Below are 61309 nucleotides of genomic sequence, written 5' to 3'. Positions count from 1 at the left end.
CGGGGCCCCCCCGGTCCCCTCCGGCGGCGCGGCTCGGGGCCCCCCCGGCTCCCCCCAGCGGCGCGGCTCGGGACCTGGGGGCGGGGCTTGCAGCAAGCCCCGCCCCCAGGAATCGGGCCCCGCTCTTGCTAAAGCCGGCCCTGGGTGGGGGAGAAGCTCCAGCAGCTCCCTATGGCAGGGAAATGCTCTGGCAGCCTTTCCCCATTGCCTCCCACCTGCTAGAGCCTTTCACTAACACTTGTGTAGCTATACACCACAATGTAGACACTGCCTGCTTTTCACTGTGGTGTGTACCTACACATTCCATACATGTCACCCCTTGAGGTGTGCAGCACAGATGAAGCCCAAGCCATAAGCAAACATTTCTGATCTCAGATGTTGATAAGAATGTCTACAACGGCCTGCTCTAAATCCCACTGATGTCAAAGGGAGTGTTTGTAATGATTTCAGACAGCTTTGGATCAGACCCTAAGAAGAGGTGTTGACTGAAGAACTGTATTAACTGGAGTACTTTTGGACAGTCCCATCACACATTACTGTTTGACTCATTTCAATGTTTATATAATTTGATAAGAATTTAAGAAACTGTAGCATTTATAATTTGTGGACAATTTATAATATAGCATATACAGAGTTGATCATACTATTGATAAAGTGTCTGATTGCGATGTTTTCTTTCCCCGTTCTTTGGCTTGTTTAAAACATGAATGATACACATTTAAATATCCACATTCTACTACTGAAGTCTGTAAAGTACAACTGCTTGTTTACCAACCACTATATAATTTATAAACAAACTCCTGTAGCAATTTTTTTAAATTGAGTAGGCATTTTTCTCAAGTCACCCTTTATATTTGTTTCCTACACTACAAGTATATGTTCACTAAAATTCAACAACTTGTCCATGGACCTGATCCAAATCAGATGGAAGTCAACAGGAATCTTTCCTTCAACTTCAGTAGCCATTGGACTGAACCACACACAAAGAATACATTTATTGGTATACAAACTTCTTAAACATGGTCAGAGTTCAAGTTGCTGTTTCTAATGAGGTGCGAGTATATTTACTGAATTATGAATGAGAGAGGAAGTGACTTTTAGAATTTAAGAACCTTAACTCAGGGTTTTCTGTTTTTCTTTTTTAAAGAATGGAGTTCATTAACTTTAATCCCATGCAAACACTGGCCTGCATTTTCCAGGCCATCAAGTCCACTTTGCTCACCCAGAGCACCACTATGCCTGGTTCTTCACTGCTGCAAGGTCTCTGAGGGACCCAATGACAGTTGGATCAGATAACCCACAGCTCTAACTTTTACCAGGGCTAAGCACCTTAGGATCAGGGTGCTGCAACCAGCTCCCTGACTTTCCCCTCTCTTGGGTGGGGTGGTGAATCTGCTGCAGTTTTTTTGTATTTGAATTCCCGTTTTTGCAGGACGCTTAAATGAAGAACCAGGATCAAAGCGATAACACATTTTCATTTCTTATTCATGCTTATTTGTGTGTATGGACTGAAGCATCATGCACAATAGAGGAAATGATTTCCAACATTTGTGAACATTTTACTCTCCAGATGTTTAGTGTGGGAGTCTTAACTAGCAGCAAATATATAGTGCCAGTATAATGGTATGGAAGAGTTTATCCGAAACCAGCTGTGCATGTACAGCACTGACATTATGGTAACAAGAAAGTGGATGTTATACCAGTTGCACATATATAGTTTTTGTATTATGTTAAGATAAGAGCTGATGTGAAACCCTGCTTGGCATGTGTACCCTGACCATTATATTAAGGGAGTGCCGGTGTAAAACTCTTTACTTGTGTACAGATCCAGCAAAACCCAGCCTGGACCCATCTAATAAGCAGTGTGTTTGGGGAGGAAATATTTGATTTTCATATAAATTCAAGACAATGGGCCTATTCTTAGTTACACCAATGCCACTTTATGCCTCTCTGGTAGCATAAAGAGACTTTAAAATAAGCAGATATTATCCCATGAGAATATCCCCTCTGCTGGGGGCTTTCCAGCTGGTAGACAGGCTCTACACCAGCCCTATTCCCAGCGTACGGGATGGACTGGGATGTGGCCAGGGCATACTGCACAATGGTTGTTGTTCTTTGCTTCCCAGGGCCCACAGGATACAGAATACAGGTTAGAGCAGCCCTAAAGATGTTCTAATTTACATCAAAAGCTAGACAGGGCCCTGCATTGGCCCAGAATAGGAGAAGCATGAAGTTGATATAGAGAGTTGTAATGGAATAACTGAGAATCCGGCCCAATAAGTCCCTAGTTTAACATTTTTTTTTCAATGCAACCTTAATTATGGAGTCATGGCCAGCACCACACTAATAATTATATATATTACTGCAACTGTAAAGCGTGGGAATGTAACATACGCAACAGCAACTCACCTGCTCTGGCATTAGGATGCAGCCATTGCCTCAGTTTCCCCTCTGGCTGGACAGTTTATTTGGGTTTGTTAGAGAATTGGTGCCCTCTGGCCAAAGTAAGTGTTCTCCTTTTCTGGAGCAAACTAAGGGAGCATAAATAAGACCAGAACTCCCTCAGCCCTCCTTAAGCTCAACCCTAAATCATGGGATAGCTATGTGTCCCAACCCCAAGATTGCACTGCTACCTTGTTTCCCAGGATCACTTCCTTTCATGCCTGTCACTGGTCATACCTCAGTCACCTCCACACCAGGAGATCCAACTACCAGCCTGACCTCTTCCAATGAGCTCAAAAATCCTCCTACATCCTTTGCCTAGAGAAATCCCCACAGTTTACTGTCACCCTGGCTCTTTACCTAGCTCCCACACCAGGTTTTACCACAGCATTGGTGTTTCTTTAGGTAACCACAGACTAGCTCTCAAACTCATCAATCTCGCTGGTCTGAGAAAAGTTGCCTTTTATAACCTGTTAATTTCCTATCATGCATTGCAGCCCAGCCTACAATTACCAGACATCTCTTTGGGAACTACAATGTGCAGAATTCCCTACTTCTCCAGGCCAGAATTCAGAGCAGGGTGGCCTGGATCCAGACCTGCCCTTCAAAAGTCAGACTGTCCTGTTACAAGGTACAACTATATACATATACACAAATATATTGCATAAATATATATGCAACTCCATATTTTATACTAGCAGTATGTGGTGAACTGATACTATACTGGTGTTTCCCAGCTGACTGCCCACTCATAATGATTTCTAAAGCATAAAGAGGAGATTCATAGAGTCACAGATTTTAAGACCAGAAGGGGCGATAATATTAATCTAGCCTGACCTTCTACATAACAGAGGCCACAGAATTTCATCAGTAGATCTCAAATCTCTTTAAAAGTGAGGTAAGTATTATTAGCCACATTTTACACATGGGGAAACTGAGGCGTATCACACAGAGCAAAACCAACTACATATTCATATATAATATTATTAACTATTATTATTATGCCATATCATGGCCCAACTCGCATGGTGGCTAAAGAGAATAAGGGCCTTAATTAGGGGAAGTAATATGGTCAGAGTAGTGAGAGCGGAAGATGATTTTCATATCAGTATTTTGGATGGATTGTAAGGGGATTGTGAGGAGAAGGATGCAGTAGTCAAGGCGAGACGTGACTAAGGTATGGGCAAGTTATTTAATCAATAAGGACAGACAGAATATATTTTCAACAATTTCTAAGTGTGCTTAAAGTTATGAATGTGCTCAAGTACTTTTCTGAATTGGGACCAGTGTCTTGCTATTTGTTTGGATAATGCCTAGCACCTTATGAGCACTAACATAATAAAAATAATAAAATAATATTAATAAATAACAGTGCACTAAGGACCTGATTTTCCGAGGTGATGGCCCCCACAATTCCAGTTTAAATTAACAGGAGTTGAGAGCTCAGCACGTCTGAAAATCAGGCCTTAAGATAATTTGGTGTGACTGCATGGAGAAGCAGGCAGAACCTGCTTTTAATTAGCATGACCAAAAACACTTATCTTTTTAGTTGGGTTGCAGCATGGTCTAGTAGACAGGGATTTGGACTGGGAGCCAGGACAACTGAGTTCTATTCCCAAATTGCCTACTGACCTGCTGAATGACCTAGACCAAATAACCTTCTCTGTTTTCCTTCCCACCCTTTATCTTGTCTTGTCTATTTTTAAGCTCTGAGCAAAGACTCTCTCTTATTAGGTATATAGCTATCACAATAAGGCCCCAGTCTCATTTGCGATCTCTTGCCGCTACCAGAATTCAAATAATAAAAACAATGTATACATATAGATATATGTAATTATATATTGTGAGAAAAATCACATTTGATTTTTGGAATGTTTCTGTATATATAAAATATATTATGCTTTACTTATTTTAATATTATTTTTCAATACCAAGACTAATTTATGCCGACACGGTCATCAATCAAATGGTTATTATTATATAATTTCTATACTTTGGTAGTGCCCAGTGGTCCAATCAGGGATTGGGACCCCAGTGTTCTAGGTGATGTACAAACACTATGAAGATGAAGACATAACTTCTCCCTTGAAAAGTTTAGGAGCTATCTGTTTTAAGGAACTGTCTTACTACAATTGTGTGCAGGGAATATTTCTCCATGGGACCATTTGTGAGCCTTTTTGGTTAACTGTGGAAAGACATTAAAAAAGAAAGACTTACTTTGTTTTGGTAAGTGCTCACTGGGTGAGCAAAATTTTCACAGGTCTCAACCTCTGCCATCTACATGCACAGAAAACACATTACACATGAATATGCGTGGGTCTCTCTATTGCTACAAAATCATGCATTTGTACATTAATAGTATCTGTTGTATTTGTGCACAAATATGATCAGCTGGACCTGTGGGCACATGCATGTGTGAAGAGCCCATCACCCAAGTACTCATTGGGGGTCTTTCGCTCATGAATGCAGGCCTCATTGCTTGATCCCCAGTATCTGAGAGAACCTCACTTGAGCACCAATATTTGTGTGTGCACACTCGTGTGCCAACCCCATCCCCAAAGCCCATTAGTTGTGCGCATGCCCAGTCCTGCACATACACTCATTGGCACGGTGGCTATTGCTGTGGGGGCCCTATGCAGGTGGGAGCTGAGGCAGTGGCTGTCTCTCCCTTTGCACTGTTTACTTAGTCACACAATGATGAAATATAAAATCACAGGGAAGCCTCAGAACTCCTCATTAAAATCATGCTTGGAAGTGTCAGGGGACGAGGCCACAGTGCACAGACCTCAGCAGCCTGTGTCCCTCCCTTACCACCAGACAATGGGAGGAGTCACCACCAAGACCCCAGTACATCACGATAGGGGGAGGGGAAAGGAGAGGGAAGGCTGGTTCATTGCGTTCCTCAGGGCGGTGGAAAAGAACGACTGCGCCTGCGCACAGCACGCAGCCCTATTGCGCGTGCGCAGAAGCTTTTGGTGTCGTAACCAATCTTGTCCCTCTTCCCGCCCCTTTGTGACACTGGCTTGGTGATGGGCACGCAGTTATCCAATGGATGTGGGCTTTGCCGTTCAAACCGGCAAAGGTGGAGCCAAGCCTGCCAGTGAGAGAGCGAGGGGCGGGTTTTTTTTGACAGCAGGTTCGGCAGCTGCCTTTCCTGGGGTTTTACTGGGATTGGGGCGGCGTCTGCGGCTCAGTGTGGTTGGAACCGGCGGAGGGGTTGGAGCTAGGGCGAGCGAAGGCCGAGAGCATGGGGGTTAGGTAGGAGCGGCCCGGCCCCAGCAGCAGCCCGGCCGGCCGGCCTCCGCCGGCGGGGAGGGCAGGCGAGCGCTGCCGTGTGACGGGGGTCTGGGCGCGGCGGCGGCGGAGCTGAGCCGGCCGGAGGATGGAGGACAAGAAGGAGGAGGGCGAGGCCGAGATCCAGGAGCACGGGCCCGAGCACTGGTTCAGCAAGTGGGAACGGCAGTGCCTGGCCGAGGCCGAGCAGGAGGAGGCGCTGGCCCCGGAGCTGCAGGAGGAGGCGGCGGCCGCCGCGCAGCCCGAGCACAAACAGCAGAAACTGTGGCACCTCTTCCAGAACTCGGCCACCGCCGTGGCGCAGCTCTACAAGGGTGAGCGGGGCAGACTAGCGGGGCGCCCGGCGTGCGGGAGGCCGGGCCGGGCCAGCCATGGAGCATGGGGGAGACGCAGCGCTACGAGGGAGGGAGGCTCCGCCGGGAAGCTGGCTGAGACGTGAGGGAGGAACCCTGCGGGGGGGGGGGGGGGGGGGGGGGGCCCCCGGGGAAGCCGGGGGGGGTGTGGTGAGGACGCGGCTCCGCATAGGGGCGGGGGTTCCCCGGGCAGTGTGAGGAGTGGGGGCTCCGCACCCATCCATAGAGGCGGACGGGAAAACAAAATGGCGTGAGGTGGAGCCGCCGCCTCCGCCGCTACCCTGGAAATCACCTTTCCAGCCCCCCGGGGGAGGGGACGACCCCGAGGAAACCCGCCGCTCTCGCCCCCCTCCGCGACTCCTGTCTCCAGCCGTGTCTGGAGCCCCGGCCCCTCCCCAGAGATCGCCCAAAATGGCGGGGGTGGAGGGGGGGGCGGAAGGGATCGGCCCCGGGATGGCGGCGAGGGGGCCCTTTGGCGTGAGGGGAGGAGCAGGTTCCCGGCAGCGCTCAGCGACCGCCGGGGGGAGCGAGGGGCTGGGTCCCGCCGCCGAGACCCACCCCGGAGGGGAGGGGGGAGGGTGAGAGGGAGCCCTTGGTGACCCGCAGGGCAGCCGAGGGGAGGAGAGCCGAGCCGGGGACCGAGCCCTCCCGAAGGCGGCTCCTGCCGTCTAGCCCGGGGAAGAAACACCGACAAAATGGCGAGCGCGGGGCCGGCCCCATTGTGCACTGGGTTCTGAGGGGAGGGGGCAGGACAGGGCGCTGCGCCGGCGGTCCTGGGGCACCATCGCCTATCCCGGTTCCGGGTAGCAGGCGCGGTCGGCCCAGCCACACCCCGGTCCCGGGCTGCCTCCGGGAGGCTGAACAAAATGGCGAAACCTAACATGGCCGTTCGGAGTTAGTGTCTCCAAAATAAACAGCGCGTGTGTCCTTCCATTCCTGCAGACCGGGTGTGCCAGCAGCCAGGGCTCTCCCTCTGGGTCCCCTTCCAGAATGCCGCCACCGCAGTCACCAACCTCTACAAAGGTAAGGGCCGGCCCCGGCGCTATCCCTCCCCTCCTCCCAAGTGCTGGCCTTGCTCATAAAATCCACGCTGCTGCCTGAATCTTGCAACCTTTCCTTGGCCACTGTAGTTTGGCAGCAGTTAACTTTCTTCCATGTTGGCTCATGTGAGTTACTAACTTAAGTTGTTCCATTCCTAGGCTCTTGCATAATGAAGCTCTTAACATGTGCATGTCATTCTGATAAGCTCAGGAGAGGAGTACAACAGGCCATAGCATAGAATTTGACAGTGATACCTTTGTGTCTCTTGTAGTTTTAAATAAGTTGTTTAAAAGGCAGACTTCATGTTCCAGATGCAAACCTCAGAGCTTTTTTTAGTAAGCATGCCTTCAAAGGTTTAATGTCTGCCAGTGTTGAAATTTGGTTGTAGGACAGTGGTGCTCATTCTTTATTAGATCTCTTACCTGTATCGGTTAAATTCATGCTGATGACTTTTAGTGACTACTTAAGGTGTCCAAAGGAAATGGGGAAAGTTAACTTTCACTAATATTGTAACATACAAACAGAACCTTCTGGACACTTGTGATGCACAAAATGCACCCATGATGCACAAAAATGTAAAGTCATATTTAGAAATTTGATGACACTTAGAGTTTCTACAAAGATACACTGAGTTTAACTATCAATCTGTAGCCTCTGATTGGAAAAGGTACTTGTAGGTCACTGTTGCAGAATGATCCTGATAGGAACAGAAACATTCAGTGACTTTACCAAATCAGCTGTCTGAACAATGCAAACTATGGCATTGTGGCTCTCATTACCATTGTCTGTTTGCTAATGGTGATGAGTCAAAAGCAGAGCTTTTAAAAAAGGAGAACCCTAAAATAAAGTACTCTTTTGCTTGAGTTTTATTTTTTGCACGATTTTGTTTAGCTGCATATCTGTTTTGCTTCATGCCTACAATTCTAAATGGAAACACATATATGCATGCTTTATCTTTGATTGTTAGCAGTTGGCTGATTTGTCAGTCCATGGATTTGTTTTAAATGACTGAACTGAGTTTAGCAGTGTAGTATTTCTGATAACAGATCAGGCTTCTCACCATGCGGTAATAAATGGGGAGGAAACAGTAGGTGTGTAACCATTACATTGGAGACTTGCTTCTCCTTTGTAGACAATCCATGAAGAGTTAGTGAAATAGACATTGTAATCTCTGCTTTTATGTAGTTCTCAAAATGGAATGTGGGCTTGATGGAATAGCCAGAAACACTAGTTCTAGGCTTTGACTTGGCAGCTACACAGTGTTAATCAGCCACATTTCCTTGATGATGGTCAAACTATAACAGAGCTTCCACTTGCTCATCTATCACTGTGGGATAAAGAGGAGCTGTTATGTAAATCAAAGCTATAATCTGGTTAGAATATCTACTGCCTATATGCAAACTTTGATAAACTGGAATCTTATTGATTTGTGGCTCTTCAGAGCACCTCCCCTTTTTAGGAAGGACTGCTTGGATTCAGTTAAAGAATTTGTTTTAAAGTTTTGCAAGAAAAAATAAATTCATGATATTATTCTGCCATGATTATTTAACAGAATAACTTGAAAATACATTACCATGAAATTAAAATGATCTGGCTCTCACGTGAATAAGATCATTTAAATTGATAGTCATTAAATTACACACTTTTTTGAAAAGGTTTATCTGTTTTTTCTTCCGAGTAGTGGAAATTACTATGAATATTTTTAGTCTTGTGTATTTCACAGCCTGTGTCAAAAGTCAGTTTTACTGTTTCCTCTATAAAGTCTTATTGGCTGCAGCCATGTTTACACTATGGGTTCTGTAGTGCCATAGCATAGATGTTTACTTTGATGGAAGGGGTATTTCCATCAACTTTGGTAATCAGCCTCCTGGAGTAGCAGTAGCGAGATCAAGGAAAGAATTCTTCCATCTATCTATCTAGCTACTGTCTCTTTAATGGACTACATTAAATTGCCTACATTTCAAGGGGACAGAATCCCTCTAAATAAAGCTATGCACAAGGAGAGCTGGCAGGGTAGAATGTTAAATACAGATGTAGTACTAAAAAGTTCTAAACATTCTTGTTGCTCTTTAAAACTTGGTTCATTGTGGTTACTATCAAAGGTGTGGGAGGCCGTGTGCTTCACATGAAGCTGCAAAAAAGTCATCAAAGGAATAGTGTATGATGAATCAAGCATCTCAAACTGCCTACATCAGGAACATCTGTTAAATATATTTAAAGCCATTTTTTACTTGGTAACAGATTATTGGCATGCATATATATAATTTCAATAAATGTTGTTCAAGTATGTTCAGTTCTCCTTCACACCTCAATTCATCTGCATATAGTTTTCACTTTTAAACTTGATTAGGCTCTTAGCATTTAATCACTCTTAATACAATATTGTCCAATCAGTTGCAGCACTGGGCACCAAGAGTATTTTAAGTTTTTTAGATCTACTGACAATATGTCCATCTAAACACAGAAAATGGGCTGTTGCTCACTAACTGTCCTCCATATCCTACTTGGTTTGCCCTGAAAATGGTTTGGCTGCTTGTTCAGAGGGGACACAACTTTTCAGTACCATTCCAGAAAGTGTGTTAGAGACCTGTTGGAATATGATGTCTAGAAATCTTGTTGGACATGACTTCACTAGGAAAAAGGGATATGTTCATTAGGATATTAGATGTTGTGTTAAAACTAAAAGTGACTTGTCTAACCTAAGTTTAGTTATTTGTAGTCTTAGCTGATGGAGCTGAACCTTAAGGGGAGTGTAGGATTGACCTAGATCAGCTATGTGTTAAAACTACAATTACCTGGTCTATACTATATTAATATCTTAAAACAGCTTTTTTTTCTAATGAAGGCAAGGCATGTCCCATCTATACTAGCAGCCAAATACCTTCAGCACCATATGACTGGAGATAGGGGTCAGCCCATTGTTCATGTATCTCAGCAACAGACCACTTTTCATAGATGGCACTTAACCTTGATGGCTTTATGTGGACTCTTTTCTGTCCTCTTACTTTCTGTGTTGAAGGTGATCCTGGCAAGCAATTAAAGGAACACTGTCAATTTGAAAACTAGTTTAGAGTTCTTAGTAGCTTCCATAAGTAGATCTGTATCAGAGTTCTTCCACCAGCTTTTGTAATCTCATGTTTTCCTAGTCTCCAAAAATGTTTCTTTAGCTGTGTGATAAAGTCAACATAAATATTGTGGTTTTGACCAGGCAAAGTACGGTCAAATGCACATGATAAACTGAGAGGAAGTTATTTGTTTCTCTTACTATAATCTTTTTGGTGTTCCTTTTAACAGTGTGAATTGAGCATCCTGTTTGAATAGTAGCTATTAGACTTGGACATCAAAATATTAATATGGAGGAGGAATCTTTCATAGGCTTACCACTTCAAATATTTTTATCATAAAGGATGTGAAATTGTGTATTTGTTTTAGATCTACACTTTATATACTAAACACATCCGAACTGTTTCTAGTTAAAGCTTTGGGACATGGTATTTGCCAAATATGTTTGAAGTGCTGCTAATTTTTAAACTATGATGGCTGAAGCATTCCTACTTGTGGTCAGAATAAACACCAGGGTTTTTTTTTTTTTTTTTTTCACAAATCGGGTAATAGTGCCTTGTAAACAAATCTTAAATTATTGTTCTACTGACCTTGATTCTCAAATACAATATGGCAGTTTTGTATATTATGTGTAAAAACTAGTTTGGAAGCTGGTTTGCAGGTAAATCATGTATAACGCTGTTTCAGTGAGAAACCTGTATGAATTATTTGAATAAACAAGTATGAAGGAGCTATTGACATGGTTTAGGCATAGAACTCTTTGTTCATTAGTGTTTCCCCCAATTGGGGGAAAAACACCAGCGCTTCAGAAACACTCATTTAAGGAGCATTGCCAAGTTCTTAAATGTATTTTCTCTGAAAGATTAAGTAAAGGAAATTGGAGTGGACTTTCCAACATTAAGCTCCATGTCTTCATTATGGAGCAAGAGCAAACATGGTGTCTTGTTCATATGCTGAAATCACTGTTGGCAAAGCACTGAGAAGAAACTGCTGTGGCAGAAACAGTAGAATAAACACAATGAGTACAGAACATTGTATGTCCTATTTAAAATGTGACTGATTTCAGTAACATACTGACGTAGTTCTTAGACTAATTAGCCAGAGTTGTTAGAAACTCCTTTTAAAGTGGATCAAATGATCTGAAAGGATCTACTAGAAAATAACAAAGTGGCATGCACAGGGTGACAACTCATGTCAGTATCCAGAATGAAATTCAACTTGGTAGGAGATCTAATACCTGAGGGAGATCCAGCCAAAGATTTTGTGCACTAAACTTGTCCTGGGCTTTGCAAGTAGAAGGCGTGAAAGGCTTTTACAAAATATACCTTCATGGATTATGAAATACATGAATATAATAAGTCAGGGAATAATTCAAGATGTCCCACATGAGACAATTTACAAAAAATGAAGCTTGGAACATTGCTAAAGTACTAGCACATGGCTGCCTTGAATTCAAGGGATGCTTTCTAAAGAAATCACACCTCTGAAAATTGTTTACCTAGAGCAAAAGGACAAGAGGTTTTGTGTGATAACACCTGGTGTTTAGCTTGTTTCCCTAGTTTGTGGATATTCTTGCACGCAGTGGAAGAGAATAACTTTAAAAGGGAGCATAAAAAGCCAAAACTCATTAGGGGGACTTGCTCAAGTGTAATACCAGAAATTACTCTTAAATTTGTTTAAATTGATTTTAGATTTGATAATTTCTTCAAAGGTTCCACTGTTAAGTACTGACTTAACTGAAATACCATAGATAATGCTTTAGTTCAATTTAAACACAACTCTGTCTGACTCTTTACATCAAAACTTGAGTATAATCAGTCACCACTTATTTATAGCAAATACTTTTGATGGCACCATAAACACCAACTTGGGATTGGGAACTGCAGTGTTGGGTGCTATGCAAACATGGAAAAGAGACCATCCCTGCTTAGCAGTTTAATATGTATAGGATATAAACTATCTTCTATGAAGGCAACTTTTAAGCTTGTGTATACCAATGTTTGTCCTGATTGTGTCTCTTGAAGATGTTAGATAAGTGTTACTCAGAACTCCAACATGAGGAGGGAACTGGGGTGGGCTGTGGTCTCTTGCAATCTCATTCTTGTCTAATCGAACACATGGTAACCCTTATGAATGAACAAGCCACAGACTAATTATTCTGCTTCAGATGCAACACTTAAGAACATTCTTTGTCTTCTTCTTTTTTTCCAGAAAGCGTGGATGCCCATCAACGAAGCTTTGATGTAGGAATTCAAATTGGCTATCAGCGTCGCAATAAGGATGTGTTAGCTTGGGTTAAAAAACGCAGAAGAACTATTCGTAGAGAAGATTTGATCAGCTTCCTATGTGGAAAAGTTCCTCCTCCACGAAACTCTAGAGCTCCCCCAAGACTGACTGTAGTATCCCCTAACCGAGCTACTTCAACAGAAACTAGCTCATCTGTAGAGACTGATTTGCAGCCCTTCCGTGAAGCCATAGCTCTGCATGGTAACAGTAATTTTTTTCAATATTTCTTTTTAAAAGATGGGTGGGAATCCTTAATGGGGAGCATACCTTTCTGTTAAGCTTTGGGGTTTATTTTGGGGCTCCCTTCACTACAGTGTAACCAGAGAGGAAGTGTAGTTGGCATCCTTGTGTAAAGACACTTGCTCTGGAGCAGTTGTGTTACTAACATGTTAGTTAATTGCTAAGAAATGGTACAATTGTTAAATCCTAAGTGCAGGCAAAAGTTTTTCTGCATTAAGGAGCAAAGCATTTTTTGAAATTGGTATCTTGTGCAGCTGTAGTCTCCTAAAGTGAGCTTAGGATGCACTTGTAGCCACCCTCTTTCAGCAAAATGATTTCATGTTGAAGAAAAAGGACTAAAAAAAACCCACACGTACCGGTCATCCACACGTACCGGTCATTTACTGATCGGTGCCAATACTGATGATGGGGTGCTGTCTGTATCTTCAGAACCAATTTCTGGAACATGCTGTTGAAAAGCCATACTTAGTTCTGGAAAGAAAACAGGCTTTTTCTAAAAGCATTGATCCTACCCATTGGTGGAAAAGTGGATGGCATCTTTCATGTTAGTTTTTGACGTCTCTGAAACCTGGATTTCACCAGTCACTGGAAGGCAGTTTTGTTTTCTCCTCTCTTTGCTTCTGGGAGCCTGTTTTCTTACTCCTACTTTCCCTTTGCCTTTTTCCTAGGAAGAGGGAGCTCTTGACTGGCCTATACTCCCTCTTATCTGTTCCTTTTTAGTAATGCCCTTCCACTTTGCTTAGTCCCAATTTCACTGGTGTGCTTAGCATCCTGACTGGTCAGGAATGGGCCAAGTGATTGCATTTCTTCTTGAGTGGATCAATCAAACTTTGGTCAGCTTTTCATTGCTCTGCACTACTAGTGAAGGCATCTTTCAAGCCATGCTCAGAGGATAATATTCCTCATAGGAAAAGCTGTAACACTTTTAGAGAAGCCATTACTAGTACTGCACAGCTGCCATTTTTATTTCTAGGAGTTCTCATTAATATAATGTGGTTCAGGGGTGTACGTCAGAGGAATGGTTCTTACTGTCTGAAAGCTTTAGAGAAATTGATTCAGGTGCAGAATTTAGTGTTTGAACTTTTATTTAGCCATAATGGCTTGGTGTGGCTCCCAAACCCTAGGAGCTGGTTTCTTATTTCTCCTAGGTAGCTTTAATTTAACAAATATCCATATTCTAATACTCATATACCTAAATTGATGGTTACTTGATTTTTATTGCTGGCTTTTAAGTGCTTTCATCTTTTAACTTTTAAAAAAAACTTTTTATTCACAATGGATAATTTATACACTCATCTCTCACTTCTTCATCCTTTCAGAGTAAAATAATCTCAAGTTTCATGACTTCTCTACTCAAAACATACTAAACCTTTTCCATTCTTTGGGTCATCTAAAAATTTTGATGTGAACGCAAATGAGCAGAGTCCTTAAAGTATAAAATGATGGGCCGGTCCAGCCCAGAAGTAAATTACAAAATGAATTTTAGAAAAAAATCTTAATTCAACTGTCCTATGAGACTGAATAAATTAAAACTTGAGTTAGGGAGATGGAAGCAGGACCAGGTAGAGGAAAGGGGTGTGCATGGAAATAAATAGGCTGCTGGCATCTTCAGTTGAGGAAATAATTTAAGATTGCAGTACTATCACACTACAGACTTCGTTATAAACTTAAAGAATTTCAATAGCAAAGCCACAACCAAGATAAGAAGATACAGAATGTTTGCTTTGGTCTCTCTGGTTCCGCATAACAACTCCCCCTCCTTTTGAGAGAGTCCCTTTTTGATCTCTGTGTGTGGGCCTCTTGGCATTGTCTCTTAACCTTCAAGTATGTGTGGAGAAGTGGCTTAGCTTGAACCTTCTTTTGGTTCTGGGTTTTTTCCCCCTTATGGCTTCAGTTAAACAAAACCAACATTCGTATAGTAAACACACCAATAATTGGGTCACTATTCATATTCATAAGTTACAGGGCAACTGGAGATGAGGGTGGCAGTCTGATTCTGGGGGTGGCTACATCATGTAGGTGCCTGAATTCTTTGGGTGCCTGCTAGGTACCATTCTTTAGGATTTATGCAGGTAGACTTAATAACCACCAGGCAAAAAATAAAGTTAAATTGCTTTAGGAGCAAGTAATAGTATCTTTTAATCATTAAAAGGGAATTATGTGCAAAAAAAATTCTGCACACAATATTTTAAAATTCTGCATATTTTATTTGTCAAAATAACACAATATAATCACACCATTTTCAATTATTTGCTGACAAGTATTTTGAAACAAATTTCCAAAATAGTTGAAAATGGAGTGATTATATTGTTACTGTTGTTTTGCCATATAAAATAAAATTATGTAGAATTCTAAAATTTTTAATTTTTTGGTGCAGAAATCCCTAGAGTACCAGGGTTCTGTATTGCGCAATCTGAGTGCAAGCAGCTTGGTGGGGGGTCTGGGTGCATGGTGAATCTGGATGCACGGGGGCTTGTTGGGGAGTTCTGGGTGCAGGGGGAATGGGACTCTGCAGGGGAGTCCAAGTAAATGTGGCTGTGTGTGTGTGGGGGGGTGTCTAAGTGTGGGGGGAATGGGGCTTGGTGGCGTGTGGGAGGGGGTCAGTGTGTGGCTTGTTTGGGGCTCAGTGAGGTGGGGGTATGGGTGTGGAGGCTCCCGATGCAGGGGGAGGCTTGGTTCGGGGAGACGGGAGTTCTGGATATGTCAAAGAATGAGGCTTGACGGGGGTTTTTGGTATGGGGGGGTTGGGGGTGTCCAGATACACGGGGGTTGTGTGGCCAGGGGGAGCAGCTCCCTGTACAGTGACCCCTCGCCCTATGGCTGAGGAGTGATGGGGCCAGGAAGTGGGAGAAGGCAGTCAGTGTATTGGGAGCTGCTTCTGCTGACCACCCAACCCCCATGTATCTGAACCTCCCCCATACCCTGTCAAACCTCACCACCACCTTCTTCCCCCCCACAAACACACAGGGTTCAGAGCTTCCTGCAGGCCAGCTAGGGGAAGCTTCGGAGGTTGATTTCTCCCCCCCCCCCCCCAAGCTGTGACTAATGTCCCTGGCTGGCCTTGATATCCCTAGTCATCATCTCCTTCCCACCCGATCCCAGGGTGACTTACCTCTCCCCTGGCTGCCCAAACAGACACTGCTGAGGAGGGGTGCGTGAGCACTGGTGCAACTTCTTTGCTTCCCCATAGAAACAATTTTTCTGCAGAAAAGCAAAGAGAATCTGCAGGGCAACATATTTCTGCATGTGTGCAGCAGTGCAGAATTCCCCCAGGAGCAAATAATTTAGAAACTGTATGAAAAAGTTCATCAAGTTCCTGTCTAGCTGCCCCCACTCTTCAATTGTACTATAATATCTAGAAATGTCCTTCCACTTCTTCACTTGGCATACAAGTCTACAAGTCAATCACCCACTGGATTAGTTCCTCCTGATACACATTTTCTCTCTTCCTCATACAGTCTATCTTACACTAGTCATCTAGTGACCAGGTTCATGTTTACCTATTCTTTTTAAAATGACTGCATTCCTCTACAGTTCCTTCTGTCTGAATACATTAGACAGATTTCAAGAATTTGTCACTTTCCATATCATTCTCCTTACCAATCTTTAGACTCTTTCCAAAACTCAGTAGTTTTTCAAGATTTGGAATATTATATACAATTTTGGCCACTGAGACTTGTGTATAATCAACCATCTCTTGTTCTGCTAAAGCTGGCAGAAAAGCAGCACTTGTAGAATAACAAAGCATGGAAGTGCACATAAGAAACATTAAGTACATGTTTTTATTTAATACTTTATTAAAAAGTGACACTTCAAGAAACCAACTATCTTTAATATCGGTTTCACAGAAGTGGACATTAGTTCTACAGTTTTTCCAGTTGGCTAATTTTTGATTGATATGAGCAAATCGTACAATCTGCAAGATAATGAAGTATTCCAGTATAGACATTGATTCCTATCCTTTCTATGTGATACATCTATGAAGTTATATCTGTGTTTAGAATCCATTGAGAGGGAGAAGCTATGCTAACAAAGGAATAGGGAGGTGTTCAAAGTGTTTGAGGCTACAGCTACACTACAGGGGGGAGTCGATTTAAGATACGCTATTCACTTAGCTGAATTTGCGTAGCTGAATTCGACGTATCGCAGCCGACTTACCCCGCTGTGAGGACGGCGGCAAAATCGACCTCCGCAGCTTCCCGTCGACGGCGCTTACTCCCACCTCCGCTGGTGGAGTAAGAGCGTCGATTCGGGGATTGATTGTCGCGTCCCGATGGGACGTGATAAATCGATCCCCGATTCAGGCGGGTAGTGTAGACCCAGCCTGAGTAATTGCTGTTTGAATCTGTTTAGTGCTTTCTTTTCTCAACTTCCAAAAAAACATGCATCCTGTAGCCATGAGTTAGTCTGGCAAAGTGAACAGTTCTACCCAAAATGTGTAGGGAAGAGAGAAGGTTCAGGTTCCTGCAGGGAGACTATCACTCCAAAATTGAACTCCCTTCTCTCCCCAACTCTACTAACTTAATATGTGAGATATGACAGGGCTCTTAAATTTCTTAGCTGGCAGTCTTGTGGACTTTACCCAGAGGGTTAGGCCTTTGCAGAGTCAAAGTAGGAAACAGTACCAAATCTCTGAAAGTGGAGCAGCTCTCACTTTGGGCTTGTCTTCACTACTGGGATAAGTCAACCTAAGTTACACTACTCCAGCTACGTGAATAATGTAGCTGGAGTCGACGTAGCTTAGGTCGACTTACCCCGCTATCTTGACTGCTGCATCGACAGGAGTTGCTCTCCAGTCGATTTACTTTACTCTTCTCTGGGAGCTGGAATAGCAGACTCAACTGGAGAGCGCTTTGATGTCCATTTAGCAGGTTTTTGCTAGAACCGCTAAATCAACACCTGCTGCATCGCTTGCAGCAGTGTCGATCTTTCCGGTAGTGAAGACAAACCCCTAATCTTTGGAGTAGTTTCTATAAAACAGTTCAGTGTCTTATTAGAAGTGAAAGGAAATCAAGTTAGGTACTGTACAATGCTAAGATGAGGTAAAAGTACAGGCCATCATCGCTATGAAACCTTATTTATGTATTATCATTGAATTGCATTAGTTACTGTAACTTTTCCTTCCAGAAAACTTGTGTTTTGTGTAGGCAAGATTCTCTGATTTAACATAAAATAAAAAAAAAATTCTGGAGTCAGAGAACGTGCTATCATGAACCAATTAACTCCGTGATTTGTTCCCAAATCCTTGCCTTGAGCATCAGTACACTTATATTCACACAGTATGTTAAAGGTAGCCTTTCGAAAACTACATTAACCCAAAGATAGTCAAACACTGCCACAAAAACAAATGTGATGTTGCAGGTTGCTACCTGCTCAAGCTCCCTCTCTATGGCTTAGCTACTTGAACTGTTGGGAGTATATTTTAACTATTTGACATAAACTGATGTCCAGATTGCCTTTTTCTGAAGCATGAGAAGAACTGTAAATTAAGTTTTGCTTTCTGCGTTGTGGTGTTTATGGGGATGTGTGTGGTACAAATGGACGATAGGTCCATCAATGGCTATTAGTCAGGCTGGGCAGGGTTGGTGTCCCTAGCCTCTGTTTGCCAGAAGCTGGGAATGGGCGAGGGGATAGATAACTTGATGATTACCTGTTCTGTACATTCCCTCTGAAACACCTGGCATTGGCCACTATTGGAAGACATGATACTGGGCTAGATGGACCTTTGGGCTTACCCTGTATGACGGCTCTTATGAGGCACTGCTTTATGGTGAAACTATTTTAAAGTATATTGGATCCTGTTGCAAGACTTCCTTTGCAACAAGTTTAAAGCTTCAAGAAAACTGTAGGGCCAAATTTTCAAAACTTGTATGTGTGATTTCTCTGATTACACATGCGTGCTTCCACAACTTTGCTTTCTGGATGTGTATTCCAGTTTTCAATTGAAACTGTCAAGCCACTGTTTAGAACACCTGTTCCGTAAAGAAACTTAGTCACAAGATTTCCAGAAGTAGAAATTTACTTGGTCTTCCCCTTTCCAGAACTTACTAATCTCCTATGAAAGACAAGGAACACTCAAATTTTCTCAGAGGATCCCTACAGTAATGTTAGTGGACCAGGTACCTTCCCGTTTGTGATCATGCAATTAATGTTCCTGTAATAACTAAGGCTACTGTATATGGGGGGAAAGTGTTAGGAAAGTTTCAGAGTAACAGCCATGTTAGTCTGTATCCGCAAAAAGAAGAACAGGAGTACTTGTGGCACCTTAGAGACTAACAAATTTATTAGAGCATAAGCTTTCGTGGACTACAGCTCACTTCTTCGGATGCATATAGAGCTCTCTGTATGTGTGTATATATATCTCCTCAATATATGTTCCATTCTATGTGCATCCGAAGAAGTGGGCTGTAGTCCACGAAAGCTTATGCTCTAATAAATTTGTTAGTCTCTAAGGTGCCACAAGTACTCCTGTTCTTCTTTTTGTTAGGAAAGTGTATATTGTAGCATAGTATAGCATATCATCTTTACACACTTAAGTCTTCCTTTGTTCTCCTTTCAATTCCTTTTGCTCTCTTCCACATGGCTCTTTTGTCTCCTTGTGCGCCCCCTCATCCCCACCCACACACTGGCTTCCTAGTTGCCAACACTTCCACGTTCCTCTCTGTCTAGAACCAGTAGTATCGTGGTGGGAACTATACAGAACCCTAAAATAAATAGTGACTGATTCATCTGTCTGATAGCCGTTCCTAGTAGAGGCAGCTAGACTGGCTCTTTATTTCCAGCTGCTTCTACAAGCATCCGTGTGCTCTGTAATGAAGACCCTGAGAAAATGGAAGCAGCTGAAGGGGAGTACCCAGCAGCTTGTGACCTACCAGTGCATGCTCCCTAGACCAGTTTTAGAACCATTTAATTAATCACAACTCCCTCAACATACAGTACCTCTCTTAAAGGAGTGTAATGCATGAACACTGTTTTCCCCCACAATGAGTAGGAATGGCATGCTTACCGTGCTGTCTTACCACAGGATCTCTGTTGCAGCTCTGCTTTTCTCTGATTACTTAGAATAGTAAAGTAGCATCCTGGGCTATGAGGGATCTGGACATGACACTGGAGTTTTCTGATGAGTAACACTGTCTGAAATGATTCATTTTTCAAGCCGCTTGAGTTGTAATGCTGCTCTGATTGGTAAATGCGTGGTCAGTGTATACTGTATTCCAAAGTTTTAACAGTCTCTGCTACTCCATTCTAAATGTACTTCATCAAAAGGGCAGTAACTCTGGGTCTGTCAGTGATTGGGATTCTTTCACCTCTATTCTTCTGGAAAAACTGCAGTGAGCCTCAGAGTGCTGGGAGTGAAGGATGTAGGGAAACACTGATAAAGTGGATTAAATACATGGATATCACTCCTCCAAAAACTTTGACAATGATTTAATTGCTTTAGCCCTAATACTACCATAGCAAAACGAACCTGGTTACTTGATGATTTAACCTAATCATCACGTCATCCCCAACCACATTCTCTTCACCATTTGAAAAGGTCACTCTGGCTTCATTCTCTAGTATATAAGAAAGATATGTAACTTTCCCTGCTAGAGATGCCAGCCTTCCATCACCCTCTTACTTTTGTATTTTGATGTTGTACTACACAACATCAATAGCAAATTGTGCTTGCTAAAGGTGCAGGTTTGCACCTTGCAGGTGCGTGGGTTGAAAGAGAAGAGCAGAGTTAATATGTGCTGTAGTCATAAGAACATAAGATGGACTATACTGGGTCAGACCAAAGGTATCCTGTCTTCCAACAGTGACCACATGCCAGGTGCCCCAGAGGGAACGAACAGAACAGGTAATCAAGTGAGCCATCCTCTGTCACCCATTCCCAGCTTCTGACAAACAGGCTAGGGATACCATCCCTGCCCATCCTGGCTAATAGCCATTGATGGACCTATCCTCCATTAACTTATCTAGTTCTTTTTTTGAACCCTGTTACTGTCTTGGCCTTCAGCATCCTCTGGCAAGTAGTTCCATAGGTTGACTGTGCGTTGTGTGAAGAAATATTTCCTTTTGTTTTTAAATGTGCCCCTATTAATTTCATTTGGTGACCCTTAGTTCTTGTATTATGAGAAGGAGTAAATAACACTTCCTTATTTACTTTCTTCACACCAGTCATGATTTTATAGACTTCTATCATATCCCTCTTTAATCTCTTTTCCAAGGTGAAAAGTCCCAGTCTTATTCATCTCTTCTCATATGGCAGCCATTCCATAATCCTAATAATTTTTGTTGCCCTTTTCTGAACCTTTTCCAATTTCAATACATCTTTTTTGACATGGGGTGACCACATCGGCATGCAATATTCAAGATGTGAGCGTAGCTTGGATTTATAGATAAGACGACAATATCATATTGCCTATCTATCCCTTTCTTAATAATTCCCAATATTTCGTTTGCTTTTTTGACTGCCGCTGCACATGAGTGGATGCTTTCAGAGAACCATCCACAATAATGCCAAGATCTTTCTTGAGTGGTAACAACTAATTTAGACCCCATCATTTTATATGTATGGTTGGGATCATGTTTTCCAATGTGCATTACTTTGCATTTATCAACATTGAATTTAATCTGCCATTTTGTTGTCCAGTCACCCACTTTTGTAGCTCTTTCCAGATCCTTTTGTAGCTCTTCGCAGTCTGCTTGAGACTTAACAGTCTTGAGTAGTTTTGCCACCTTACTGTTTACCCCTTTTCCCAGATCACTTATGAATATGTTGAACAGGACTGGTCCCAATACAGACCCCCTAGGAACACCACTATTTACCTCTCTCCATTCTAAAAACTGACCATTTATTTCTACCCTTTGTTTCCTATCTTTTAAGCAGTTACCAATCCATGAGAGGACCTTCCTCTTGTCCCATGACAGAATACTTTGCTTAAGAGCCTTTGGTGAGGGACCTTGTCAAAGGCTTTTGGAAAATCTAAGTACACTATATCCACTGGATCCCCCTTGTCCACATGCTTGTTGACACCCTCAAAGAATGCTAGCAGATTGGTGAGGCATGATTTCCCTTTACAAAAAAATGTTGACTCTTCCCCAACAAATTATGATCTATGTGTCTGATAGTTTTGTTCTTTACTGTAGTTTCAATCCGTTTGCCCGGTACTGAATGAAATGTGTGGAGTAGAGAGTATTTACTATTGGTGTGTCACTTCTGTATTAACATTGGTTGCTATAGCTTTATAGAGAATGAAACATTACTTTTGCCGTTGGTGTCATGGAGTGCGTTGTGGAGAGGGGCAATAAATAGGTGGCTATATGTAGTCGTAGACATTTTAATGAATCCTGTTTTTCCACAGTACACTTCAGATTCCTTGTGTTTCCACTTAATTTTTTTTTAAAATGGCCATTTAATCTCGACAAACCAAAATTTCTCTGGAACTTGGATAAATTATCCAGAAGACTTCAGTAATTGCTACTTAAACTAAATCCTCTTCCTATTTTGCTGATTATTTTTTCCCTTCAACTACAGTGGTTCTCACACTGGTCCAGAGACTTTACTGGTTGTCATCTGCATTTGAGATACAAGTTAATATTTCCCATGGACCACTTCTACTTTCAAAATGAATCTTTTTTGCGAACTTCATGAAAGATGGGGAACCATTATTCTACTGCATGGCACTGAGTTCCTTCATGAAACATGTCCTCTCTAGTTAACCATTCCAGGCTCTTGTTTACTTTGCTAATATGTAAGGTTTTAATGTTTGTACCTGAAATTATTTGAAACGGTCATCAAATTTTAATGTATTGCAACTTCCACTAATATTTTTTAATGGTTTTTCATGCTTAATATATGCATCTTTAATATTGGACTCTAAAAAAGCTCTTGACATACTAGCACTTGAAATACTAGTGTTGCTTTCTTGTCTTCACTGGAAGACTTTGGCAACAGTTGAAGAATCTGAATAGTGATGTCATGCGTTGTAACTTAACCCTGGAACTCTTCCTCTTCTTTCTTTCACTCCTAAATTGAGGGGAAGGATATGCTGAATTTCAGTCTAAAGTGATACAGCTGCTGCTACTCAATCTCAAGCCTTTCAGTAAAGAGAAGGAAGTCCCAGCCTAATATTTCAAATGCAAAAGCAAGCAGAAGTTTTCAAAAATGCAGTCTTGATGCAACATAAAGAAGCAATGAAGATGAACACATTTTCTTGCTTTACATTTTTCTTAGTTTCTCTATTGTGTGCACTAAATTGTTTATATAAACATGCTGCATATGCACCAATACTTAAAATGCAGTTCTTGTGCTGAACAGTGATTGGCCAGCGTTAATCATGTAATGAAAGGTCCCCTCCAATGTAACACACAGCATGTATGAAGGTTGTGTGAATATCCTACCTTGTGTGGCTGAAATATCATAGTTACCTGCACAGACACTAAAAAAGTTGTTAGCTTATTCCTTACTCTAGAACTTGTAATAGTGAAACGTCTTATACTCCTTACTAATAACGTTCTCTCCTTCTCACTACTGCTATCTAGTATCTGTTCCTGTTAATCTAATCGCTTAAGCCATTTAGTTGTTTGGGTAGTGTTCTAGTAGGAGCAGGCTGAAAACTAGAGCCTGATACAGTGTACAGTAAGGAAGATATAACTTAAGTTTATTGGAATGGTTTCTTCACACAAGGATTCTTATTATCTGAACTGTGGGTCATTGCCCTACAACAGCTTTTTAATTTGTGGACCCCATAAACATTTTGAATAGAGGTGCAGACCCTTTGGAAATCTTGGATATAGTCTGCGGACCCCAGGTTGAAAACTACTGTTCTATGGTAACAAGCTTTCGCAGACCCCTTCAACATAGTCTGCGGACCCTCATTTGAAAACCACTGCCCTACAATGTCTTGTTTCTTGTTTAGTTTAGAGTATTGTTCTGTTAATAATACTGACATCCAGCTGCTATGGAATAGCAATTTGCCATTTCAATAACTTACCCTACAGTGCATCTGTTAAACCTTCTATATTTTAATTTGGTAACATAGCTTTAAATTGTGGTACAACAGTCACCAGAACAGCAGTTTATAAGAGAACAATGAGCTGTGTTTACCCTGAGTAAAAGGATTAAATTGTGTGTAATGCTAGCCTCTGTTAACTGAGACAAAATTAGTAATGAGTGCTCTATTAAAGTTTTCTTAAAATCTCATTATTACAAAATATACTACAGTTTGCATATTTGAAGTAGTGCAAGTTAAAGTACAGTTAATAAAGTACATCTTGTGATACATTATCATTGCTCTCCAGTGTTCTCTTTCTATTTGTAGAAGTTAATAATTCAAAATGGGTTCCCTGGTCCTTGTGAATTAGCAGGCCTGTTTGTAATCTCATTTTAATACCTTTCTGTGTGTCCTGGTTATTGCATGGGCATTTAAATGTACCATGATGCAAATTTATCTAAATCTCTTGAAAGTAAGGTGGATGTTCAGTATATGATTCAGGCACTACTATAACCTTCACAACCTTGATTTAAAAAAAACTAACTTTCTTTAGGTATAACAAGTGCACTTTTTTCAATTCTGGGCTAGGTATCTGTTTTAAAAATCAAAACACTTTTATCCTAATGTTTAATGGTCACTTGGACAGACTTCTTTCAAAAAGATAGCACTTGACAATGGTGTCTGAAATTAAACCTCAATCTCGTCCTTACAGAAATACCAAGTTAAAAGAAGCTTCAGTTCTGGCCCTTGAGCTCACTGAGCTTTGGCTTTAAAATGTTCACTCTCCTCTATTATGTGCACAAGTCAAACAGTGGAGATAGAATTCACAAGTGAATCTTGACTAGTCAAAGCATTGTAGTCCTTTGGCTGCCATAGGTGTTGCATATAAGGTTAAATGAGTTGGACAAGTGTCATAAGTTGATGACCATTTACTTGAACTAATGCTGAACATGTATATTGGACAAGCCTTAGAAGAGGAGTGGAGCAAATAGCAAACTTTTTTTTTTTTTTTTTTGGGGGTAAATAATTGAATTTGAAACATTTGATCTCTTTTTCAGGAACTTTCGGGTACTCTATACCAGAGACAACACTACTAAAAAAATTTCCATTCACCATTTTGTATTTTAGCTTGTAAATCTTACAATTCTTAACCAAATTAAGAACTTCACAAGAAACTTGCTCTGATACTTAGACTTATCAGTCATACAATCAGTATTGTGACTATTTAACCAACATAACTAATAGTACAGGCTCTATATACTCCTGGGGGAATTCTGGGCAATGCAGAATTTTGCGGAAATTAACATTGTGTGTGAAGGATTTCCTTTCTCCTGCAGAAATGGACAGCAGAGCCCAGTTCTCACATAGAAGAGGCTGCCGAGGGGAGGGAAGGGAGCTAGAGGGTTCTTGGCAGCTGCAGTTCCCAGCATGTCCTGAGAGAAGGAGAGTGGCGTGCAGGAAACTCCACACAAGCCTGGGAATGAGCATCAGGCTGTTTCTCCCTCTGGATCCCTGGGCTCTGGTGGGGGTTGGGGGTGGAGGCAGGTGTCTGGATGGGGGCGGCACAGCTGGGCTCTGGGAGGGGAAGGGGGCAGGTCTCTGGATTCCGGGCAGGGGGAGGAAGTGCAGGCCCTGTGGCTGGTCTATAGGAGGGGACGGGCATGGGTATCTGGGCAAGGGGGGCCCCCCATGGCTGATCTCTGGGAGGGAAGGGGTGTGGGTATCTGAGCCCTGGAGGAGAGTGAGGGAGGCTATCTGGGCCAGGGCTTTTGGGGGAGAGGATGTTCGGGAGTATTGGCCGAGGGATGTGGGGGCATGGCTGGGCTCTGGGGGGAGGGGTTTGTGGGTATCTGGCCCCCCAGCTGGGCTCTGGTGGGGGGGAAGATGGCAGAGAAACAGGAACTGGGTTGTCAGGGGTTTCTTGACCACTCTACTTCTGGGGAATTTTTGTGTCTGTATTGTTACAGGCATACTTGCTGACAGATATTTTGAAATAAATTACCAAAATAATTGAAACTGGCGTGATTATGTTGTGTTATTTTGAGAAATAAAATGTGCAGAATTTTAAAATATAGTGTGCAGAATTTTTAATTTTTTTGGTGCAGAATGCCCTCAGGAGTAGCTCTCTAGTAATCTGCAAAAATTGCAAATTTATGACAGCATGCAAATTGTAAATTCATAAGCAGGAAAAGCATCACTATCCCACTTGTTGCCCTGCACTCCTTGTTAGTAATACTATGTGATTCTCATAAATGGTTTGTTATGTAACTTTGGTTGTAGTCATAGGAATAGTAAAACAAATCTTATTTTTGTGTTAAATATGTCTTTAGATTTTGAAGATATGTTTAACACATCTCTTGCTTTTGCAAAATAGCTGTTCCAGTGACTTTGTGAATTGAAGCATTATTTAATAGTTATATTTTGGTAGTTCCCAGAAGACCACTATCGGGATGTCTTGGATTTTTATCTTGCTTTAGAAATGTTTGGGAAAAGCACTTACTAGTGCTCTTAAACACAGGCTTCCACTAAGAATATGTCAGAATTCTTAACCTGTTGTTACTATCTGCTCTGTGAGGAGCCCCATTGACTTTATTGCTCGTTTGTGGTCATAGGGCTCAGCTTGCGGTATTTAAGCCCTTGTTCAGCATTAACATACAAGAGGTCAGTTATGCTGTTAGGATGTTTCTCCTCTCACCACCACACTGTACCTTTTGTATGCAATCTCCCTATCTCTGCCCTCTCAAAGGGGGTTTCTGGCAACTAGAAATGGACTCCAAAGTGCTGACTTGTTTTTCTTTTCCTTTCTGATGTATCCCCTTATTTTAATGTTGCTTTTACTGATTGTTGACTCTTGTGTTATGGGGAAAAGCAGGTACTGTGATGCTGGCACGTAATCTAGAAATTTAGTTTTTAACTCTAAATGCACTTCACTCTAGCTTTCAGTAACATGAATATCCATGGCGTCTCTGTCCATGAGTCTCTGTGCACTTAGAGTACTTCATTTGCTGTTTGTCCTGTATTTTCCTTTTTAATGAGAACTTTTTTTATTAAGCTGGTCTTGCAATATAGGCCTGTGAAGAAAACCCCTGTAGGAAGCTTAAATAAGAATGAACTTTTAAAGCTTGTCTGAAATTCATTAATTTTTTTTAAATGAACCTTACACACTTGGAGTTAAACTTAAATTTTGTTGAATAAATTATTTTAAATGCATTTGTCAGATTTCTGGGTAGTTTGTATGGGCTGCTTGCAGCAACACTAGGCAGACTATTTTTTTTTTTAAGTCAAATTCCCAAAGAATTTAGGCAGATATAATACCTCAAATAGATTGTAAGTTGACCATACAGATCTAGGTTATATATTCAAAATCCTATACTGAACTCTTTAACGAGTGGATGTGACTTTCAAAAGTTGCTTCTTTACTCTTCCTCTTGCTAGAAGTGATGTGTGTTGACAATCTGGTTCTACTGGCTGCTTTCCTTTCCGGTTGCATTGTTTTGTGCTCTGCCAGTATACCTGAGTAAGCTCTTCTACATGATATTGATTGTGTTTTGTTCTCTAGTTCACAGCTTCCATTTGATTAGCAATCAGTATAGTGAATATACTCCCCTCTAGATGCTCTTCAAATAAGGTGTCATGAATCTGAGCACTTGCTTATCTTAACTTGAAATTATTAGGACAATGAGTTTGTAGGGGAAGAATTGGTAGATTCATATGTTCTGTGGAAACACACAAGCATATAAGGGCTGATCATGTATTAGAACACACTGCTTTTGCCAAATTCTTACACTGCAGTAATATGTCCTTGTGTGCTTATGTAACAGAGAATGTTATTGAATATTGCTGTAATTATCTGGAACAGTCACAAATAATTCAGTGGTAAAATAGTGTTAATTCAGATACTGAAAATGGAAAAGTTCTAGTGATCACAATCTAGAAATGGTTCACAAATCTCATATCCAAAATGCTGTCACAGGTACCTTGCCCATCTCTTAAAATGTTTGTATAGTTTTATTCAGACATCTCAACCAAGTTAAGAGCTTGTTTAAAGTTGCTTATTCTCAGAAATGCCAGAAGATACCACTAAAGTTGTTGAAAGTAAAAACTTTGCTTAACTACTTTTGAAACCTTGTTCAGTTTAGTTGCTGTATAAATGTCTGTCCTGTTTGTCATATCAACACAATTCCTAACAAATGAAAATGTAGCTTTGTTTGTTTCCTGCTCGTACTAGTAATTCTGGGAGTTAGAGGAAGTCAGATCAAAATCAAATGCCCTAGAAACTCACTACTAGGTCAGTCTCGAACTGGATAGTTAAAGTACTTACATAGTAAGAATAGTTTATTTTTAAATGGATTACTGCTTAAATTGAAAACCCACATTTCAGGATAGGTTGTCTATACACTCAGATATCTGGATTTGGGTGAAGCAGGTTTTTTTTCCTCACTAGTGATTGATGTATATCACGAGATTGTAAACAGCTAATTTCATATGCATTGTATAGGAAGCAACTTTAGTAACTCTACATGCTCAAAATACACTACATGCTGAAAAGGGGCTGACTTTCATTGCCTACACAGGCATACATACATGCAAGTGGTAATGGAATGTTATCTGACCTATGAATTTTCTAGCATATTACAGAAACTTCAGTGTCATTCCTTATAATGCGCAGGAAACGAGTTCATCTTCTGTCTTGCATTATTGCCTTTTTAAAATATTTTCTTTCTTTTTTTTTCTAGGTCTTAGTGGTGCAATGGCTAGTATAAGCGTTCGTTCAAGTACCCCAGGCTCTCCCACTCACGTAAGCAGTGGTTCCAATGCTAGTCGTAGGAGAAATGGACTCCATGATGTTGATTTGAACACTTTCATATCAGAAGAAATGGCACTCCACTTGGACAATGGTGGAACTAGAAAGCGTACCTCAGCCCAGTGTGGCGATGTCATTACAGACTCACCAACTCATAAACGCAACCGAATGATCTAAACTGCAAAAATTTCAAACCCACCATGCTGCTTGAAAGCCACTTGATCCTCAGAGTACTATTGAAAAGGAAACATGAGGCCATCTTCCCATATTCACTGTTTAAGACAAGTGAATTCAATAATTGCCATAAAGGAAGTTTTAGGTATTACAGTAGATGCTTCTTGTAACTACGGCTTTCTTAAACTATATTCTTAGCAGAGGACATCAGATATTGTGTAGTAGTTAGCAAGATCATCATAGGCGAACATGTATCCGTTCCAAGGCTAAAAGTGACCTTACTTGTATTCTTAAAGGGAAAGGAAATATCAGATGTTTTATTTGGTTATAGAATGCTTTGTCCTTATTTCCTGCTGTGTTGAGTATTTGCTTCAACAGTATTGCCAGTTTGACTGAAATCGTCTAAAATATGACTTGGCATCTTTGTCAAATCTGCAGGCTTCCATTTTCGCAGCACTGTATAAGGCACCTAGTTTCTATATAGTAACAGTGTGCAAGTTATAAATATTGGACTGTGCCCTTTTTAGTTTTAAAAGCAGTTGATAATTCTGGTGATTGTGTGATAATGTAAAGAGGTGCTATGATGGTCATGCAATTAATACTTAATATTGAATCAATACAAGGATCTTTATTGGATTCACTTTGTGTGTTTTAGTGCTCTGAAGTAGCAATATTAAACTTTTTCCCCAATTAACTTCATAGGGTTTTACATTTTCAGTTTAAGAACATATATGTACTTACTGGTATTATCCTTGTAAACATAAACAGTGCAAACTGCACCAGTGCTGACCTAAATTTAGAGAAAAATGTCCTGTAATTGGAGAATAGGCTTTTTTGTTCAGTATTAGTGAAGGGTAGGTATTGTGTACAACCGTATCCCATTTTACATTTTGTGTGAAGTAATTGCCCATGTTGGGGAGGGGTGGGAGGTGAGGGACTGGGGAACAGTTGGAAAAGGGTTGTGTTCTGTCTGCTGATGAGCAAGATTTCTGGTCACTGATGGAAACTGTTTGGAGTGACTAGCTTCTGTGTGACATCATCATCTTTAGGATGAAGTGAGGTGCAGGCTTTGCCAAGTGCTAAGACAATAACTTAACTTCTAGTTTTAATTTTGAAGAAAAGATCTTTCTTTTCAGTAAATGTAAAATAACATATTGGATGGCTTTCAAAGCTAAAACCTGCATTCTTACAGTGTCTTTAACTGAATGTCCTGATGAATATGTAAAGTTGAAAACTGGCTACACAGTTTAAACTTAAATCCAAAAAGTCAGGTGTGGATCAAAGGTGCTCACTCTGCAAATCAGTACTGTTAAGTGCAGACACTTCAAAAATTCATTACTTAAAAGAGAACAATTTCTGAGTTAAAACAGTTTTTTTTACATTTAGAAATATCTGATCTTGATTTCCTCTTTTTGGCAACGAACTTCCGTTCAAAAGCTTCTGCTTATGAGGAGGGCTAAAATAGGGAGGGGTAAGGAGGTGAAGAGCTGCTGACTTGAGGGGGAGGAGGGAATGTTTGAACTGGAGGCCCCATTCACACTCTAATAGAAAACAGACATTCTTTAAGCTTGCCTTACATTCACTTGCAGCTAAACAGAGGTCTAACACATGGATGGGGCCAAGCTATGCTAGAACCACCATATTGAAAATTCTATTCTAGTTTTCTGCCTGTTAAATCATGTTTTTGAACTCTGTTCTAATATATCTTGGCCACAAGTGAGTGTACGCTTAAGCAATTTAAGGTAAGTTTACATTCTACTAGCCAGCCTCTGATTCAACATTCTCCTGCCTGATCAGCTGGGGCAGGGTTACAGCTGTTTCACTTTCTTATAATAAAAAGTCCTCTAGCATAGAAGTTCTCCATCAAAGGCAGGGCAAAGTCCAGGATACATCATGTTGTATTTTTCAAAAATTTTGGAGGCATCTTTATATATTCTAAGAGGAATGATTTTGTTTTTAATTTGTATATAAATCAACAGGTTCAGGAGTTTTTCAACAGTTCCATAGTACTGTACTAAAAGTTTGCAGTTCATGGAACCATATAAGAATCTTAAAAAATAAAAATAAAAAATCTGTTTGCGGTCTAACGGCAAACCATGTAAAAAAGCTGCCAGTGTATGTACGATTAAGTTACTACTGTTGACCTAAAGCCATAGGGCTTTGTGTGATATTTATAATTCTTTTATAAAGTATAGAACTAATTTCAATTCTATGAGACTTTGCATTTTAAACCAAGATTGACTTGTAAAATGGGATTGTAAGACAGTAGAAAAGATGTTAAAGCAACTTTAATTCTGCAAAATGACCTACTTGTAGGATATAAGCAGAGGTATTTCTTACCCATGAAATAGAAACAGCAGGTGGGTGTCATGATCAGCCTTGAATAGACAAATGTGCCACTCGATGAAAACATTCTGAAACCCCCTTCCACTTTTAGTTGAACTAGTTCATAATTGTGCAATTAAACCAATTTAGGATATCTTTGTTTCCTTAGATCTTTGATGCCGAACATTGGGATTTCTTGATGTGAGACAGTTACTACATGTAGTAGTACTAATGTTGGAGCTCCACACATACTATGGAAAGTACTGGGTTAAATGTGACTTACGCTTAAATCTATCCAAATATGACTACACATGGAGCCTGATCTGTTTTAATTTTTTTTCAAGTGGAATAATAAATGCCTCTGTTTAAGTTAATGCTTTGAAGCTTTGCATTCAATTTAGTACCATTTAAACTAAATTCGTCAAGCTTTTTTGATTTGTGCCATTTTTTTGGTAAGAGAAAGCAGGCTTTAATATCTAACTGGTTGCATTAATATTTTTTTGCTTGTAACTTAAATATTTGACTTATTTTTACCATCTTCCATTGGTATTTCATTTAGCCCCAAATGTTACTTGTTCTTTAAGTGTTAACCCCACCCAAAAATGACCTAAAATGCATGTATTCACCTGATAAACAGAAGGAGAGCAGATTGTTTCTTTAAAAAAAAAATAAACATTCAATTCCAGTACTCATGGTTTTGAAGACTTTATTTCTTGTGCCAGTGTAGGAAACTCAAATTGTGGAATATTGCTTTCAGGCACTCTATCTGAGCAAGAAGCAAGTTTATCTCTTTTGTACAGTAAACATTGAATTCAGACCTCTTTTGTTTGGGGGAAATGAATGCTTTATATTTTGCTTTCCTCTTACTCTACTTAACTCATATAATTGATCTGTCTCATCTCCATGTAAACAAAACTTAACATGAATATGTGTGGAGCAAATTACATACAGGACATCCTGCACTGAGGCTACTTGGCTTGCATTTTACTAAAATAAAATTAAATGTTAAATTTAGGGTTCTAATAAAATAATGCAAAAACGGAGGGGTTTTTTGGCTGCAACTGAAGTCCTGCATTTATACTTTTACTCTGAAATGTGGTTTATCCATCTGGAGTAATAAGCGCTTTAAGTCATAAACCTAATAAATAAAAATAAATGCAACTAATTGGACATTTTGTAGTTTTTGTTAGCTTCTTGAGTAGTCCATCAGTAAGCACAGAATGGAACAAGGCAAATCTGAAGGCAGTGAGTCTTGACTACTTTCTTTAGGGTATGCAAACCTGCAGATTCTTTTTAAAGTGTAACTTAATGGTGGTATCTGTTCATCCTAGTATAGTTAGGGGCCTGTTTCCATTCTCTCTTTGGTTATAAAACTCCTATCCGGAATCTATACAGTTTTCTGTGGGCTATAATGTAGTGCTTACAACACGCTGGTTTGGGAGTTTTACATACTCAAAAGTGAGGGCAACGATGTTGGTTTGTGACAAAGCTTGTATACCAATAGTACTTGCATTCTGTAGTAATAAGCACATTAGAATTATAGCCTTTTTATAGTAGGGCAATTCTAAGTGACTTAAATGGTTAAACTTCTTAATTCATATGTTGCTTACAGAACAGTCTTCAAATTTAACCAAAGAGGATATTGATCAGTTTGTATTTAGTTATTGTGCAGAACATTTTATATTGATCCTTCTAGTTACTTTTTAGATATTTTTGAACTGGCATTTACATCAGCAGGTCCTTGGACCTCAATAACAAACAGTTGAATTTTTTAAAGGAATATTCAACTTTAAATTTGGCACAACTTAACACAAATCAGGTTTTGTGTATAAAAAACATTTTTACAGTTAATCCTCAAGTGTTTTCATAATCCAATGGAAAGCCTCTTATTTAAACTTGTACAGCAACAGTGAAAGTTAAACTTGCTTTATTGCTCCAGCTTAAGTGCAAAAATTGTAATTCGCTTAAATTCATTTCTAATGTGTTTTCAAACTTTCCCTTTCATGATCCCAGTTCTAATTGTCCAAGTACAGCCTCTTCATAGGTAGCCATATAATGGAAACAAGTAGAAAAAATTGGCTCCAATCGAATGTTTGCACAGGGACATAGAATATACACCTGCCTCACCCAGCTAAGTTCACTGCACCAAGTGGGAATGATGCTCTCCTCCAGACTAGTCAAATTTCTTGTCTTTCCTCACTCCACCCAATTTCACTTTAGTGGGTTCCTTTTCCTTTTGGTGTGGGAAGAGGCAGGGTCTCTAATACAGCCTTGAAAAATTGATCACTCTGGATGATTCATCATTAACAGTAACCTGGGGGGAGGATGAGCTGTAGATTTTGTACTTGGGTAGGCACGTCACAATTTTGCAATGCTCTTTTACAGTCAACATTGGTGCTTTCTGCTACCAGCCCCCCTCACTAAAAAAAAAAAAGTGTGTGGTTCTAAATCAAGCAGAGCCTTACTATGGGAGACAGCTATAACTAGAAACTTATCAGAGCCCTGGCAATATATTACGTTCTCCATATAATTCAGTTTGACAAGTATATATATGTCCCTATTTTTCAGAACAAGATCTGTTAAGTGCTAGATTTCTGTTTAAGATTAGAGAAAAATGAATATATTAAAAGTAGGAAGTTGACATCATTACAGAATAACTTCTGTTTCACTGAGGTTGCAATCCAGTGTGGGGGCACACCTTGAATTTGGGGTGGAGGGGAAGAAAGATCATTTTACAGTCTAAGGTAGCATCTAAGGCCACTTAATTCTAAGATCTGGATGTTAAGATCTTCCCATACCATTTCTATGGTCTATACTTTTCAGGGGAAAAAAGTGTAATTAATGGATCACTATTGGAAGTTATCATCAAAATCTGTCTTAGAAGCTGGTGGTTCTGGATACCACTTTAAACAAAAATATCAGTTGTATGTATGTGTAATGGAAGCAAGCCAGACCGTCAAGGAATGAAGAATAGCATGCCTGTAGTCTGTCATTCTTTACTTTTTCCATTTCTTGTTGGTACACAAATTGACACTACTCCAGTTTCTAATGTAGTGTTCCATTACACTAATTTTTCCTGCATCATATACCTTTGTGTCCTGTTCTTATAAAATAACAAGTGAAATGATACAAAACATGCATGTTTTAAGATAGCCAGTGTTAAGAATCCTATGCTTCCATGTCTACCACTGCACTTTTGGCAAGCTGAAGTGTAACTGCATTTCCAGCTCCTGTAATAATAAGGCATATCTGTGCCAGTTATTGAACACCATTGGTGTGGGTTTTTTGTCAACCCATCTAAGATCAGAAGGTAAGAAGCACTTGTCACCATGTAATGTGTATCTTTTTGTTTGCATGTATGTCATAAGCATTTGAACCTACCCTGTTTCCCCGAAAATAAGACATCCTCCGAAAATAAGGCCTACTTACAGTTTTGCCTCTCGTTGTAATATAAGGCATCCCCCCGATAATAAGACCTCCCTGATAATAAGGCATCCACCGATAATAAGGCATTTTTCATTTCTGAAAAATAAGACATCCCCTGAAAATAAGACCTAGCGCATCTTTGGGAGCAAAAATTAATATAAGACACTGTCTTATTTTCGGGGAAACAGGGTAAAGCTGGTGGCGCTCTTCTTAAAGCAAACTAGTTTGTGACCATCTAATGCAGTGTACAAGACTGTGTGTGAGAGAGAGAAGGAATAGGGTTCCAGTAAACTATATGGTCACCTCTCCACAGGCAATTGATAGGATACATATCTCTCTGACACTTCTTCCCCCCCCCGCCCCCCAAAAGATGTGAACAAGTCACTGCCACTTGTACTAGTCTCTTCCTTTCAGTGGGCTTCAGAATGGTCTTAGTTTTCATTGATGAACATTCTTTTTGGAATACAAGAAATGATAGACTTCTTATAGCAGCTCTACAAGGAGAAATTTCAGACTGCAAAAATGCAAGATGGGTATTTCCCTGTACCTATTTCTGCATTTAATGAAATATTTGAATTCAAGAGCAACTGTGAGCAGAACCATTGTCTAACCCATCCAAAACCCTCGTGCCCCCCAGCCCTTTCCAAAGACTCAGGGGTTTGTTTGTTTTTTGCAGATTCTGACTGCCAGCAGACTTTATGACTAAGGTGGGGCAAGTTCTAGAGAGCATCGTAAATGCCTTACTAGTAGTCCATTCCTTTCTATAAGTAGGGGGCTCCATCTTAAGAACCTCTGAAATGCCTAATGCTGTGGATTGCTGCAGGAAAAGAGAATTTCCTCCCTTCCTGTAAGGTGGGTTTCTGCTAGAGAAGCTGCAGTAAATTTTAGGCCTGACCCTTAGTTGCTCTCTACTGAGGCTGGATGTTAATCAGAAGTTGGATGTTAACCTGTGTGCCAGAAGCAGTAATATAATTTATATAGTGGGAGATGTCTCTAGTTTTCTGTCTGCCTCCAGTCTCCTGTGGATCCACTAGTGTGGATTACTAAAGCTGTTCTTACAAAAACCCGTTTTACAGGTGTTGAAAATTCTCTTCTCTCTGACTCTCATCATCAATAAAATGGGGCTCATAGTGCAGTTAGCTCTGATAAGATCAAGTGAGGTCTGAGCAATATTTGCTTTGTCATAGGGTCCTGTGTGTTTTAGCATCTCACAATGCAATTGTGCATGTCAATTAGAGAGCGGATAGTGTTCCACAGCCAAAAATTGGTTATAGAATGACCTTATTCAGCTGCCAGCCTAATTGAATGTTGCCAGCTAACCACTGAACTTGACTGTCCAGGGCTGTCTGTCTTTGAACAGCAGCTGGCACAAATGAGGTCCTGATCTAGATCTGGACATTTGAATAATACTTTAAATGATCCCATGCCACCTTTATTCTTTCTTATAGTAGTGTCCACATACAGCATGCACAACCATCAGTTTTTAACAGCTACTCTGAAAGCTCCCTGTGCAGTGAACTCTGTGTATCTGAGAATGATGAAGGTCCAGTCAGTTTGCCAGCATGGGTCATAGCGCCTCAGAGACCTGCTATAATTGAATTCCAACGCGTTTTTTAAGGAATTCTTATGATTTTGGTTAGCTTGGAAGTCTCTTAAAATACTGAATATTCCCCTCCACCACAATTAAAAACATCTCTCCTTTGTCATGGAGCTGTTCTTCCTGTTTTTCAGGCCCTGGTGATAAATCTTAAGTTACCCAGTAAAAGATGCCCGGGTAAAGGGGTACATTATAGTGAGGAGCCAATGCTGGATTTTTATAAAAGGATTTACTGTCGGCAGTGAAGGGAAAGCCAGATAGACTACTGGTTTAATTTTACATCAGCATGCTTAACATTTCCCATCTAATTTCACATCCTTGAATAGAGTCTCATTCAACTCATTGTGGACTATAAAGAGAGATTCTTCTGGTCCCAACCTCTCTTCAGTCAGAAGTGTGTGGCTCATTACCCCTCACTGACGTAATGTCTCTGCTGCTTATAGCCACTGCTTACACGGAAAAGTGCTAGTAAACCACTGGTGTAATTTTAGTTAACATTAATGTGATAGGCATTGGGTCCTTTTTGTATGAAATTCATCGATGTCAGCTTTGTTCTTCATTTTGTCTACCTTGTCATCTGGCCTGTTTCAGCTAGAAGCAGAAAGAATCCGTGCCCTGTCACAGGCCAGCTTGCTTCAGACTATCAGCGAGTCACTGATTCCAGCTTGGATACTCATGAAACTACGTCTTCCATTTGTCAGATGCACTCTCCCCCTAAGAAATTTCAAAGCTGTAATTGGTTCTAGTACGGGGTGGGCAAACTTTTTGGCCCGAGTGCCACATCAGGGTGGGGAAATTGCTTGCAGGGTCATGAATGTAGGGCTGGAGCAGGGGCTTGGGGTGGGGTTTGGTGTGCAGGAAGGGGCTATGGGCAAGGGGTTGGGGCACAGGAGGGGTGTGCGGTGTATGAGGGGGCTTGGAAGGGGGTTAGGGTGTGGGAGGGGGTGCACAGTGCAGGAGGGGGCTCAGCAGTGGTGCAGGGAGGGGTGCGGAGTGCAGGAGGGGGTTAGGGTGCAGGAGGGGTGCAAGGTGCAGCAGGAGGCTTGGGGGAGGGTGTTGGGTGCAGAGTGCAGGAGGGCATTGGGGTGCAGGAGGGGTGCAAGGTGCAGCAGGGGGCTCAGGGCAGGGGGTTGGGGTACAGGAGGGGCTCGGGCTCCAGGGTGGCAGCACTGCACACCGGGGCTAGGACAGGTTCCCTGCCGGACCCAGCCCTGCACCGCTCTGGGAAGTGGCCAGCACCATGTCCCTGCGGCCCCTGGGGGAGGGGGGGCAGAGGGTCCACGCGTCTCCAGGTACCTCCCCTGAAGCTCCCATTGGCCACAGTTACCCGTTCCCGGCCAATGGGAGCTACGGGAGAGGTACCCACAGGCAAAAGCTGTGTGCGGAGCCCTCTGCCCCCTCCCCGAGGGGACACAGGGGCTTGGTGCTGGCTGCTTCCCAGGGTGTTGCACGGCCTACAGCACCATGGGGGGTGGGGGGCAATCCCCCGGGCCGGATCCAAAGCCCTGAGGGGCCAGATCCGGCCCGTGGGCCATAGTTTGCCCACCCCTGTTCTAGTACTTCTCCTCCATAAGTTCCCAGGGACTTACAGCATTCCTACTTTTAGGAACAATTGTTACTTTCCATATCCTTAACACATCACTCCATTGTGTTTGGTAGTTTCCACGACTTCAAATGCAGACAACAGAGAGAACCCCCACATAAACTTCCACTATATTTTGGTGTCAACTTCTTTGTAGTAACTACTAGGTTAAATATTTAACCTATGGAATTATTTTTGGTTGTAAATGAAACGTGATTTTCCAAACAATTTAACATTGCCCCCCTATGCTGCCTTCTCTGTAATTCCTCATCGTGTTCTCTTGAGCTGTCATTTGGTCATGTAATTTGTCTATTGCAACATCTTGCATGTGTCTTGGTATTGTGTTATCCTACCCGTACATGTGATTTATAGTAATTGAGTTCTCAGACTAAACTGTGAAACTGACACCTTGTGGTGAACAACTGAAATGCGCCATCTACTCAAAGCTTCAAAATTAAACTCCTACCACTCAGGTAGCTCCATTGAAGAGGCATGAACTGAGGATGTAGAAAGATGGGGAGGGGAGATTGCATTGGAACAGCTTCAATAAGCTGAACTTCTGACTAGAAACAGTTTAAATATTTTTCCTGTGTCAAAGACATTCAGATTTGTACTTTGATATACAATTTTAATTATCTTAAGGGCTTGTCTAAATGAAGTGCTACACTGGCACAGCTGTAGCATTTCAGTGTAGATACTACCTATGCCTGGGAGGGGTTCTCCTGTTGGTGTAGGTAATCCATCTCCCCAAGAGGGGGTAGCTCTTCTGTTGACCTAGCACCGTGTCTACACTAGTCCTTAGATCAGCTTAACTATGTTGTTTAGGGGGATGGATTTTTTCACACCCCTGGGGGACGTAACTATGCTGATCTAAGTTCCTAGTGTAGACCTGCCCATAGAGTTTCACTAAGTTAGATTTTTCATTACTATTTATTTAGGAAGTATTCATAGATTCACAAATTCTTGCCATGTAAATATTGGAAACAATACAATCATTACAATAGTGAGCTTTTTGGAATGCAGTCGTCAGATATCTCTAATAGGGTGTTACCATGCTCTTCTTTGAGTGATGGTCCCTATTATATTCCACTCAGGGTTTAAAAATGCATACCATGCATCTAGTTTTAAATTCTCCAGCTCCAGTGCCTGTTGGTCTGCGCACATGCTCTGACTCGCCTCATGGTTTCATCAGAGATGATAAAGGACGAGGGAGGGCAGACTGACCATGTCTCCAGTTCCTTCTCACCGCCACACAAGAGTGCCAGAAGCTCCCTAGAAGTAGGGGGGCAACCAGCGCTCGAACCAAGGCCTTGCCCTCATGACACCTCTATCCCCGGTGCTTTTCCCAAGGCCCCAACCCTCACTCCTTTCCCTCCCATCGCTCGCCCTTAAGGCTGGTAAAAAGTGGGAGGGTACACGTCCGAACTATCAGTGTCTGCGTGCATGTGACGCACTTTCAAAAACCAAAATTGTATATAATTGTTTTTTTTTTTTTTTTTTACTGATTCACTGTTTTTAGATTAGGGGTTTGCTTTTTTTTGTAAACTCCTAAAATCTGTGCCTCTTGCCCATGTTCCTTCTTGGTGAGCAACAAAGATCAACACTGCTGCCTCTGCTGCTTGGGAGAAGGCCATATCACATCCAGGGGCAGTATCTGCCAGTCCTTCCCCAGATGCACCTGAGAAGGTCAGGCTCTCCACCTCCAGAAGCACCTCATGGAAGTTGCCATGAGGCCTAGTTTGGAGCTAGGCCAGGGAATCCCCACAGAACATCGGCCTGAGACTGTCAAGCATGCTCCTTTGGCTATGGAGTCTGAGCCCAACTCTGATGATACGATCTCTATGGACCCCAGGCTAGGGCCTAGTCAGGAGGTAAGGAAGCATGGCCATAAGCATGGCGGTAAGTCTTTCTCCAAGACCAAGGAAGGGGATGCTCCTTCCACAAGCTCCAGTCATGGAGAAGGAACATGCTCCAAGTCTCATAAGCATGAGAAGAGGCCCACAAGATGACGGATCTGCTGGTACTGGGTACAGAACTGCCAACACCTGCACCCCATAAGGCACAAGACATGCCCACTTCAGGGAAGTCTGCCACTCTGGCACCGGTATGGAGAGGGAAATTGGGGAGAGGGCCAGAACCCCAGGAAGTGTTTGCATTGGGAGACCCAACATCTCCACACCTTTCTGGACCCTCTACTTCAAGGGAGATTATTCTTCCCCTTCAGGACATGTCTCAGTTGACACACCACTCCCCTTCTTTGACGATCTACACGCTGCTGCTGGCTTTGACAGTACTGCCTATGGAAGCTGTGTCCAAGTTTCATCTTCAGACGAGTTGGATGATGGCCAAAGATCATCCATCCCATACCGCCAACACCAGTATTACAAGAAACAGTCTACATCGTAGCAGTAGCCACAGAGCCACTGGTTTCTCACACCGTGGGTACACCAGAACACCCTCCAGATCTGGCATGTTGGCAATATTGGCCCCAGTACCCACCCTGGGAACCCGCCTGATCCGCAAGGGAAACTTCACCGATTTCCCCATCTTGTGCACCTTCTAGCTTATGCTTGGAACCGGTGATGGTGGAAGAGCTGCTCAGTCTGACTTCCATCAGTTCCAGGACCTCCTGCACAGTGTGGCAGGGGAGCTTCACAAACCCCTGGAGGAGGTCCAGAATACTCAGCATCAGTCCCTAGACATCCTTCACTTGTCACCAGGTAAAGTTGTGTTGTCCATCAATGATGATGTCCTCAAGCCAGACAGCACAGTCTGACATACACTGGCCATGTGTACGCCTATCTCCAAAGAGGCAGAGAAGCATTATTAAATAGGGGTCTGAATTTCTGTTTTCTTGCTTTCCCTCCCACCCCTCCATTCCCTACTCTCTTGTGGTCCAGGCTGCGACAGAGTGTTCCAGGCAGCAACGTCCACTCCATCTGATAAGGAGGCAAAGAGATTGGACCCTTCTTCCTTGATTGTGGTATTGTGCTTTTTGGGTATCTAGTAAAGTGATTTTGAACAATTCCCAATTATCATTCACATTTTTCTGATTAAATTCTTCCTCCCAGCTGATTTGGCTGATGATTGCTTTCAGCTTTGTGAAATTGGCCCTTTCAAAGCACTAAGTATGTACATCACTGGTCTGGACTTCATTCTGTTTGTTTGCACATTATAAATAAGTCATGATCACTTGTACCTAAGTTACCATTAATTTTTAGTTCTGTGATCAGTTTCTTTTTATCTATCAAGATATGGTCTAATATAGAATTCCCCCATGTTGGATGCAACACTTTTTTGAGTTATGATATTGTCATCTTTTATAATTAGAAATTCCAAGGAAGTTTTAATACTGGGAGCATGAGACCTCCAGCATATACATCACTCAGAATGAAGTTCCCCAGGGTCACACAGGTTTTTTCCCCCCTATACATTATAGATAGGTGCATAAGGAGGTCTTCATCCTGTTCCCTATTGTGATTTGGTGATCTGTAGCACCTTGTGCTTTATTAGGACACTGATCCACAGTCATTCAGGATAATTTTCTTCTGAGTTGTTGGTGCCTCGGAAACAGGTAATGCCATTTGTGACCTAAAATACCACACACACCCCCACTCCCCGCCTTCTGTCCACTTGATCCTTCCTAAATTAGTTCTAACTATGGAGTTTAACATTCCAATCATGGGAGTCATCCCACCAGGTTAGGGTGACCAGATGTCCCAATAAAATTGGGACTATCCCAATATTTAGTAGTTTGTCCTGAGTCCCGACCGATGTATGGTCAGGACGCCATTTGTTGCAATATTTTGGCTGGGTGCTGGAGGAGTACACTGGTAAGCGCTCACCTTATTTGGAGCAGCTCCCAGGAAACAGGCAGCATGACCCTGCGGCCCCTAGGCACAGGGGCGGCCGGAGGGGTCTCTGCATCCTGCACCTACCACAAGTGCTGGCTCCATTGTGGCCAATGGGAGCTGCAGGCGCGGACAGGGCACAGACTCCCTCTGGCTGCCCCTGACCCTGGGGCACTGGGTGCTACTCACGCCCCCAAGTAAGTCCCACCCCCACAGCTTCCAGCCAATGGCAGCTGGAGCCAGTGCTTGTGGCAGGCACAGCACGTGGAATGGAGACCCCACTGGCCACCGCTGACCTGAGGAGCCAGAGGAACCTGCCAGGTGCTTCCCAGTGGGTGGGAACCATCCCCCAGGTAAGCGGCAGGGCTGGGGCCCTGTGCCCGCGGCTTGCTGCGGGCAGGAGGTGGGGCCGTGTGCTTGTGGTGGGGGCCGGGGCCAAGCACCCCCAACCCATGGCTTGCAGCAGGACTGGAGCAGGGACTGTGTGCCCTTGACCCGCAGCTTCCTCAGGCTTTGTATCCCCCTTCCCCCATGGCTCCCGTGGGGTGGGAGGTGTGAGCCTGTGGCTGCCCCTCCTCCTCCCCCCCTGTGTACCGATATTTTGTTCTTGTCATCTGGTCACCTTACACCAGGTTTCAGTAATATCAACTAGATCAAATTTCTGCTCACGAATGAGCAATTCCAATTCCTCCTGATTGTTACCCAGACTCCTAGGTGTAATATGCAATGAAAGAATTTCTTCTCTTCCTGTCCTTTGGTTCCTTGATTAATTTTGTTCTCTGCATCTTCATTTTGTGCAAATTGAGTGTTCGTATCTTCCCTCTTTTTATCTTCTCCTTTTGTTACTAGTTTAACGCTCTCCTGACTACTCTAGTTTGCCTATTCCTGGTCCTCTTTCTACTGAGATGGAGGCCAACCAACCTATACCATCTCCTCTCCCCATAGAAGGTGGACCAATATTCCACAAAACACAAACCCTTCATCTTCCCCCACTTACCTAGACAACCTAGAATATTCTTTCAAGTATTGAATCCTCACAAGGGTTGCCTGTCTTACTTGGATGGTTAGAGAACTCTTTGTGAACAAGCTAGATTTTCTTACAGGTTGGGCTGAACTGCCATCTGCAGGTGTGTCCTCTATATCTCGGTTTCCTTGAATCCACTGGATCTTGAGAGGAGATTCCCAAATCTGAGCCATTCTTTTTAGGTGACAAATCTGAAGAACTGTCCCAGATTGAGGTGTCATTAGAGGAGGTTTTAGAACCAATTGGTAAATCAAACAGTAATAAGTCACCAGGACCAGATGGTATTCACTCAAAAGTTCTGAAGGAACTCAAATGTGAAATTGCAGAATTACTAATTGTTATATAACCTATAATTTAAATCAGTTTCTGTACCACATGACTGGAAGGTAGCTAATGTGATGCCAAGTTTTAAAAAAGGTTCCAGAGGAGGTCCCGGCAATTACAGGCAAGTAAGCCTAACATTAGTACCAGGCAAATTGGTTGAAAGTATAGTAAAGAACAGAATGATCAGACACATAGATGAACACCATTTGTTGGAAAAGAGTTAACATGATTTTTGTAAAGGGAGTTCATGCCTCACCAATCTATTAGAATTCTTTGAGGGAGTCAACAAGCATGTGGATAAGGATGATCCAGTGGGTATAATGTACTTAGATTTTCAGAAAGCCTTTGACAAGGTCTCTCACCAAAGGCTCTTTAGCAAAGTAAACTGTCATGGCATAAGAGGGAAGGTTCTCTCATGGATCAGTAACTGGTTAAAAGATAGGAAACAGAGGGCAGGACTAAATGGTCAATTTTCACAATGGGGCGAGGTAAATAGTGGTGTTCTCCCTGAGGGGTCTGTACTGGGACCAGTCCTGTTCAGCATATTCATAAATGATCTGGAAAAAGGGGTAAACATTGAGTTAGCAAAATTTGCAGAGGATACAAAACTACTCAAGATAGTTAAGTCCAAAGCAGACTGCGAAGGGATGTCACAAAACTGGCTGACAAAGCAACAAAATGGCAGATGAAATTCTTCGTTGATAAATGCAAAGTAATGCACATTGGAAAACATAATGCCAACTATACATATAAAATGATGGGGTCTAAATTGCTGTTACCACTCAAGAAAGAGATCTTGTGGAAAGTTCTCTGAAAACATCCACTCAATGTGCAGCAGCAGTCAAAAAAGTGAACAGAATTTTGGGAATCATTAGGAAAGGAATAGATATTAAGACAGAAATATAGTATTGCCTCTATATAAATCCATGGTACGCCCACATCTTGAATATTGCATGCCGATGTGGTTGCCCCATCTCAAAAAATATATATTGGAAAAGGGCAACAAAAATGATTAGGGGTATGGAACAGCTTCCATATGAGGAGAGATTAAACAGGCTTTTCAGCTTGGAGAAGAGACAACTAAGGGGAGATATCATAGAGGTCTACAAAGTCATGACTGGTGTGGAGAAAGTAAATAACGATGCATTATTTACTACTACTTATAACACAAAAGCTAGGGATCACCAAATGTGTGGTTGATCAGGAGAGTCAGGGATGGGAGGGGGCAGCATATAAGAGTTTTTTTTTTTTCTGGTGGTTGCAAATAGGTATTGGTATGTTGCTTTTCCCTTATTGCTGAATAGGAGAGAAGTCCTGTTATGGAAAAGGTCAAGAACCACCATCATGTAACAGAATCATAGAAGATTAGGGTTAGAAGAGACCTCAGCAGGTCATCTAGATCAACCCCCTACTCAAAGCAGGACCAACCTCAACTAAATCATCCTAGCCGGGGCTTTGTCAAGCTGGGCCTTAAAAACCTCTACGCATGGAGATTCGACCACCTTCCTAGGTAATCCATTCCATTACTTCACCACCCTCCTAGTGAAATAGTTTTTTTCTAATATCCAACCTAGACCTCCCCCACTGCAACTTGAAACCATTGCTCCTTGTTCTGCCATCACTGAGAACAGCCTAGCTCCATCCTCTTTGGAACCCCCGTTCAGGTAGCTGAATGCTGCTATCAAATCCCCCCTCACTCTTCTCTTCTGCAGACTCAATAAGCCCAGTTTCCTCAGCCTGTCCTCATAAGTCATGTGCCCCATCTGCTGGCAATACTCCTACTAATGTAACCCAATATGCCGTTATCCTTCCTGGCAACAAGGGCACACTGTTGACTCATATCCAGCTTCTCATCCATTGTAATCCCCAGGACCTTTTCTGCAGAACTGCTGCTTAGCCAGTCAGTCCCCAGCCTGTAGCAGTGCATGGGATTCTTCCATCCTAAGAACAGGATTTTGCACTTGTCCTTGTTGAACCTCAGATTTCTTTTGGCCCAATCTTCCAATTGTCTAGGTCACTCTGGACCATATCCCTACCCTCCAGCGTATCTACCTTTCCCACCAGCTTAGTGCCATCCGTGAACTTGCTGAGGGTGCAATCCATCCTATCATCCATATCATTAATGAAGATGTTGAACAAAACCAGCCCCAGGACCAACCCTTGGGGCACTCCGCTTGATACAGGCTGCCAACTAGACATCAAGCCGTTGATCACTACCCCTTGAACCTGATAATCTAGCCACCTTTCTATCCACTTTATAGTCCATTCATCCAATCCATACTTGCTGGTCACCTTTGGGAGGGTTGGGTTTCACACTTGGGGGTCACTAGGATCTGAGCCCCAAGCTGGGGGAGTCTTTCTCATTCCAATTCTGTTCAGTTACTTAACTTCCTTAGTATCAGCATGTTCCCTTGAGGAAGAGACTTCAATCTTCCATTGTTTTCTTTTGTTTGCTGAGCCATTCCACCAATTTAAACCGCACCCTTCTGAATTGCTGAGAGAACTATTATAAATGAAACATTATCCGTAACTTACTGAATCAAGTGAACTTACTGAAATTTTCCTGATGTGAAAAATAAGAATGGTGAGGTTGCAGATGCCTTTGTGCTCAGATGGACCCAAAGATGGATTATCACTTTACAGACAAGCTGTCTGCTGGCCTAGAAGTATAATACTTGCTTAGGGTGCTAGAGAGCCTAGATTCATATCCCCAAAAAGCTCAGGTGGCTGATGTGAAGACTGAGGCCCCTTTTGCAGTTTTCTTTATCTACCAAAGGGTATGGATGAAATCCTAGGCCTTCAGTATGTCAGACTAGATCAGTGTTTCTCAATCTTTTTGATACCAAGGACCAACTTGCTGCCTTCTGAAACTGTGTCAGGGAGATCTCAGGGACTGACACCAGTCCACAGACTGGATGTTGAGAAACACTGGACTAGCTTATCATAACTATCCCTTTTGACCTTAAAATCTATGGTGTGACCCTGGCCTTGACCACAATGGGGCCAAGGTTTCACCTTGTGAATCTGTCTGCTGGAAGGGTGGTCTGCTGCATTGCTGTTGGAGCTCTGATTGCTTCTTGGGCTGGGATTATTTTATTTGACAAATGGCTTATGATCCCCAGAGGGGCTGCTCTTGTATTCAGAAATAAGAAGGTTTAGGGAGCTTGAAAGAGCAATCCTGCTGTGGGTTGAAAGTGGCATTTGAGGGCAGAATATCTCTATGGGCCTCACTCCAGTGACCCAGTAAGTGGAAATTGGTTTATGTTGCATTTAAAGACTTGTGTTTTAGTTAGCGATGCTACAAGCCTGAATATATTTGTCATTCCTCTGATATCTCTGTACCCTGCTGTTGTGCCAAATCTCATTAAATCAGTCAGAATTGCTGAAGCTTCTCTTGAGGGCATGTTCCTCTAGCTGCTTCTTTCCTTAGGGTCAACCAACTCCTATGTAACTGGGTTGAGTCTCCATATTTGTGTAAATCTGGGCATTTGCCCTAATTCACATTTGGATCACATTGACCGTGTGGCAAAGGCACACATGGGCATGATCTATATCCCTCCTGCTTGCAAGCATCCCAAATAAGCCTTCAACAGTGCCCCCTATCAACATATGTTCTCTTATAATTTTGGGTGACCTGCAGTTGGAAGGTCAGGGTTCAGATTCTTTTTTTTTCCCTGTGCCTTCCTGTACCTTTTCTATCTTAAGAGCCCCCATCTCTACAGATGACTGCTACTGAACCTTTTGGATTCCTTCTTTCTTCTCTGCTAGGTGAACAGCATGTAAAAGGAAAGATGGTGTTGCTTATAGTGCTCAAAATGTAAATATACTGGGCCAGCCAGATCCTCAGCTGGTGTAAATCAATGCAACGCCATCTGAAGTCAACAGAACCATGCTGATATGATCCTGTATCTCTAAAGGCCACTTGAACAGCTGAAATTCCATGAAAGTGTTTGGTGAACTCTGAAGGAAAGGTCAAAAATCAGCTTGAATGCGTACCAAAGATTCTAGCTCAGCAGGAACCTGGATGTTGTCAGTCAGCCACTTGTCTTGTTCCAGATGCCTGCTAAATTAGTTCATGTCTCCATTTTGTCTTATTGACCAACCAAACAGCATAGAATTTAGAACTTAGACAGTCCTGGATTATGACACTTAATTCTGTACAGAACACTTTTAGTCAGCAACAGCTGCCAATGAGTCTCTTAAAGTGAAATTCACAGCACCGTTACCACATTTTCTTGCATCTCCAGAAGGCTGGATACACAGATGAGGGGAGAAAGGCCACATGAGCATGCCAGTATGGTGGCCAAAACTTTGTGAAGTAAGTCTTGTTTCTGTATTTCTGTGAATTAGGGCTTAACCCACGCCTCTTAAAGTCCAATGCGAATCTTTGGCTCAGTGCCTAAGAAAAGTATTGGACTTGGCTACACTAAGTTTTGCAGTCCTTGTATTTTTCCTATAGAACATGTACAGGAAGTGGCAGTGTATTGACCTGTTTCCAGGACTAATCAGTCCTTGGGCTTTCTGCTGAGGTATCAAGGGGTACTTCAATTAGGGTGGTGATTTTTGTGTTGTGGACATCTAGCCCAGTTCTTATTGGATGACATCATCAACTAATCTCATTCAGTTGACCAGTCCTCAGATGGGCACAGCTTTTGACCATGTGTATGTGTGTGTATTTGGGAGGCTATCACCAACTTTTTGATGTTTTGTCCAATCTTACTGTGCTACAACCATTCCTGAATAGAGAGAGATTTACCCTATCACTCGTAGACTCTTTAGATTTACAAATAGCACTCATCAGAGTCACTTGCAGCATTATTTGTATTACTGTAGCACCTGGAAGCCCCAACTGAGACTGAGGACCCCTCATACTAGGTGCTATACAAACACGTGGTAAGAGATGGGCCCTGTCCTGAAGACCTTACAAACTGAACAGACAAGACCAAGGGCAGGAGAGGAAACAGGCAAAGAGAGGGAAAGTGACTTGCCTGAGGTCATCGCTCTTTTCTGGAATTGCAGCTGTACATGTGCACTTCAGATCATGAGACTGGCGTGTGAAACAAGGGCAGGTTCAGTGCTGAGGAAACTTCTAACCATTGAGAAGTGATGCAAGGCAGGTGGCAAGCCAGAGAGAAGAGTAAACCAGCTTGGATAAAATAAATGGCCCAAACTGAACGCAAAACTCAGGTTGAGGTTCGGAAAGTGTAGTCAACATGATGAGTCCTTTCCCCACAGTATTTCTAGCCTGGCAGCTGAAAGTGGTTCCAAAAAGTATCCAAACTATTGCTTGAGAGAGGAAACATGGTCTACAGACTCAAGCACTGAAGCATATGCCTGCCTTTAAGCACAAGTAGTGCCTTGAAATGAATAGCTCTAGTCACATGCTTGAAGTCACTCGTGTGAGAGTGGAAGTGGACAATAGAACATCACGTTTCCAGAGGGGCCTAGTTCAGTGTGCCATCGGCGGGCTCAAGAGTGCCAGCTAGGCCAGGCTGCTAAGCAGCCAAACACAGAGCTATCAGCATGCAACACCAGTCTGCGCATGCACAGTAAAGCTCTTTCCTACATCCCACCAACTGCATCACTTATTGCTAATGAAACAACATGCTTAAGCGCCATGCCAAGCGGAGGCCTACAGCACAGGGGAATAGGGGGGCCTGAGTTCTGTTCTCTCTCTCATTGAGCCAAAGCTTGGCTTTGGGGCAAGATAAAAAGAAAGTGTGCGCTCATGCCTGGTGCAATGAGAAGTCTCTAGAATTCCAGTCTGTTTAGCTGAATGCAGTGTCCTCTCCTAATTAACACAATAATTGACCAAACCTAGGAAAACAGGAGTTAATGTGACCTTGGTTGCTTTAATTCCATAATCTGCTCTTTTCCCAAATTATTTGAAGAGTAATATGGTGGGAGTGAATAAGTATCTCTCAAAGGAATGTGCTGAGGCCATCCTCTTGAACAGATCCTTTGTTATCTCTAACGGGAATACACTGCCCCTCAGAGCAGGCCAGTTGGCAACCTCTAACTAGGCTTACCCACACCACTAATAAAATCTTTGTCAAGCTGAGCCAGATGTTCAACTGGTGTAAGCCATTGATGTCAATGGAGCTATGCCAACTGCGGATCTGGATCAAGCTAAGAGTTCTTTCACGCTGCAAAGTTTCACCGTATTTTGGTGCTGGGGAAGATGAGGATTTACCCTTCTATCGATAGATGTGCAGATTGCAGCTCCTATTGATGTGAAGGGGATTTATGGGGAAAAAACTTATGAAAGGGAAGAACAAACCCTTAAATGTATCAAGCATACTTGTGACTGTGAAATTTGCAGTGTTCAAGGGTCCTAGTAGTGTTTTCTCTATGTGCTAGGGCAGCGATGTCACTGCTAGCGCGCTATGCTCAGTGTTGGTGTAATGCGCTCATGCTGAGAACGCTTGGGCTGTGAGTGATTTCTTTCTTACATTGTTTCTGCTTCTTTTAACATTGTTTCTTTTAGAATACTGTAAAGAGGACACAGAATATTGTGGTTTAAGAAATGCTACGCTGATCCCAATTTTAAGCAACTGGGAAAGCAGAGATGGTGCCCCAAAAAAGAAGGTGTTATGGTCAAAGCAGGATTCCGGGGCTAAATCCTGACCTTACTGAAGTCCCTGGGAGTTTTGTCATTGACTTCAGTGGGACCAGGTTTCACCCCAGGTTTTTATTCTGGCGTGTGGTTTTGCGAAAGTTGCCTAGTAACTTTTAGGTGCCTTGATTTACCCATCAATGCAGTGAGATAACACTGATCTCATGGGAATTGCGAGGTTTAATTGATGAAGTTTAAGATTGTTGGCTGAACAGTGCTGTAGAATAAAGTATTGGGTCCGAATTCTTTATTTGTAAAACATTGAAATTGCTAATCTGGAATAAATTTGCCATATTTGCATGTTTATTGTACACCATAGAAGAAAATCTCTACACTGCCATCTTTCCTGTGTAGCAGGCATGAGTTTAACTTGACTGGTTAGCCTGCCTCTTTCACCTTACGTGCCTTTCCACTGGGCAAGGGCAGTTTTTCACTGTCTTTGATTCATAAGTTTTGCTTTATTGTCAAACCTGTGTTAATCTGCACATGAAATGTATGAAAATTGGTCTGTGTGCTTTCAGTTTGAATTCCTTAGAACGATAGTTTTGTCATGCAACCCGAAGACTCAGTATAATCCCATGCAGAAATCTGTTCCACTGCTGACCATCTTTGTGGACATGTGTGCAGTGAATAACCAGCTTGTTGACTTTCTGGTTTCAGGTAGGTTGGACTTCAAAGGAAGAGTCTTCTCCTGATTATATTTGTAATCAAGTGAGTCCCCTTTTCTTCAGAAAGCTGGATTTACCTCTATCTCAAACAGGACTTTTGAGTCTACAGCCACCGCCATATCTGAATGTTTCAGAAGCCGCAGGGAATTTATCTTCACAACACATTTGTGAAGCAGGGAAGTATTATTGCCTCCATTATACAGATGGGGAACTGAGGCGTTTAGGTGGTGTTGTGCTTAGTGTTGCAATGCCCAACTGACTTAGTAACTGAAGTCTCATTTCAAAAGGTATTTAGGTACTATGGGCCAAAATTCTATCGACAGTCCATGAGATTTAGGCACCCAAATGCTTAAATCCATTTTGAAAATGAGACTTTAGGCTTCTTTAAAAATCTGGGTCAGAGATTAAGTGACTTGTCCACACAAGGTCTGTGGTAGTGTAAGAAACCTCCCCTACACAGAACTTCTGAGTTCCAATCCTAATGTCTTAGCCACATGAAGATAGTATCTCTTGTGTTGTTTATGTGGATAGGATTATTCCTTTCCTAGTTTTAATCCTCTGGTACCTCCCATTTGAATTTTCCATTACCTGCCATATAACTTGCAGTCTGCCCCAACAGACTGACACTTAACCAAGGGGCCTTGCTGTAGAATTTAGATCCAGCTTCCCACAGAGTAAATGGGACTTTAATAGTACATGGAGTATTTAATAAGATGATTGTCCCCATCATTTGACTTTTGTTTCTTCACAGGAAATGACCAAGAAGTGAATGATGGGAGCAGAAAGTCAATATTCACTGATGGTAAAATGCTCTTTCAAAATGACTTTTTTACAGAACAGGTGGATGTAGTGATCTCAGGACCGGCTCCAGGCACCAGCTTGTCAAGCAGGTACTTGGGGCGGCCACTCCTGAGAGGGGCGGCACATCCGGCAATTCGGCAGACGGTCCTTCACTCCGGCTTGGAGCGAAGGACCTCCTGCCGAATTGCCGCCGCAGATCGCGATCGCAGCTTTTTTTGTGTGTGTTGTTTTGTTTTTGGGCTGCTTGGGGCGGCCAAAACCCTGGAGCTGGCCCTGAGTGTCCTGGTGACAGCCCTGCCTTATTCCTGACCAGGATTTTGGAACAATCATAGAAGAGACTGATTGCAATATCTGGAATGGATTCTTAGTTACCCCAACAGATTCCAGGGCAAGATTTTGGGAGTCTTGTTAAATAGCCAGTGCTGTGTGGCTGTTTATGCACCGCAGGCATGATTGATTGATGCAGCTTATAGTCATGTACCCCACTACTGAGTCTCAGTGCTTGGATTAAAGTGACTCACAGTCAGCTGGGATCCCAGTACTTGCAAAGGGGCTTTTGCAAGATGCTCCGGTAGGTCATTGACCTCCATGTTTTATGAGCCTATAGGGCCTGATTCTCATCTACATGAAGTTCTCTTTATGCTGCAGGAGTGGTGTAAAGGGCCCATAGTGTGTAAGGCAAATCCACTGGCTGTTTTTTTAACCTCTCTGATGCTCAACCCAGACCTTAGGGGAGGTTCTGTGCTGTACTTCCAAGATGCTCAGCATAGAATGTGCAGCCTGCCCAGGCGTTGTGGGGGCTAAGGTGGCTTTGAGCCCCCAGGGTCTGTCTAAGTTATGGCAGCCTCCATGGGCTGCCCCCTACGGGCTCCTGCACTGCCTGGAATCTCTGCTGGGCTGCACACAGTGGCCCTGCCCCTAACATGCCCTTTCCATTCTCAGCCCTGGACCAGGGCTTGTGGAGGGGTTCCTGGAAGCAGCCTTACAAGCTGCCGACCACAATGTCTGCAATGGCAGAATTCTTCCCTGGCGGGAGCTGTGGCTTTTAGGGCCCCTTTACACTGCCCCAGCCCTTTCACATGGGGTAAAAGATCCAGAGTGGGGGGTGGAAATCTCACCTCTTACATAAATGGTTGCGCTGAGGCTCAGACAACTGTGCAATGGGGCCGTTTTTTTAACAGACTCCCCCACCCCCTAATTTGGCCACCTGATAATCTTAACCGTAATATTGTTAAGGTAAGTGAGAAGAGGAGCATAGGGGAGCTAGGTGAACTTCTAGGAGCAGAACCATAAAATCGTGGTGCAGCTGAGTCAGGGAAAGGGCGTGGGGGGCGGGACATGAATGAGAGCCAGGGAGAAGGAAAGAGGCCGAGAGCTAGGCCTGTGTGATGGAAGTAGCTCAGACAGGAGTCCCTGGCCTATGCTATGCAAGAGCTCAGACTAGATGATTATAAAGCTCCCATCTGGCCTTAAAATCTATGAAATGGTGCAGGGGGATGCTGAAAAGTGTCCAGCTCTCTGCCCTTGCAGGGTCGTTCTCTGTAGTAGGATTTATTATTTTAGGTTTTAACTGATGAATACGGATAAAGCCCCCAGATACAGCAACAAACACACACATAGAAAAGAAAAGAAAAGAAAAGAAATCCGTGTTCTATCCAATAAACACCAGAAATAGTTACGGTACTTTGTTCCTAAGGAGCTTGTTGACACAACAGTAATTGGACTATGGGGGGGAGTGATGTCTAAAGTGCACTAATATGTTGCGTGTTAATTGGTCCATGTGGACCCTGCTGGAATCCACTACAAGTTCCATTGTGCTGTTTCAAAAAGCACTACATTAATCTCCTTGCAGTGTTTCCTAGTGCACTTTACTCATTACGGTATATACCTGTGTAATGAGTAATATATATGACTCATCACATACAAAGAGAGCCCCCCAAAATCCTGATTTTTGGATTCCTACAGAAAACAAAAAATTGCTAACCCCCTCCCACCCAAAAAAACCTTGGAAAAATTAAATTAATAAACACTGAAAAACAGAAGCCTTATCTCTAGTATACTCAGCACTGCTTTGTGTCCAATTCAGCCTTTTAAAATCTTTGTGCCCGAGTCTTGTTTCACACAAGATCTACACTGGTTTGTCTCCATTGACTACAATAAAATTTACTCCTGATTTTTGCTCTCCTAAGTGGGAGGAGAATCAGCCCCTCCCCCCTTTTTAAACAAACTGAGAATTTTTGTTTCTTTCTGGTGAGGAGATAAGAAGCAGAAACTCATAGCTGAGGTTTTCATCTCAGATGGAGTTTTCAAAGCTGGACAGTTTAAAGCAAACAAACAAAAGCCAACAATAATAAAACCCAATAAAAATAATTTGTCCTTTGAGTTGTGAACTGAGCCAATCTGATGTAGAATCATTGAGAGAATAAAGGCCCACAAACTCATTTTCAGAGAGAGACGTTTCAGAAGCTAGTGGCTCTATAAATAATGAGCTCTAGTTATATTGGTGATGCTGAGATTTTGTCTGGGAGTGGGGCAAGGGAGGGGACAGCAGGCAGAGAAGAGCTATTTGGGAGTGAATGAGTTCAGTGAACCATACAGTACATGATCTCCTTCTGGTAGTGTGTCCGCAGCTGAGAGAAAAAGCACAGGATGATCTGAGCCATATTTGGTTTGCTACAAGAGTTCACTTCAGCTCGAAATTAGTCATGAAGGCATAAATTAAATCAGCTCCCTGTAGGACTATACTTGTCAAGGTCTTTCTATAATGGTGACTCAAGACTTTTGTGAAGCCACTTCTGGGAGAGGCTTTGCAGAGGTCAGTGAGCACTGATCAATTGCTGAGGATGAAATTCACCTCTGTGCAGAGGGGCTGCAAGAGGGCTGTGAACCACACAAGTCCCACTTTGAGGGCTTACGCAGGGAGCAAGTAGTGAGTAGGCCTTGACTTGGTTCTCTGCATAAGGGAAAATTTCTCCCATGAGAATAGATCGTGCCCTGAGCAAGAAGTGTGTGGAAGGGGAAGAGCTCCAGATGTGTAGCATCCGCCCTCCTACCAACCCCACATTCCCGGTGAGGTGTGTAGCTGGGGGGCTACCGCTACTGTCCATGTTGTCATGCTTGGAAATGCCCATGTGGAATGGGCATGTAAAACAATGATCGTGTCAGCATTACATTAATTCTTCCACCAGCTGTGTGAAACCTCTCTGGGGTTGAAGGCAAGCAGAGAGCCCACCGGATGTTGCTATGCAGGCTGGGGTGGGTGAGGTGACCAGTGGGAAGCTGTGGAAAAGTTCCAGGGCATCTGTGAGGACCCCAAGACCCATGAGCTTAGATAGTCAAACTGTTTTACACAGTATACATGATCCCTGTACCATACCATGCATGGGAATTTGCAGATTCCTGCTCACTGTGTGGAAACTTTCCATGTAGGGGCTGATCTGGTCTCACCTATTCTCTACCTATGGCACATAATAATTTAGTCTCCTGTAATATTTTGGTCTAATTTCAGTTGCTAGGGTTAGCATGTGGGTGCTGGGTAGTGTGATGGGCTGCGATAGACAGGAAGTCAAACTGCATGTTCTGGTAGACCCTTGTGGCATTAAATTCTATGACTCTGTTGCCCAGTGTTCGGGTAGTTTGTCACCAGGATCTCACCTTCCCCCTGCCCTCCTCAGGCAGTCTCTGCTCATTCTTACTCCCATCTCTTTTACTTTAGGTCGGCATGATGTATGTATTTAACTCAATGTTCGGAATTGGAATCTTAGCCCTGCCCAAAGCCTTTGCTGATGCAGGCTGGCTGGCCAGCAGTGTTATCTTGGCACTTGCCATGGTGATGAGGTACAGTATAGAGAAACACCTTTTTACATGGTCTCTCCTTCCTATCCTAGGGTTTAGTTGGGACCCAGGCTTACTTTGAAACTCTTCTAACTTTGCTGTGTAACATGAAGTGGTGTCTGATAAAATGTATATGAACAATTCTGTAATTGTGAGATTCCTTTCTCAGGTTGTAAGCTCTTTGGAGCGGGGACCATTACCTCTTCTGTGTTTGTACAGCACCTAGCACAGCCAGGCCTGATCCTGATTGGGACTTTTGGTCACTATTGTAATAGAAATATTAAATTAGAATGATCTTTTTCTACTTAGAGTTTCTTAGGTAAAACATGGCCTCAGATACTGCATAGACACTGTGTGTGTGTGTGTGTGTGTGTGTGTGTGTGAGAGAGAGAGACAGACAGACAGACAGGGACAGGCCAGATGGCTACAGGAGAGTGATAGAAACAGATATATTAGCCCCAGGTTAAGTAGGTCCCCCTTCCCTGGGTAAGGTAACAGGGAAGATTCCAGAACAATCAGGAACTTTCTGGAAACAATTAAAGGAGAAGGCTGATTAGAACACCTGCAGCCAATCAAGAAGCTGCTAGAATCAATTAAGGCAGGCTAATCAGGGCACCTGGGTTTAAAAAGGAAGTCACTTCAGTTTGTGGTGTGCGTGTGAGGAGCTGGGAGCAAGAGGTGCAAGGAGCTGAGAGTGAGAGGGTGTGCTGCTGGAGGACTGAGGAGTACGAGTGTTATCAGACACCAGGAGGAAGGTCCTTTGAAGAGGATAAAGAAGGTGTTTGGAAGAGGCCAATGGGAAGTAGCCCAGGGAGTTGTAGCGGTCATGCAGCTGTTACACCAAATCCACCAATAAGCGCAGGATCCACCAAGGTAGAGGAGGAACTTTGTCACAATAGATATATAGACATTGCATATATGCATACTCACATGCAGTGCTATGTTTGCACATGCAGACTGGGTTCTGCTGTGTCTGTCTCCCTGAGCTGCATTCTCAAGTGCTTATTTGGGTGCCTGGGCAAAGTGTGTTTGTGAGGCTGTTTTGAGATTGTTCTGGTCATGTGGTATTAAGTGTTCACTTGTCCAGTTTAAAATTACTCTAGGGAAGGAAAATGGAAAGACTTCCAAGATTAAAATACCTGCACAGGCACATGGATTTGACAAGGTAGCATCTGGTCTTTGCACTGTCATGTGAGGAATGGGACAAAATCCTGAGTCCCGAGACTATAGGCCAGGGATGGGCATGCTTTTTGGCCCGAGGGCTGCATCTGGGAATAGAAATTGTATGGCGGGCCATGAATGCTCACAAAATTGGGATTGGGGTGCAGGAGGGGATGAGGGCTCTGGTTGGGGGTGCAGGCTCCAGGGTGGAGCCAGAAAAGAGAAGTTCAAGGTGCGGGAGGGGGCTCTGGGTTCGTATGGGGGAGGTGGGAGGGTGAGGGCTCCGGGCTCTGGGGTGGGGCTGGGGATGAGGAGCAGGGGGTTGGGGCACGGGAAGAGGCTCAGGGGTGCAGGCTCCGGGCGGCACTTACCTCAAGTGGATCCCAGAAGTAGCGGCATGTCCCTTCTCCAGCTCCTACGCGAGGCGCAGCTCCGGCAGCTCTGCATGTTCCCCCGTCCGCAGGCACCGCCCCTGCAGCTCCCATTGGCTGTGGTTCCCAGCCTATGGGAGCTGCAGGGGCAGCACTTGGGGTAGGGGCAGCGGAGGCCCCTGGCTGCCCCTATGCATAGGAGCCAGAGGGGGGGCCATGCCATTGCTTCCGGGAGCCACGTGGCACAGCACCCAACCCTGCTCCCCAGCTGGAGTGCCGGAGGGGGCCGTGCCGCTGCTTCTGGGAGTTGTGTGGAGTGGCCCTTAACCTTGCTTCCTGGCTGGAGCACTGGAGTGGGACAAGCCCCAGATCCTCCTCCCCAGTAGGAACTTGAGGGCTGGATTAAGATGGCTGGTGGGCCAGATGTGGCCAACGGGCCGTAGTTTGCCCATCCCTGCTATAGACTGAACAAAGCTATTGGCAAAGGACCTGCTCTGATTGCCCATCTTGTGTAGCAGTGTTGCTGTCCCTTCAGAATGCTGAAGTGCAAGATTATTATTACTAGTGCTGTTTATTATCTGCCAGCGCCCCCCGGTGGTAAGCAGTGTGCAAACCTAGAACAGAGTTCATATGTTTATAAACTTATTACAAAGAGCTTCCAATCTCTCTAAGGTAGATATACTGTCATATCTGAGTGCCTCACAGTCTTTAATGTATTCATCCTCACAACACCCTTGGAAGGCAGGGCTGTTATCCCCATTTTACAGAAGGGAAAGCAAGGCACAGCATCTAAGTGACTTGCCCAAGGTCACACAGGATGTCTGTGGCATGGCAGGAAAATGAACCAAGGTTTCTTGCATCCCAGGCTAGGACCCTGACCACTGGGCAATTCTTCCTTTCTTAGGTAACAACAGTATCTTTTTAACAGGACTATTATCAGCACTATAATGGTGGAAGGGCGTTTATTACAGAAAGATGGTGTCTGTTCCATCAATTGTTTTCCAGCGGTTATCTCAGAGATGGCTTGGGTTTTTTAATGGGAGAGGAGGACTCGGAGTGTCAAGCCACTGGCTTTGTAAATAAGTCAAGCTGTAAAAATAAAATTGAAAGGAATACTATGCTTTTGGCCATGGCCAGAATTTTTTGTTCGGGCTTCTAGGCTTTATTTGTAAAGCTCATGGTAGGATCCTTCTGATCTCCGAGTAAATTTTGCATAAACATAATTAGCGTCATAGTCATCTTGTCATGTGTTCTAAGCAGCATGTGTCGTGGAAGAACAAGAACTGTTCTTTTCAAACTTGAGACAAAAATAGATGGAGATTGACACTGGATCTCAGATCTGAGGCTTAGGTATCTAGATTACATAGGAATTTCTGGTCCTCCTCAGTGTTTAAAAAAAAAAAAAATCCTTAAACCCTACTGCCATCTAGAGGTGCAAATGGGAGAAAACAGACCCACATACTGCAAAAGCCCAACAGCTTCAGAATTTGTGAGGCTAATTTCCAGAGGTGTTTAAGTGTGCGTGACTGAGTGCAGTTCAGGAAGTGTGTATTCACTCATCCCATTCCAGATCGTACGATAGTATTCAGGCTACAAGAACGGAACGACATTTTCTGTTCTTACAATATTTTATTCTGAGGAGGATTCAGTTTCTGGCTTTGCCACTGACTTGCTGTGTGATCATGAGCAAGTTACTTTCCCTCTTCTGTGCCTTCCTTACTCCACCCACCCTCTGTCTTGTCTATTTAGAGCACAAACTCTTTGGGTTATGAGTAGTCTCTTGCTTTGTTTGTCTACAGCACCTAGCACAACGAGGCCCTGAATCTCATTTGGGCCTTTAGACGCAATTGTAATGCAAACGAAAGAACTATGAGGCTTGACATATCTTGTGCGATCTACTAGTTGAGACCATTGGAAATGACGGGTTCAGCCACAGGCTATGGTCTGTGCATACAGCACGTATGAGTCACAGCACCCTGTGAGTCTGCATAAATAGACGCAAAATGGCTGCTCAGCAGCAACAGGGACATGCCCACCTGCCTTACTGTACAAAACATGCTTTGCTCTGCACACATGCTGCATAGGCCTTTCGCCAGTGATCCTTATTACAAACATGGGCTCAAAGGAAAAACTTAGACTAGACATGAGATAAAGCCAGAACCTCCAGTCTGATCCCATTTGAGTTTCAGGGGGTATAGTTGGGGAAAAGGAAAGGCAGGTTGAGGTAAAAATCCCTGGGTTCTAACCTGCCGTAATGGGTTTGGTTCCAAATCAGGGCTATAAGAGGAAGAGGGCCTCTTTTCTATTTCCAGTTCAGATTCAGCTGACATTTCCCCCCCCAAAAAAAGCTGAAGGGATTTGAGGGGGTCAAATCCAAATGATGGGCCTGTTTCTCCTCTCGTTTACACTCAACTAAAATCAAGATTAACTCCACTGAAAACAATGGAGTTGCACTGATAAAATGAGAAGAATGAGGTCCTTAAAATCAGTGGCGTAGCCAGGTTCTAAGTGCAGGGGGAGCAAACATAAAAAAGGCGCCCCCCCTTGGCTCCTCCTCTGGTCACGCCCCCCTTGGCTCCTCCTCCAGCTGCTCCACGCCCCCCCCTTGGCTCCTCCGGCCGCGCTGCGTCCCCCCCTCGGAGGGGCTCGGTCCAGGGGGTGGGGACCGGGTGCGGCCTGGCTGAGCAAGTTTTTAGGGTGCGGTCGGGGGGGAGAGAAGAGGCGAGAAAGTTTCACGCGCCCCCGGGCAGGACTCACCAGCTGCCGAGCAACCTCGGAGGAAGCTATGACACCGCGCCCGGTGGCCACCGTGGGACAGGGAGGGGAGAGGTGCACGGGAAGCTCCAGGTGCGCTGGAGTCTCTGATGTGACGTGAGCGGGAAGTGGACGGTGGGTCCCTGACCACCCCCTCCCAGACACCCTGTTCATTGGGTCCGCGCTTACCTGGCTGCCCAGGTGCTTCTGATGAGCGACCTCCTCCTCCCCCACAGTGCCAGGACGCCCAGCTCCTGCTGGTTCCCGCTGAGTCCAGGGCGACCTAGGAGCCAGCTCCCCACGGGGAACAGCGACCAAACAGCCGGTACATCCCCCTGTGGGCGGCACTGCTCAGGGGGCACTTTGCACCTCACCCCCCTGAGAGCTGGAGCAGCAGCAGCACCCGTGCCCGGGCAGCAGCAGCACCTTCTCCCGTCCCTCACTTTCTTCCGCGCTCCGAGCCGGGCGCCCCGCTGCAGTCCCTCCACGCCGCGAAGCTGCCGGCGCTCTGCCTAGTGTCGGAAAGTCTTGAGCTACCGCCACAGCAGCTTCCCCCCTCCCGCTGCCGAGCCGCGCCGCGTCACGCAAGGACCCAGAGCTCTGGCAGCTCCCAGACACCCTGCTCATTGGCTCTCCCGCCACTGACCTCACTGGAACCACTTACGCTCACCGCCGGCCTCGCCTAGGGATTCTTTAGTATAGGGATGCCTGCTGGCGCCATGGTAACCCCTAACTAAGGCGCCACTTTTGAAAAATGTGCTGAGGGGAAGCGGCTGCTTTCCCTGCAAGCCCCCCAGCTATGCTACTGCTTAAAATCCAGCCATGATTTTACCTGGAAAACCAAATTCCAGGCTAAATTAATTCAGATCCAGATCTAAACTTCTCCTCATTGTCCCATCTCAGTTAAAGGTCTGAGTGAGATGAATGAATTGTTAGGGCTATTTTTGCAGTATCTTGTAATGAATGAAGCAAGCATGCAATATTCCAGAATCAATGTCTCTTGCATTTTTCCTCTAGTTACATAACTGTGACCTTCCTGATTGAAGTAATGTCCTCTGCAAATGCAAGAGTTGTTTGGGACAGGAGTAATGACAGCCACAAAGAGGTGAATCTCTTTTTTTTTTTTTTTTTTTTTTTACAGTTTTTAAGTATTTTCCCTGAGGTTAAATTAGTGCCTCTCTCCATTTGTGATGAGCCATGGCGCTCAAGCGAGTAACCCTGGGGGCAGGGCCTTTTAAGGAAGGGTCTTTGACTCTGCACCTTTGCTTCTCTGCCTCTATCAGTTTCCAGATTTGTTGACCTTTGGACTCTACTGCAAATACGATTTTTAAAATTTCAGTCAAAAATTATCATTGAAACTTTCTCAATGTCTTTGATCAGCTGTATCCAGGACAGATTCCCAAAGGTAGTGGTTACTTCCCTGGAACTCAATTCAAGAGATCTGGGCTCTTCTCCAGACTGTGTGACCTCGGGCAAGTCACCTCCTCTCTCTGACCTCAATTCCCCACCTGTACAGTGTGGGTGATAACACTTCTTTTCTCCCATCCTTTGTTTGTCTTGTCTATTTAGATCATAAACTCTTGGGGGCAGGAACTGTTACTTGCTATGTTTGTACAGTGCCTGCCTTAGGTGCTGCTGTAATGCAAACAATAAATAACCACATTCACAGTGTATCCCGAAAGTCAACAAATCTGCTGCGTAGGTATGTATGTACTGATATGAGCTACATGCACACTTATAAAATGTGTCTGTAATATGTAGACTGAATTACTTTGTAATCTTGCCTTTTGCAGCTGGCTAGTTGCTGTAGGTGGGATTTGAATAAGGAGAGCACGGTGACCTTGTGGACAAGTTCAGGCAGAGTGCCTCATGCACAAAGACAGCACAGGGAGGTGTTTGCTGGAGTAGAGAACAAACAGCATGTCAAAGCCAGCGGAGTTATTTTAATTAAAATGCCAAAATATCTCTGTCCCCAAAGCTTTTAGTCTAACTCTTTTTTCTCTAACCATAGGTATAGGGCCTGTGACTTCTGCTTGTATTAATGTAACATGAAAGTCTCCAGTCACTGCATGTGGACTTTGTGAATAACAGAACAGAGCAAAGTGGCTTTTTTATTCCTATGCAATGCTTGGAGTGAGTTCGTCTGGATGATTTGTGCTTATCTAAAATAGTTACTGCTTCAGTAGCCTCATCTTGGCTTGTATGGAGTGTTTCATGTAGTTCAAAAGATATTGTATCCAGTAACATCCCCATTCATCATTTCATTAAACTACAAAAAAGCCCATTAACCTAATGT

General features: G+C 43.2%; 2 protein-coding genes across 4 annotated transcripts in view; both read left to right on the top strand.

The window, feature by feature from the left end:
• The first annotated feature begins 5624 nt into the window (after positions 1 to 5624).
• On the top strand, positions 5625 to 31692 carry C10H16orf72 (chromosome 10 C16orf72 homolog). Of its 3 annotated transcripts, none has more exons than XM_034783259.1 (5): positions 5625 to 6050; positions 7032 to 7112; positions 12405 to 12680; positions 28438 to 28499; positions 31174 to 31692. In XM_034783259.1, the coding sequence occupies exons 1-5, from the start codon at positions 5825 to 5827 to the stop codon at positions 31207 to 31209; spliced, it is 681 nt and encodes a 226-aa protein (XP_034639150.1). In that variant the 5' UTR covers positions 5625 to 5824; the 3' UTR covers positions 31210 to 31692. The 3 variants fall into 3 exon arrangements, 2 of the variants coding, with proteins under 2 accessions (XP_034639150.1, XP_034639149.1); XR_004647364.1 differs by having other exon boundaries at positions 5626 to 6050; positions 28438 to 28824; XM_034783258.1 differs by having other exon boundaries at positions 5626 to 6050; positions 28438 to 31692.
• Positions 31693 to 50096: 18404 nt separating this feature from the next.
• LOC117883859 (transmembrane protein 104-like) overlaps positions 50097 to 61309 on the top strand; it is a 63495-nt gene continuing 52282 nt past the window's right edge. The window contains exons 1-3 of the mRNA XM_034783674.1: positions 50097 to 50894; positions 54609 to 54730; positions 60031 to 60118. Coding sequence (XP_034639565.1) covers positions 50862 to 50894; positions 54609 to 54730; positions 60031 to 60118 — 243 coding nt within the window. The 5' untranslated portion in view covers positions 50097 to 50861. The remainder of the gene's footprint in view (positions 50895 to 54608; positions 54731 to 60030; positions 60119 to 61309) is intronic.

The sequence above is a fragment of the Trachemys scripta genome, chromosome 10 (assembly GCF_013100865.1).
Source record: "Trachemys scripta elegans isolate TJP31775 chromosome 10, CAS_Tse_1.0, whole genome shotgun sequence".
NCBI classification, from domain to species: domain Eukaryota; kingdom Metazoa; phylum Chordata; order Testudines; family Emydidae; genus Trachemys; species Trachemys scripta.
This window is presented reverse-complemented; position numbering and strand designations above follow the sequence as displayed.

Coding starts and splice junctions, on each gene's coding strand:
- C10H16orf72 (XM_034783258.1), top strand. CDS start 5,825: ATGGAGGACAAGAAGGAGGAGGGCGAGGCCGAGATCCAGGAGCACGGG. Junction 6,051..7,031: donor CGTGGCGCAGCTCTACAAGG/GTGAGCGGGGCA, acceptor CCATTCCTGCAG/ACCGGGTGTGCCAGCAGCCA. Junction 7,113..12,404: donor AGTCACCAACCTCTACAAAG/GTAAGGGCCGGC, acceptor CTTTTTTTCCAG/AAAGCGTGGATGCCCATCAA.